The following is a 60,948-nucleotide window of genomic DNA, read 5'->3' as shown; positions in this document are numbered from 1 at the left end:
GATCGAGTCACAATGTTCAGGGTGCCTGGGTGGTTCAGTCAGTTGAGCGGCTTACTCTTGATTTCAGTTCAGGTTATAATCTCAGGGTCCTGGGATCAAGCCCCATGTTGGGCTCCATACTCAGCAGAGTCTGCTGGAGGATTATCTCCCCCCACTTTTCTCTTACTCTGCTCGCTCACTCTCTTAAATGAGTATTAAAAAAAAAAAAAAGTCATATACTCTACCAACTAAGCCAGCCAGGAGCCCCTGCTCTTTTTATTAAAGACACAAATTTCTTTTTTTATTTCTAGTTTTTTACTCAATTCATCAAATATTAATTTCCAATCTTTATTCTTCAAATTGGTTATGCAACAAAGTCTGAACCAGACTGATAAGCATCTTATTTATGAGTGTTTTAAGCCACCTAATTAAAAGCATTGTATAACTATTTGAAATTGAAACACTTATAAAAATTTGTTACAAAAATAGCTTCCTAAACTATGAGCAATCCTGTCCTCAATGATAAATCTGACAGTGAGAATTGAGAATAGAGCTATTTTAATCATGCAAATAGCAAGCTTGGTTATCATTTCAAATCCTTTATTATACATCATGGTTGCACAATTTGAGGCTGGTTAAACACAACTGGTTTCCAAAATTTCTTTGAACAGTTCCTAGATTTACTACATGCATGTGACCATGAAAATATTTGGCATTTTTAAATTTTGAAACTCTGAACAGGCACTTACATGAAGGAAAACATTACCATTCACAGATAGCCACATTTGAAATAGATGCTCCAGCACATGGAACCTTTTGCCGATAATGAAGTTGGTTACTGACCATTTTATCAAAGTGCCATAGTAGTAAACAGGTTTAAAGAAATGTAACTTGGGTTACTTAGCTTACTCATAAAGTAAGGTTAACGGACAAGACTTGCGCTGACGTGTATAAAAAAATATTGGTACAAAAACCAGTGAACCCTTAGTGAAAGTAGTTTCACACGGCAGGCTTCATTTTAGTTCCTACACCCCACATTTAGTGTATCTGAGATCAGACCCCATGCATACGAACAGATGACTGAAACCTTCTTTTGGAACTTCGAACAAATGACTTGAATTTAGTGTTAGCAAAATTTAAACAGAATGGGTGAAATTACATTTCAGTTTGAACTAGCCAAAGTTCCAAGTTAACAAACATGAAATTGTCCAGATCTAGATAACTACGTGCTTCACAGGGCCTCCTGAGTTCCCCATCCTCAAATTTTCTCCTGGAAAGGGAAGAGAATATTTGTGAAGGCAAGAAAATTATATTTGTATGTATGTGGTAAAAAGATGCCTTAAATTAAGAAAAAAATTTTAAGTAGTTAAAGAAAAATTATATAGTTTTAACTAAAACACCAACATAGAGTCAACTCTACATTGCAGAAAACATACAGTGTACCTGCTGGATAGTAGTAGCAAAATAGTTACTTAATATGGCAAAAAAGAAAGAGAGAAAGGAAAGAATGAATGAAAGAAAAAGAACAGAAGAGAAAAGAGGCAGGGAGGGAGGGAGGGAGGATCAGGCAAGCAAGCAGGCCACTGTGACATGCCACATAATCTCAGGGAAAAATTTTAACATTCACACCACAGAAGACTTCAAAGAAGATACAATTCAGGAAGCCACGGAATGGTAGAATCGAAAGCACCTACAGTGAAACACTCCCTATGTATTTCTCAAACACACATGTAGAAACATAAATGTATTTCTCAAAAATATTGAGATGCCATGTTTTAAACTTTGCCGGATGTAAGGCCCAGTCAATTTTTCTATTTCTATTTGAACACAAACTATTTAATTTTTTGCATGTAGAGAATAGAGGTAATTGTTAGCATGAAAAAGGAGAAAAGTATAATCAACATTACAAAGAAAAGCAAAATTACAAATACCAGCCTACTCACATGAAAATCTTTAATGTTTATGTTTATGCATATCTGGGTGCTTATCATCAGGTCAAAGTATGCAGTTAAAAAAAAAAAAGGAAAGAAAAAAATGGCAGCTTAAGAAAGTTCCAGTGTTTCAAAGAAAGCGCTTTTTTTTTAAATGTATATACATGAAGAACATTTAGTTGTATCATAAAATAAATGCAGCACTGTAAGATAAAGGAAGACTATTATAAATGGAGTTTTGGCCTTTCCCCCCCAACAAGCTGCTGCAGCCATCTTTAACAAGCTGAACTTCATCTCAATGGACATAGGAGTTTTTTGCTTTTCTTTTTTTCTCCTATTCAGTTCACATTTCGGGCTGTTCAGCAGATGCCTGTGACTCTGGTGATTCAAATCGCTGGTGAAAGTTTGTTCTCTGTTTCCTCAATTTTTCAGGAGCTTTTCTCCATAAAATGATCTCCTAGTAAAACATGCAAGACATCAACAAATTAATATTCTCATATCACGCCTTAAATCTTCACCATGGAAATAATGCCACTTCAATTTTAACTAAAACAAAATTAAACTCTTCCCAAAAAAAGCTGTTCTCTTTGCTGCGTGACTTACCTTCTTGCAATTCTCATCTCGGACCACCCCTTCTGCCAACCCTGCCGCTCCCCTCTCATCAGCAGCAATGCACACCACCACCACCACCAATCCAATCTGGCACAAAATTCTAGCTATTAAATGCTTTAAAGAATTCCTAAAATCTGCCCTTGGTTTGCTATTTTGCCCTTATCCAAGTTCAAACCTTTATCACTTCAACCTTAGACTCCAAAAGAGCTTCCTGGTAGATGCTTCTGCCTCCAGTGCCTGAGGCCCCTTTCTAACCCATCCTTCCAGTCACTACCAGCGTAGTCTAAAACACTGCTTGGATTGCACTTCAGTAGTTCTTGGCACCTCTAGGATAAATCTCAAGCCAGGCATTCAAGATCCTTCATAACCTTTATTCAAATTACCCACATCACTCTGTTCCCCCACCAGCCAAACAGTTAACACTCTTCTCCAATGCACTCCAAATAAACTTGCCCTGCAATTTTTCCTATATATTCTTCAAATACTTATTCCTCTGCCTATTCAAATCCCGCTCCAATCAATCCATCCTAAAATTTCTTTTAAATTCCTAAAATTAAAAAATCCCTAAATCTGCTTTATAAACTCATGACAGGCTGTTTATATCAGTCATCAAATGACACCCAAATGAATGCCTGTGGGAAGCAATGTATTTATTCAATAGGGCTACAATAGGTAACTGGTTTGGAAACTGTAAAGTTTACATAATCTATCTTTTTTTACGGGGTGGAGGGCCGAAGAAGAAGAAAGAGAAAATCCCAAGCAGGCTCTACACCAGAACAGAGCCCAATGAGGGACTCGATCTCATGACCCTAAGATCATGACCATCATAACCTGAGCTGAAATCAAGAGTCAGACACTTAACTGACTGAGGCATGCAGGCTCCCCTATTCTATCCTGAGTTACAATTACCTATGTTTAATTTTATAACATTATGGCAGTATCAGCATAAAAGATTTTCTCTCTTCTAAATTATTGTCAAACTGTAATTTTTCTGTTAATTAGCTTTTATAATTTTTCTCTTTCCATACGTATGCAATGTGAGGACCTTGAGCACAAAGTATGTTTATAAAAGGTAGTTTTTATATTCTTCACAATACTCAGTGCAAAGCAACTTCTCATTTAGTTTTGAGTACTCAACTGAAATTCAAATATTTATTAATCTGATTCATTAAAGAGCACTCCACTCACAATCTTCACTGAAAAAAAAGAGAGGTAGTTCTATGATAAATATTTCATATAAAAAATATTAGATTTGGTAAATCTCAGGTAAATTTACAACAGCATGGAAAGCCAGAATCCATAAGTTAATGAAATAATTTAAAGTGATAACTGAAATCTACAGATTTCAAGAAGCAAATTAAAAAACAACACACATATGATCTAAATATACACATTCAAGTTTGTATGGAAACTAATCACAATGGTGGTGGAATTTTTGTTGTCTTGTTCTTTACTGCCTCATTTTTTTAACAAACAGTAGGTATTGTTTTTATAAAAAAACAAAACTTTCAAAAGAAAAATAAAAGCTCTGCCAAATTACAGCCCATTCTGGAATCCTGTAGAATGACAGGAAGAGATCTATCACAACACTATTCCAGTCACACCTACTTCCTTATCACAGAACCTCCCACTTGCTCAGTACTGTAAAGCTGAGAAAGGTGAGAGCTTTCCAGGTGTTTTCAGAACTGCCACAGAACAAAACATCAGCCTACATGGCACCATACCTGCTGCTTGAAGTACCTTCTGTCTTCCTCATCAACAAGGACTAGATTCAAAAAGTACCTTACTGAAAATTTTTTGTTCACATCTCGCATTGTAGGGGTTGGATCATATCCTGCTAAAAATAGTCTTATTGGGATTGATTCACCTGAAAGAAAAGCAATTTGCATTTAATTTTAAAGATGATTAAATATGGTCACATAACACCTAAACTAAGCATTATAGAGAAGACACTAACACTTCATTTTTTTCATGAGATGGCAGCTTAACAAAAGCTTTTTTGTTTTTTTTTTTTAATTTTTTAAATGATTTTGTCAGAAAATTCGAGAGAGAGCACAAGCAAGGGGAACAGCAGACAGAGGCAGAAGTGGGTTCCTTGCTGAGCAGGGAGACCAACGTGGGGCTCAATCTTGGGACCCTGGGATCATGAGCTGAGATGAAGGCAGGCATTTAACCAAATGAGCTGCACAGGCATCTCAACGTTAACAAAATCTTTAGACCAGGGACTCGCAGCGGTGGCACTACTGCCATTTGGGGTCCAATAATTCTTCATTGTGGGTAACGTCCTATTAACTGCAGCTTCCTTGGCCTCTATTCACTAGATATCAGCAGCATTCCCCAAGTGCAGCAACCAAAAATAACTCCAGGCAACATCAAATGTTCAGGGGGCAGTAGGTGGAGCAAAACTGCCCCTAGATGAGAATCACTGCTCTAGAGTCAGAATGCCTGGATTCAGATGCCAACTCTATAACTTACTTGCTGTGTGACCCTGGCCAAGTCACTTAACCATTCTGTTTCAAGTTCTTTATCTATGAAATGGAGAAGAGCAGTAATATCCCTCTTGTAGAGCTCTGTAAAGACTGCATGAGTTAATATATGTAAAATGCTCAGAATAGTGCCAGCAGGTAAGTGCTGTTCTAGTAGTTTGGTTACTCTTCATGAAGTTCACCATAATTTCTAATCATGCGAGTAAGTTTTTCAATACTTAACTAATTCACCCAAAGCAACAAACATGTTCTAAATGAAGATTATTCCTTCGTTACAAAAAGACTATTCAGATTCTCGTGGCTTCTTTCCTAAGGGTAACTATTTGCATATTGTTTTGAATCTTTTATATATAATAATTTTATTGTGCACATCAATTTCCTGAAATATACATGACCCATTACCTCACATCAAACTGTGGTTTCTCTCTGCCTGCCTCTCTACCTACTTGTGATCTCTGTCAAATAAATAAATCTTAAAACAAAACAAAACAAAAAACTAAGTGGTTGCCAAAATTTTACAAAGTAATCTTGCTTAACAGGAGTATACATACACACACACACACACACACACACACACACACGCATGCACGCACGCAATGCGGGTCTTGAAGTTAGAAAGCCCTGGGCTCAAACACCAACTCTGCAATGATTAGCTATTAAAAGAAACCAGATTATGTCACCACAAAATCTGCCTCTTTGACATAAAAATTATTTTGAGCTGAAGGCAATTAAAAAGTAGCAAAGAGCAGAAAAGGCTCCCTATTTTCTGCCTAAAGGCAGGCTATAAATTCTTTTAACGAAGACATATTCTCATTAGCCCAGAGAAGGCTGATTAGGAATCAGCAAATAAACCTTACTCCACTTGTTTCCTCCCTCAGATTTATTTACCTTCGCACAGCTTGCCACACCCCTGGAAGCTTGCAACTACCTTCCCTTGTCCAGTTAGATCTCAAAATTTATTGTTCTTTTGAAGATGCTATGTATGCTGAAATTCTAAGCCACTGTTTTGGTTATTTTTTGTTGAGGTTTTTCGTGCATGATGTGCACTGCATGCATTGATAAACTTTTTTTCCTTTATTAATCTGTCCTTCTGAGAGTCCCAGCTGAAATACTAAGATGGGGAGAGGTAAAGGTCTGCCTCCCCTACACTTTAACAAGTTTTTTAACCTCTCTGTAACTCAGTTTAATCTGTAAAGTAAGAGATACCATCACCTAAGTTAAAGGAAATATCAGAGCACCTCAGAGTACAATGCCTTACCTACAGTTGACACTCAATAAATGATAGCTACTTTTTAAAAATTTTTTCATTTTTTAAAGATTTTATTTATTTATTTGACAGAGAGAAATCACAAGTAGGCAGAGAGGCAGGCGGAGTGAGAGGGGGGAAGCAGGCTCGCCACTGAGCAGAGAGCCTGATGTGGGGCTCGATCCCAGGACCCTGGGATCATGACCCGAACTGAAGGCAAAGGCTTTAACCCACTGAGCCACCCAGGCACCCCGATAGCTACTTTTTAAAAGAACTACTAATAGAGTGAGAAAAAGCCAAAGATACAAATGTAAAATGATAAATACTGGGGAACCTGCCTGGCTCAGTCAGTAGAGCATGTGACTTTATTTTTTTAAGATTTTATTCATTCATTCATTCATTCATTGGACAGAGAAAGAGAGCACAAGCAGTGAGAGCAACAGGCAGAGGAAGAGGGAGAAGCAGGCTCTCCACTGAGCAGAACCCTGGGATCATGACCAGAGCCTGAGGCAGATGCTTGACCCACTGAGGCACCCAGGCACCCTGAGCATGTGACTATTGATCTCATGGCTATAAATTCGAGCCCCATGTTGGGTATAGTGATTACTAAAAAAAAAATTAGAATCTTAAAAAAAGTAAAATTATAAATACTGGCTTTATTATCTTGGATACTAAAGATAATAATGGAAATGCTTGTTTTCTTGGGGGCTATAAGGACTATAGAACCCCATAGAAATGAATGCTCAGCTCTACAGCACCTTGTATGCAGCATTAATAAAAAAAGACTTACCAAGATAAACTACTGTAACAGAAGACAAAGTATTATAAATTCAGAACTAGAGAAAAGATAATATATAAATGTCTCTTCTAAATACTAAATTTACATTTTCTTTCTTTCTTTTTTTTTTTTTTAATAGGCTCCATGCCTGGTGTAGAGACCAGTGCCCAGCCTAGTGTCGGCCTTGAACTCACAACCCTGAGATCAAGACCTGAGCTGAGATCAAGAGAAAGAGGATCAACTAACTGAGCCACCAGGAGTCTCTAAATACTAAAATTTAAACTAAGTAAAAAAAATTAAACCTTATTTCAGACTTGAAAGTACTATTACAGTCTTTTAGTATATATACAAAGATGATTTTTAAAACATCATTATAAAAATCATTTAAGAATTCACAAATACTGGGACGCCTGGGTGGCTTAGTTGCTTAAGCAGCTGACTTCTCAGGTCATGATCCCAGCGTACTGGGATCGAGGTCCCACATCAGGTTCCTTTTTCGGCAGGCAGCCTGCTTCTCCCTCTGCCTCTGCCTGCCATTCTGTCTGCCTGTGCTCACTCTCTCTCTCTGACAAATAAATAAAATCTTAAAGAAAAAAAAAAAGAATTCACAAATATTTTTACACTGCATAAATACTTCCAAACGAAACTGCCATGAACACTGCTATGTGTATCACCTATCACACAAAAGAAGTAAATGGGAAGTCTGTTACCTTTTACTGGTGCACCATCCATTATTTCATATTTAGCAATTGTTTCTGTTTCTGTGGTGGTACTGGGTCCTAGCACAAAAATGTAAATGACATTAAAAAAAATAATGTAAGTGACATGAAGTTCAATATTTCCAGAATACAATTTCCAACCTTATATTTTCCAATTACTTATTTTAGTACTAATTTATCTTCCTATTTTGTGAAACTTATTCTTTTCTATTTCTTGATCTATACTTAACATACTTATCACTCGACTGAATGTTTCACTCTCTTCTTACCAAATATATATGGTTCAGAATCTTCTCCACAGAGTTTCTTCTATCAAAACTAGCAATATACATAAGAAATAACGATTGTCATGCTAGTTTTCTCTGCAATACCCAAACTGTCTTCTTTCAGTCAGTTAACTCTAACTTGGAGAAAACATCAAATTGAGAACCTGATTGACATAATTCTTTTAAATTTAGGTGTTCATCTCCTAAGAGATTATCTGACCCAGACATCTGTAAAAAGTCTGTAAAAATGAAAAAAGTATACTAAAACATACATTAATGATTCCAACGTTGTAAAATATATAATATGCAAAGACAATTAAACTGTTTTGAATGATGAGTACAGATTATTTTTTATTTAAACTTTCCTAGAATCAGCACAATTTTTAACCAGAAAAAGTATTTAACTAATTTATTTTTAAACAACAAAAAGAAACCTGACATTTGATTTTAGTATCTTTAACTCACCTCAACTTTTATTAGGTGAAAATAGAAATTAAGAAATCACAGATGTTTATAATTATGATTCCAATTGTAAATTCTTAAAAAGCGTGGCCTAAAATTATTTTCAGCAAAAATCCAACAAATGAGACAAATTCAACCTATACACTAATTAAAATTAAAAAGCAGTTACAAATAATTCTGGGGCAACTGGTTAGCCATCTGGAAAAAACCAAAGTTGAATCTATATCAAGACAAATTCCAAAGAAATTAAGAATTTAAACAAAATCCCCAAACTACATTATTTTAGGAGAATCAAAGCGCAGAAAATTACTTTTAGAACCTCTGTGTGAAAAAGGCACACGGAGGCATAAAACCTGTGGCATAAAACCTAGAGTCCATAGAAGTAAAAACTGGTAAATCTGACAACACAAACAAAAAGAACTTCTACATGGCAAAAACCATCTTAAGCAAGACAAACTGGGGAAATTTTTGCTGCATTTACTTAAGTTTATGTATTTATTTATAAAGATTTTTTTTATCTATTTGACAAAGAGAGTGAGTAAGAGAGCACAAGCTGGGAGAACAGCAGAGGAAGCGGGAGAAGCAGGCTCCCTGCTGAGCAGGGAGCCAGATGTAGGGCTCAATCCCAGGACCCTGGGATCATGACCCGAGCCGAAGGCAGATCCTTAATAAACGTCACCCAGATGCCTCTTTTGCTGCTTTAATACAAAAAAGGGAATTGATTTCCCTAATATATACAGAGTTTCTACATATCAGAAAAAAGGACTAATAATTAATAGAGATGGAACACAGGATATAGGCAATATATACAGAAAAGAAATAAAAATAGCTTTTATACACATGAAAAGATGCTTACCCTCATTCAGAAGGAGAAAACTAAATTAAAACTACAATGAGGAACTTTCCTCCCCTACCCATAAGATCAGCTAAAAATTTTCTAATATTGTATTGGTAAGAATAGGAGGAAAAGGGGCACCTGGGTGGCTCAGTCAGTTAAGCATCTGCCTGCAGCCCAGGTCATGCATGACCCCAGCCAGGGTCCTCGTCAGGCTCCCTGCTCAGTGGGGAATCTGCTTCTCTCTCTCCCTCTGCCCTTCCCCCTGCTCATGCTCTCTCTCTCTCTCAAATAAATAAAAGCATAGGAAAAAAAAAATAATAAAGGAAAAAGAGGCTTCTTCTACATTTCTTGCTGGTAATAATACAAATTGGTACAACCCCTAAAGAGGACAAACTGATATGTACCAAAACTACAAATGAATATACTCCTTGAAAGAACAATTCTACTTTTAAGATTTTTATCTCACACACACACCTGCACACATGCAAAATGACATTATTAAGTGAGGTGCTGTTTGGAGTAACAAGTGACTGGAAACAACCTGTAGCAGACTGGTTAAATTCTAGTATACCCATGGAAAGGAGTACTATAAAAATGATGAGGAAGTACTCCACACATTGATATGGAAAGATCTCTAAGATATAGTAAGCAAAAAAGCAAAATATGTATTGTACATAAACATTTAACTTAAAAGCAGGGGGAAGGGTATAATATAGGGATAGTTACTGTATAAGTATCAAGAAATATTTTAAAACTTATAAACATGACCTATGAATAGCTGGAGTACACAAATAGGATACTTTTTACTATATAATCTTTTAAACTTTTTGAACCATGTGAATTTATAACCTATTCAAAAATTAATTTTTAAAAAAGCATACATATTAAGTAATATTAAGTCTCAAAGTTAGTATCCAATATGTATATTTATTGTATATCTAAACAATATTTTAAGATTTAAAAAATTTTAAGACAGGAATTTTAATTCAAATACTCTTTTTGACTTACCAATTCCTGTGATCTCTTTTTTGATCAGTTGCAACTCCATATGTTGGATTTTTATTCTTACTAATAAAAAGTAAATTTTTCCAACAATCACATCCTTTAGATGATACCTTTGGGGAAAGAACATACCTCATTTACCAAATATCAGTTTAAAAAACAATCAAAAGGAGCGCCTGAGTGGTGTAGTCGGGTAAGCATCAGACTCTTGGTTTCGACTTACACTGCAATCTCAGGGTCGGGAGACTGAGCCCATGTCAAGCTCTAGGCTCAGTGTGGAGTCTGCTTTGTATTTTCTCTCCCTCTCCCTCTGTCCCTCCCACTCTATCTCTAAAATAAGTTAAAAAAAACCTTAAAAAAAAAAAAAAAGTAAAATATGTCCCAAAAGGCTTTAGTAGAATCTTTGTAACATGAACTATTTAAGAATACCATTCTGGGGTGGCTCAGGTGGTTTGGCATCTGCCTTCAGCCCAGGTTATGATCTCAGGGTCCTGGGATTGAGCTCTGCGTCCATTTCCCCATTCAGTGGGGAGTCTGCTTGTCCCTCTCCCTCTGTCCCCCCACACTCATGCTCTCTCTCTCAAATATATAAAGTCTTTTTTTTTTAAATACCATTTTGACTAACCATATCATTTAACTTTTTTTTTTCCAAAAAATATTCACCATTTTACTATAAAAACAGGAATCAAACTTTTACTTGCCCATCAACATACCTCAAAGAGAAGAATTTGCCTTGTTAACTACAAGTCCTTTACTTAGAGGTTAGTTTCCAAAGAACTTAAGCACAGAAAATTAAGATTGTTGTGCTTGCAATATTTATTTGGATTATAAAGATGTTTCTGAACATTAAAACTCTACACAAGAATTTAGTGACCTTCTTACTCTAAGTGCTAGAAGAGTGCAGCTAATAAAGCACTTGCCCATAGAGAGAGACACCACAGGCTGAGTCTGTTGCTATGACAGCTAGTCATCAAAGTCCTTTCCCATGTACTCTGAAATGACATGCTAATAAACCTGGAAATTGGGGCACCTGGGTGGCTCAGTGGGTTAAGCCTCTGCCTTCAGCTCAGGTCACGATCCCAGGGTCCTGGGATCAAGCCCCACATCTAGCTCTCTGCTCAGCGAGGAGCCTGCTTCCCCCCTCTCTCTGCTTGCCTCTCTGCCTACTTGTGATCTCTGTCAAATAAATAAATATTTTAAAAATAAATAAACCTGGAAATTACTACAATCCCCAGAGGGCTTTTTAACTTTCTCCCAGGTTTGAATCTCAAAATATCATCCCAGGAGTTGATCAGTGTAATTATGCTGGCTTGAAGGGAGGCCTCCAGTGACAAGTTTTAGGTCCTAAACAATTTGATAATTTTATTCACAATATAATTTAAGACTCTGAAGGCATGCTTATATCACATTTTTAGTGATATAAACTGGTGAGTGACAACTAAAAAAGTCATGTAACAGAAATGTACACAGGAAGGTGATGAAAGAATATACATCCATTTCTTCAACAAATAAACTTTAGTGGAAAAAAAAAATAGAAGGGGAACTTATAAATTAAATTGAAAGAAATTTAAGTGTCAAACAACCAAATGCCATGTGTCTGGATGCCCTGGATTTGAATAAATCTTGTCTGGATACTGATGTGAATAAAGCATGTGGGGGGGGGGAATGACATTTTATGAGACAATCAGTAAAACATGAACACTGACTAGATATATACAGATATTAAGAAATTATTAATATTTTTAGATATAACAATATTATGTTTAAAATGATATACAATTTTTATGGATGAAATTCTGTGTCTGGAGTTGGCTTCAATATAATCTATTGGGAGTGTGAGGCCTGGATCCAGATAAAACAGATCTGACAGTGTACTGAGTGGGAGCTGGGCACCTGGTACCTGAGGATTCACTGTACTGCTCATACTGGTCTATGCTTGAATTTTTCCATAATAAAGTTTTAAAAAGGCATTAAACAATAAACAAAACAGGAGCCCATTTCTGTAAAAACACAACACATATAAACATAATACATACCTTTCCCTCTCTATGAAAAGATATGCAAGAGATCTTAATTGTGATTAAGTGGTAAAATTTATAAAAATAATAAAGTTAAAAATGGGATCTTTCACAATGCCAAAACTTTTTTTCTTTCTTTTTAAAAGATTTCATTTTTTTTATTTCAGAGAGAGAGAGACAGAGATAGCGAGAGAGAACACAAGAAGAGAGGGAGAAGCAGGCTCCATCCCAGGATGCTGGGATCATGACCTGAGCCAGAAGTGGACACTTAACCCACTGAGTCACCCAGGTGCCACTACATTGCCCCCCTCCAAATTTTTTTTTTAAGATTTTATGTATTAATTTGACAGAGGAAGAGAGATCACAAGCAGGCAGAGAGGCAGGCAGAGAGAGGAGGGGAAGCAGGCTCCCCGATGAGCAGAGAGCCCGATGCGGGCCTTGATCCCAGGACCCTGAGTTCATGACCTGAGCCGAAGGCAGAGGCTTTAACCCACTGAGCCACCCAGGTGCCCCTTGCCAAAATTTTCAATAATGAAAAGGTACTACTTATGCAGGCAGAAAAAAGTATTTTGTTTAAAGAGATGACTAGGATAAAGTTATACCAACGCAGTAAGGAAAATTTTTACAGAGAGAAGGGATTAGTTCTGAGATAGTAAGATCCTCTACAAAAAATGACCAATCAGAGACTTATTAGGAATTGAATATGAAAGACACCTGCACGGAGTCAAGAAGATAGACTCTCCACTCCAAGATTTTTAGGCTGTTAACATCAAATTAATGTCAATTCTATCTTTACTTTGACCAATTTACAAAGCCCTGAAAAGCTTATTTCTTAAGTTTTCTGTTGTTAAAGATACTTACTTTGATTTATTATATTCAAATTCTATGTGTAGACAATCTTCAATGCCTACTTCCATCTTAATTGAGTTGTTAACATCAGGATATGTGGCAAGCTGGTGAACAATAAGATCATATTCTTTTATCAAGTCTGTCAGTCTTCTTACTATTGTCACTTTAAGAAAATACCTACAAAGTCAACCAAGAGGTAAGTTAAATCTCCTATGATAAATTTTAGTATTTTAAACAAACAGACATTAACTGCAACTCAGCTTTCTCCTTGCTGATCCTTTGGGATCAACTTACTTCACAAAAGAATTCTGATCTTTAAATGCTTCCACCCTCAAAAAAAAAAAAAAAAAAAAAAAAAAACAAAGTGCAATTTTAAGAAGAATGTATGTGCTTTTTAAGATGCATCTCAAGTGCTACGGTCATGCCTACCTGAGGAAATCTATTACTTCCTACCATATACCAAATGAGATCTGCTGGGAAACTAATAGATTTTGAGGTAATTCTGTTTACAAGACAAAGGAAGTACCTAGGGGAAGATTCATACAAAGGAAGTATATAATTAAAACTTCTCATGATGGCGGTGTTTAAATCTACGAGAGAAGGCTCTTATTACCTCAGGTGGGCATTAGGTAGACAAAATATGTGGCAGAATTCTTAAAAAATCTGAAGTCTATCAGTCCAGAATTATAATTAAAGTTCTAGTAAGACATTTGATAGTAGCCATTACTTTCTGGTTTTGACACCATCTACGGTTGTTAATATACATTCATACCTCAAGCGAACATTGGCACCGATGTAAGATTCATATGGCTTTTCAACTTGCATAAATTCAAAATCATAACTTCTGCTCTGAGTCAATTCTCCAGGCAAGGCTAGTTCTTTCACTAGGTTTACAAATTCATGAGTATTACTCTTGTCATTGAAAAGTTCTACAAAATTTTAAGCAAAAAAAAAAGACCAATTATACTTAGTATCTATTTCATTAAAACCCAAACTTCTACCTCCAAAGCAAGTAATTTTTACCAAAAGAATTAGTTGGACTTGTCCCTAATCTACTAGAGCTATAACATAAATTCCATCATCCTCATTATGGTCCACCTAGGCATAAAAAAATTCGAGCCACACAGCACAATGAAAATTTCTATTATAAAAGATGCATTCATTCCTTTAATGTAGTTAGGGCTTGCCCAAAATGAAGCTGCTTTAACAGACACATTTCCAGCAATTATTTGAACTTCCTCCGTTCAAGGCAAAAAGCATTCGTTGTTTTGCTTTAGTTAGGCAAATATATTATCTTGATACACTGTAATATACAAAAGACTTATCAACTATCAGTGAATTACTATAACTTGCCCCTCAAGTATAATCTGATCTGGAATAGATATATAAACATCCAATTATAATTTTGATACTTTAAAAATGTGTAGTACATCTTAGAAAGCTAGATTTAAAACTATGTATACTATATTAGAAAGACCCATTTTCTTTTCTCTTTCTCAACCTGCAGTACCAAAAGATTTATACAGTTTAACTTCTACTAAACCAAGAATGCCTCTGAAATACATATGTAGAAATCTACACAATGTGATCTAAGTCAAGAAAAATTATTATACCTTTCCTTTTCACATCCAATTTTCTCACAGGTGAGTCTGGCTACAGGCTCACATTAGGTTAGGAAGACAAATGGCATGAGTAATTAGAAAGTGAAGGATGAAGGTGACACTGGTAGTTGTAAAGCTGGTGAAAAATGTAGGCAGATGGAAATTTCAGTGAGTCAACTAATTTACTTGAATTATTTTTCAAGGCTGGTAACTTACATAACTCCTTTCATTTTTAGTAATTAAGTTTAATAACAAATAAAGGCACTATGAGTCAAATATTATTTAATACAATTCAAAGAAATATGATTTAATGTTTATAAAATAAATCCTCTTTTACTATCCAAAATCAATTCCTTCCTTCCATGAAACTAATCTCTAATTCAAAATTTAAGTGCTTAAATCCAACTCAAATCCAACTTCAAACTCAGTTATCATTAAAAAAAAAAAAGTAATACTATTTTAAAACTCACCAATTTGACCTACAAATTCAATTCTAATTCCTTGGTGCTCTAGCCTCTTTCCAGGTTGCTTAAAGGCTAGGTTTACCTGCCAAAACATGAAATTGTAAAAGATGTTAACAATCTTTTGAGTGGGCCTACTAACAGATTCCTTCCAGATGAATGCAATATATAAGTATTTCAGGGATTCATTTCTGAAGTTTGAGACACCACCACATACCAAGATCGTTATGACTTTACAGAACCAGAGAAGGTATAACTTACTCATATACAATCACTTAAACGTAGGCTTAAAAGCACCTGCTTTGTTAGGAAGGAATCCTTTATAAGTTGGAGAGCTATAAAGACTCAAATCAAAAAAAGGAAAAATCTGCAACCACTCAGATGTGTTTTCTGGTCAAATAGTTAAACAATTCTACACAATAACATTTTAATGTAAGGTAATCACTAATTTCAAGAATTTACCTAAAGATCACTTTCAGCTCTTTGTAACCAAAAATATATTATTATAATTCCTAACCTTAAAAGCAACACTTATTCCCTTGAATCTGCTACTCACTCTAAAAATAGAACGTCTAACGGTTGAAATTGTATGATTTATCTTACATATTTTTGAAGTGAAATATACAACTCTGAAATCCTAAATTCACATCTGCCAAATGGAAGCCTTAATTTTATAAACTTTTTAATTTGACAAAATATTTATAAAGTACATATGTATTTTTAAAATTTCCAAATGTTTAAAGATTAACTAACGTACAAAAAAGCACACTTCCAGATTTATTCTTTACTATAAAAAATATTGTTAACATGACTCTTAAAAGCTTTTTAAAATAATGCTTCTCAAAAGAAAACAGTAATCAAGGGCCAATAAAAACAGAAATCCAGTTACTTCTGTTTGTAAGTCTATTAAATAAAATACTCAATTTTCTAAATCTTCCAAATCTGTAACCAGAATGAGTTAGTTACTTGCCTTCCAAATTAATATCTCAGAGAAAGAAGTAAATAGTTAAATAAATTGTGGTACATCATATGATGGAAAATTATTGAAGTTTAAAAACAATAAGATCAAAGAATTTTTAATGATGTGGGAAAATGTGCATGATATGTTACATGAAGGAAGCATGGTCAAACTGTACACGAGAATAATGCCAATTATGTATTTTTTGATTACACAAAAGAAATACTATTAAAGCAGTTACTTCTGGGATATATGAGAAATTTTGTTTTCTTTGTAGTATCCAAGGTTTTTTGTTTTGTTTTTTTACACAGGCAACTAATACTTTCAAACTCAGAAAAATACTTATTTTAAAGAAGAAAGTATAGTTAGAGGCTTCACACACTAACAAGTTGAATTTTCGGTTTGAACCTCAAATAATACAAGCCTAACTCGCAACTATTTCACAAGCCAGGCAGTAATTAGAACTATTCCCTAATTTACACTAATAAAGCACATAAGTACATGATACTTTTATTAACTGTCTAGCTGGCAACAGATCTGGGGAATGCTTTCACTGAAACATGGCTGTGTCTGATATTTTTAAGTTTACAGTTCTTCAAAAAACACTCTGACACCATACTACTAAGGCAGAAATTAGAGTCATTCCATTTTTCTACTAAATTGCCTAAACTCTGAAATTGTCCTTAGTCTCCCACTGATGTCAAAACACAGTTGCTTTTAAGCCTAATGCAAGATATTATGGAATCCGAAAGATCCCAGAGTTGGTATGCATAATCAAGCATTTTTATTTAAAAGCTGTTCTGCAATGGAGCATAGAAATATAAATGAAACTAAGATTGTGAACTGAGTTAAAGAACATTAATACTAACTGTTACACTTCCATAACTTCTATTATAATTTCAAACATAAAACAGTGCCAAGAATAGTACAAGGAAATCCCACATAACCTGTACACAGATTTACCATGTTTGTATTTTGTCACATATGACAAAATATAATTTTATTATATTTATATATAATATATTACATATAAATTATATAAAATTTATAAATTATCATTCTCTCTATATATAAGATGTGCATGCATACATATACAACTTTTTTTTTAATCAGTTGAGAGTAATTTGAAGATACCATGCTCCTCTACCCATAAATACTTCATGTGTACCTAAGAAAATAATCTCTTAATCACGGTGCAATTTTCAAAATCAGGAAACTTGTAACTCCACAGTTTATATTCAATTTCCAACAATTGTCCCAATAATGTACTTTACTCCCTTTTTTCTCCTGCCCAGGCTCCAATCCAGAATCACATTACATATAGTTATGTCCCTTTAGTCTCCTTTAATCTCAAAACATTTCTCAGTCATTGACTTTTTCTTTTTTGAGAGTACGTGCACATGTAGGTGGGGAGGGGCAGAGGGAGAGAATCTTAAAGCAGGCTCTACACTAAGCACTGAGCCCAACACAGGACTGAATCCTGAATCTCAGGACCCACAGAGCATGACCTAGGCCACAATCAAGAATCAGATGTTTAACCAACTAAGCCACCCAGGCGCCCCAGTCATTGCCTTTCTTGACCTTGATGTTTTTTTTTAAGAATACAGGTCACTTATTTTGTAGAACAGCCCTCAATTTGGGTTTGAGGTTTTATCACAATCAGACTCAGCTTATGCATTTTTGGCAAGAATACCACAGAAAGGAAGTTGTGTCCTTCTCAGTGTATCTTATTAGGAAGTACACGATGCCAAATGGTTATTTTAACTTTGATCACTTAGTGAAGGTGATCTACCAATTTAAAGTTACTATTTTTTCCCTTTGCTATTAGTAATTTGAGAAAGGTAAGACAATGTATACCTCTTTAAAAAAGGCCATGAAAGCAAAACACAGGGAAACTACATAAAACATATTTACTGTTCTAACAAGCCAATCTCAAAGCTCATTCTTCATCATCTTTAGCAGCTAATATTCTGTAGATGTCTCCAATAATGCTGTCTTCAGGGGCTGTGTAAGGAGTAAAATTCATCTGCATTGTGTTTAAGACAAACACCTATCAATGTACTACACACCATTTATAGGATCATTTACAGTAAATTACTGAGATATCTGCACTTTACTGTAGCTGAATACTGTAGTTTTCCAAAATTCATTTCCCACTGCTGCCAGAAGAATGTGGTCCATATTCATGTTGATGAAAGATACTGAGATAATATTCTTTGTTTAAAGAATTAAACTATAAAGCCCTATAATCTCAGAATAAACATATGTCATTGTTCACTTTTGTAATAAGAAATACAGAGTTCATTATAGGTGACGTGGCACTGGCAACACCTCTTTAAGACAATTTACTTATCACTGTCCAATCTGAAAGAATATTAAGGAATTATAACTTATGAACCCACCAGAAATATACCCATATTACTACCAAATTTTTCACAATTATTGTGTCTCAACAGTTAATCAGGCAATCTAGTAAGACTCTCTCAAAATTATTCAGAAGGTAAAAAGTGATACAAGCTGTATTTCGAAAAGAGGATACCTAGCTCAAATATATTCTTAAAGCATAAAAAATTTAGGATACACTACAACTGTTCCAGCCTTAAGGAAGAACAGTCACTTGAACATGAACGAAGCAGTAAATATTCTACCTAAGGATTAAAAAAAAAAAAATCTGAGTAAGTACCTTTCAAGAATTTCTCTATTTATCTTGTAATAATATACATAGTCCCATTTGTCTTAAGAAATGCTTCAAAAACAGGCACCTGGGTGGGTCAGTTGGTTAAATGTCTGCCAGTGGCTCAGGTCAGGATCCTAGGGTCCTGAGATCGAGCCCTCCTTTGGGCTCCCTGCTCAGAGGGGAGTCTGCTTCTCTCTCTCCCTCTGCCCCTTCTCCTGCTCATGCTCACTCCCTCTCTCTCTCTCAAATGAATAAAATCTTTGGGGGAAAAAAAAATGCTTCAAAAAAATCTCCAAAAGACTTTTAACAGACAGCAATTAATTTTAGTTTTAAAAGTATATGCTACAAGAGTCCCCAAAGAGTCCCCAAACAATTCAGTAGGGAATGAATATTCTTTTTAACAATATTGCTGGAACTGAATATCAACGTACAAAAGAATGAAGTTGTATCTCTAACTCATGCCATAAATAAGTATTAACTTGAAATGGATCAAAAACCTATGTAAGACAATTACAAAACTCTCAGAAGAAAACAGAGTATAAATCTTCACTGCTTTGGAATGGACAATGGTTTCTCAAATAACACCAATGCATGAGCAACCAAACAAAAAAATAGATAAATTGGAACTTCATAAAAATTTAAAACTTTAGTGCTCCAAAGACAACATCAAGAAAGTGAAGACAAAAAAAAAAAAAGAAGAAGAAGAAGAAGAAGAAGAAGAAGAAGAAAGAAAGAAAGAAAGACAGACAGACAGACAGACAAGAAGGTGAAGACAATTCAGAAAACAGGAGAAAATATTTGTGAAATATAACTGATAAATGGACTTGTATCCAGCATATATAAAGAGTTCCTGCAACTCTTTATTTGCCTTTTTTAGGCAAATAAAAGGCAACCAAATAAAAAAGGTCAAAGGATATAAAAAGAGTTTTCTCCAAAGATTTCACCAGCAATAAGCATGTGAAAAGATGCTCAGTATTAGTTATTAGGGAAATGCAAACCAAAACCATAATGAGATACCACTTCATACCCACTAAAATGGCCATAAATAAAAAATGCAGACAATATTAAGTGCTGCCAAGAAACTAAAGAAACTGGAACCCATATACATCATTGGAAAGAATGTAAAATAATGCAGCTGCTTTGGAAAAGATTGCCAACTCCTCTAAAAGTTAAACACAAAGTTAACACATGACCCAGCAATTCCACTCCTACATATACATCCAAGAGAAATGAAAACATGTATTCACACAAAAACTTGTCCACAAATGTACAGCATTATTAGTAATAGTCAAAAGGTAGAAACCCAACTGTCTGCAACTGATGAGCTCATAAAGGAGATGTGGTATATTCATATTCCACATGGATATATATTGGAATACTAGTTAATCATTTAAAAAAGGGGTCTGATACATACTACATGAATGAAGCTTGAAAACATTATGCTAAAGGAAATAAGACGCAAAAGGATAAATCTTAAATGACCACTTTTTTTTTTTAAGAATTTTATTTATTTATTCGACAGAAAGAGATCACAAGTAGGCAGAAAGTCAGGCAGAGAGGGAGGGGGAAGTAGGCTCCCTGCGGTGCAGAGAGCCCAATACAAAGCTCAATCCCAGGACCCTGAGATCATGACTTGAGCTGAAGGCAGAGGCCCAACCCACCGAGCCACCCAAGCGCCCTTATATGACCACCTTTAAGAAATAACTAGAATAGTCAAATTTACAGAAAAACAAAGGGGACCAGAGGTACCCAGGGACTGGGAGAAAAAGGAAATGGGTAGTTGTTTAACAGGTACCAAGTTTCTATGTGGGGTGATAAACAAACTTTGGAAATAGTGGTGATGGTTGTACAACCTTGTCAATGTAATTAATGCCACTGAATTGTACACTTTAAAATGGTTAAAATGGCAAATTTTATAATATGTATATGTTTACCAATTTTTTTTAAATGAACCTTTAAAGCATCACACTAAGTGAAAGGAGTCAGACAGAAAAGGCTATATATCCTATGATTCCATTTACATAAAATGTCCAGAATAGACCAATCCATAGAGAAAGAAATCAGATTTGTAGATTAGTGGTTCCTAGGTGTCTCAGTTCATTCGGGTTGCTGTCACAAAATACTGTAGACAAGGGTGGCTTATAAACAACAGAAATTTACTGTTCACAGTTCAGGAGGCTGGGAAGTTGAAGATCAATGTGCTAGCAGATTTGGAGAGAGCTCTTTTTGTGGTTCAAGGATGACTGTCTTTTCACTGTGTTCTTACATGGCTGAAGGTATAAGGGATATAAGAGCACTAACCCCATTCATGAGGGCTCTGTCCTCATGAGAGATCATGTCCCAAGGTTTCAACACACAAATGAGGGCACAAATAGTCTATTCACTAAGGAAGTGAATGCTAATGATATGGTATTTCTTTTGGGGTGATGAAAATGTTATGGAATTAGTGGTGATGGCTGCACAATTCTGCAAATATAGTAAAAACGCTGACTTGTACATTCTAATAGGGTGAATTTCTTGGTATGTTATTATACTCAACAGGCTATTTTTTTTTAAAAGAAAAGAAAGTAAATGCTGCAAACAGACCAATGGCTGAAAAAGAATCACACAACCTCTGCTATGACAAAGGTGATACTGCAGTGCGGTGAAGGAAAGGATAAATGTTCTAGATTCATGAGATACCCATACAGGAGAGTAAAAAAAAAGGGGGGGGGGAACTAGCCTTAATTCCTAGGTTGCAAAGACAAAAGCAACTCCAAGCACTCTGAAGATCTAAATGTGAAGTGTAAAATTTAAAAAAAAAAAAAATTGTAGGAGAAAGATAACAGGAGAATATCTTCATGCCCATAAGGTAGGCAAAGATTTCTTAAATAGGATACAAAACACACCAACAAAAAGGAAACATAACATTTATCACCTGTTAAAGTTAAGAACTATTCATCAAAAGACACCAGTAAGATAATGAAAAGTCACACCAGAAACTGAGAGAAAATATTTACAACACATATACAAAAGACCCTACACTCAGAAGCATAAAGGCCTTGTACCAAGAACACACACACAAAAATATTACTCATCAATAAGAAAAAAAGTCAATTGAGTAGAAAATCAAGCTCTCCTCACCCCCTAAAAACTAGAATAGGCACTTCATGAAAGATAACAAATGGCCAGTAAGTCTATGAAAGGCTGGTCAACTTCAATGGATGTCAGGGAAATCAAAATTAATACCATGTAACAACCAAGAGAGTGAGAGACCATGAGAAGAAAAGCCATAGACTGAGAAAAAATATTTGCAGAAGACAGATCTCGGAAAGGACTGTTATCCAAAACATTCATAGAACTCTTAAAACAAGAAAACAAACAATCCAATTAAAAAGTAGGCAGATGATCTGAACAGGCACCTCACTAAAGAAGACAGACACTTGGCCAAGAGACATAGAAAAGATGTTCAACATCATATTACCAACTACACACCTATTAAAATGGGACCAAATCCAGAACACTGACAACACCAAATGCTGGCAGGGATGTGGAGCAACAGGAACTCTCATTCAAGGAATGAAAAATAGTAGCACTACACTGAAAGACAGTTTGGCAGTGTCTTATAGCACTAAAGATAAGCTTACCATACAATCCAGCAAGCACACTCCTGGGTATTCATCCAAAGGGGTTGAAAACTTATGCCTATACAAAAACCTGCATACAGATGTTTACATGAGCTTCATTCATAACTGCCAAAGCTTGGAAGCAAGCAAGATATCGTTTAGTAGGTGAATGGATGGGTAAAACTGTGGTACATCCTGATAATAGACTATTATTCAACACTAAAGATAAATGAGTTATAAAGCTGTGAAGACACAGAGGAACTTTAAACGTGTATTACTAAGTGAAAGAAGACAGTATGAAGAGGCTAGATACTGTATGATTCCAACTACATGACATGCTGCAAAAAACAAAACTACAGGAACAATATAAAGGCCAGTGGTTTGGCAGGCGAGACAGGAGAGATGAATAGGCAGAAAAAAGAGGACTTTTAGGGCAATGAATATATTCCATATGATATTATAATGATGGACATATGTCATTATACATTTGTCTAAACCCCCAGAATAACAACACCCAGAGTGAACCCTCAGGTAAACTATGGACTGGGTGATTATGATGTGTCAATGTAGGATCATCCTTGGTAAAAATTGTGCCATTCTGGCAAGTGACATCAATCATGGGAGATGCTATGCATGTGTAGGGGCAGTAGGCATACAGGAAATACCTGTACTTCCCTCTCAATTTTGTTATGAACCTAAAACTGCTCTAAAAAAATATTTCTTGAAAAAAAAAAAAAAAAAAAAAAGATCTGGGGAAAAAAGCGTGCAGAAATTCACATGTCAAGGATATCATAAAAGGATTTTATTCTTGCTTTGGTTGGGATGTCAGACTCTCAGAACTTCAAAATTACATCTAGGGTATGAGGAATTGTTATGCAGAGACACTACAATGCAAAACCAAGTTTAGAAACCAATTATTCAGTCCAACTTTCTTAATTTTATTGTGAGATCCAGAAAGTTAAATGACTGCCCAGAGTTACCTACCAAGACAGTGGTAAAGTCAAGATTAGAGCTTCCAACTCTAAGCCAATGATCTTTTTATTATACTCAGATATTTCAGAAAACGTAGACTTGTTCTTAGTGAACATGCTGGGTCACAGGTAACCAATGCTTGTTTTCTTCTCTTTCTTTAAAGTTTTCTTATCAGAGTACTCATAAGTCACCTATTTAATAACCTATTCTAAAGGTATGCCAGGAATCAATCAATATTAACAGCAGTTACAACACTTGTTAAAAAAAAAAAAGAGAGAGAGAGAGAGAAAACCAAACATCATGCACTCCCGATTTAAAAAAAAAAACAACACACCACCACATATACTCCTGCCAAAAGAACTAAACTTGACTCAGATCAAGCTTCTAGATCCAGCTACCAATTTACAGGCAACAACTGTATCATGAGTATGCAATCAAGAGAACTCTATAGTTAAGTGTCTCCGGTTCTTCAAAGTGTAAGAAAGGCATGAAGAGGGAATCTGAGATTAAAAGAGATTTTAAAAGCGTTATCAATCTTTTTAAGGATGCAAAACTAAACAATTAAGAAACACAAGGAACTATATTATAAAAACCAGCAGAGTGGTTTCTTTTGAGAGGAAGAGGCTATGTTTGGGTAGCTGGCAAAGTTCTCCTTCTGGACTCGAATGTTAATTACAAGAAAACATGCCTTATGATTATTTATTTGTTTTGTGGTTTTCAATATCTGTTTTATTTTACAATAAAAGGTTAAAAATGATAAACATCTCAGATCAGTAAATAATCAGACTCCAGATAAAGTATCTTCTGAGCAAGAGATTTTTTAAAATGCAATCTACAGTTATTGATTAGGACTACTACGTATGACATCTTGTAATTCCAAAAACTGTAACCTGAAGGCACACTACTTTCCATAAATCACAATGAAGAAGCTTTCATTCCCTTATTTTCCCATCTTCCTTTTTTTAGCCACGAACTCCTCTAACAAACCCAGATGACATAAGATCACTTTAAACCAGACAATGATTATTCCCTACTAGACTTAAAAACAAACAAAAAGGGGTGCCTGGATGGCTCAGTCAATAGAGCACATGACTTTTTTAAGTGGACTCTACACCTGGCCCAATGCTGGACTTGAACTCATCACCTCTAGCTCAAGACCTGAGCTGGGATCAAGAGTCAGACACCCAAACCACTGAGCCACCCAAGCACACTTAGAGCATTGGACTCTTAATCTCAGTTAGGGTCTGAGTTCAAGCCCTACATTTGGCTTGGAGCCTACTTAAAAAAATTATGATTAACGAGTATTAATCATATTCGCTAAGGCATAAGACTACTTTTATGCATCACTTGATAAGGAAAAGGGGGAAAATTGAAACCTTACAGAAGAGATCACAGATGCACCTGATCCTACACAGATACATTACAAATGTACATTAAGTCCTCTACGAAGATCAACAGACCCAACGGTGGCAGTGCAGAGAGATAAGCTGTAAAGAATGAGAAAGAAACATTTAAAGGTCTACTAAAGAGTTATCCCCAATCTCTGTAACTCAACTTATGTAAAAGGAGAAACAAACTTTGAGTGGATCACAGCCCCTTTGGAAAAGTGAAGCAAAACAGATGCATAGTCACAAACACAAAATTCTGCTTGCAATTTTATTTTATTTATTTTTTAAAGATTTTATTTATTTATTTGACAGACAGAGATCACAAGGAGGCAGAGAGACAGGCAGAGAGAGAGGAGGAAGCAGGCTCCCTGCTGAGCAGAGAGCCCGATGTGGGGCTTGATCCCAGGACCCTAAAATCATGACCTGAGCCGAAGGCAGAGGCTTTAACCCACTGAGCCACCCAGACACCCCTGCTTGCAATTTTAGACTCTGCTCCTGTAACCCCTCCACTTTAAGACTTTTTCCTGTAAATGCGCTAATGAATCAAGGATTTTAGCTGAACTTCTAAAAAAAACTTTCCACCTTGGGGCACCTGAGTGGCTCAGTGGGTTAAGCCTCTGCCTTCAGCTCACTCATGATCTCAGGGTCCTGGGATCAAGCCCCGTATTGAGCTCTTGCTCAGCGGGAAGCCTATTTTCCCTCTCACTCTCTGCCTGCCTCTCCACCTACTTGTGATCTCTGTCAATAAATAAATAAAATCTTAAAAAAAAAAAATTTCCACCTCTAACAAAATCACTCAAATTTAGAAACAGTACAGACAACTTTGGTGATTAATTCTAATACCTTACATCTAGGTACTTCTCACAAACAAAAGATTTACCTTTCCTGAAACGGATTCTCCGTCATAGAAAAGATAGTGTTTTTCTACTTTGCCATCTTCAGTTTTCATTTCGGCCATTTTCCTGGTCTCCCCATCATTAAGGACAACATCAATCTCACAAATGGGTCCAAAAAAGCCTCCAAGAAAACTCTGAAATAAAAAAGGAAAATAAAAGGAAATATAAAAGGAAAATGCTCATAATTATGTTTTGTCAGTCACTACATTTTATAATACAAATCTAAGTATCTCTTACCTACAGTTAAATAGAATGCGAATCTGTAAGTTCAACATGGAAGTAAGAACTTACATCAAATTCGACCTCAAAACTAAACAAATTTAGTATAACAATGTATATACAGCTAATATTGTACTGTACATTAAAATATGTTAAGAGAACAAATTCATATTGCATGTTTTTTGCCACGGTTTTTTAAAAGACAAAAAGAAAACTAAAATTTAAACATGCTATAGTTTCAATCATTTCCACAGGTAACCACTATAAATAATCAATTACTACTATACCAGAAATCTAAAAAATTAATTCTTAACATTTGGACTTGAAAAGCTATCTTTAGTTATACTTCTATGCTGTTATTTCATATGCAGCACTCATACAATCCAAATTATGCAGTACTCATACAAATCCAAATGCATTATTATAACGTACTATTTACTATAAAATGCACTGCTATATAGGTCTGACCAGGAAGTGTTACATTGTAAAAACTCTTGAAATAGAACTGGCTCTAATGGAGAAGACTAAATTTCTGTGAATTTTTCCAAATAAAATGTGTAAGCCTTGTTATGGAAATCCTGAATATGACAGAAATATAAAGGACAAAAATCAACCGCTTATGAATGCCAAAACACATTAGTTGATAATAATATGGACTCCATTAGTAATTCCAATATCAGATACAGTTGGAGATTATTTTTGTTACTAAAGAAAGCTGGTATTCTAGTCTTTTTATTTTTTAAGATTTATTTATTTATTTATTTGACAGACAGAGATCACAAGAAGGCAGGGGGTGGGGAGGAAGCAGGCTCCCTGCTGAGCAAAGCGCCCCATGCGGGGCTCAATCCTAGGACCCTAAGACCATGACCTGAGCAGAAGGCAGAGGCTTAACCCACTGAGCCATCCAGGTGCCCCTAGTCTTTTTTTTTTTTTTTTTTAATTTATACCAACCGTCCTCTATCCTGTCATCCTACATCCCTTCTTAGTCTGCCCTACACAACCACAATAATCTCTTAAAAACATAAATCTCATAATTTTCTGTTTAAAATCCTTCAGTGGGCTGGTAAGAGTATAAATTGGAACTACTTTAGAAAATAGTTGGTATTTGGGGCACCTGAGTGACTCAGTGGGGTAAAGCCTCTGCCTTCGGCTCAGGTCATGATCTCAGGGTCCTGGAATCAAGCCCCGCATCAGACTCTTTGCTCAGCAGGGAGCCTGCCTCCCCCTCTCTCTCTGCCTACTTGTGATCTCTGTCTGTTAAATAAATAAATAAAATCTTTAAAAAAAAAAAATTGTTGGTATTACCTGGTTAAGCTAAAGATATACATATCCCACGACCCAGAAAATACACCCTTAGATATATACCCTAAAGAGAAACTCTTACATACATGAACCAGGAAGCAAATATAAAAATGTTAATAATATCTTGGTTCATAAAGCCCCAAATAGGAAACAATCCAAATATCCATCAACAAGAGAATGGATACATAAATTTTATTCTATATTCATACAGTAGGCAAAGGGATGAGACACAACTATACACAATAATAACTTTCACACATACTATAGAATTACATTTATTAAAAAGTCAAAAACATGTAGCGCACACTATAGCATCAGAAGTCAGGAAGTGGTTAGAAGAGAGCATAGAGGGAGTTTCTGGGGTGCTAATTACGCTGTTTGCTTTTATCTGAGCACTTCACACACAGGTTTGATCACTTTGTGCACTTATTCTTCTGTACACTTATCTGTGCACTCTTGTGTACTTCAATGAAATGTTATTTTAAATATGTGCACACGTGAGTGCACAAGTGCACGTGCGCGCGCACCCACACACCCACACACACACACACCCACACTGTATTCCCTGACATGGTCTGCACATATCTGTTCTATCATCTCTCCAGTCACACAAGCCTCAAATTATTCAAGTTAATCAAATCTGCCAGGTTCCTTCTTGTCCTAGACCAAGTATCCTTAACCTAACTAACTCAGCCTCTGAATCTCAGTCTGACTCATTTCCATAAAGAGGCCTCCCATACGTTCCTAAATTGAAACTAGAGTCTCCAAATTTAGGCCTCACAACACCATGTAGTTTTATTACTTCATCATCTGTTATAGTGTGTGCTTATTCAATACCTGAATCCCTGACTGAACTCCAGGAGGACAGACACTTTATCCTTTGCTCACCAATGAAGACATAGTAGCTAGGAGTAGTGTGTGGCATTTAGTAGAAAGCATTCAAATACCTACTGAGTGTTAATTTTGAATAAAATAATACTCTCCTGATACTAAAAAATAAATGGATACACAAAAGAAATGAATTAAACCCAGAATATCTGGAAAGATGGGAGCTCCCCCAAAGGAAGTTAGCTTTGGTGCAGTAGCTACGTCTAGAGCAAGGAACTTTCCTCAAGCCTCAGTTCTGTCCTCAGGTGGCAGAGTAACAGCAAGCAAGCTAATGATCCTCTCAAAACTCTGCAGGTCACAGGGCGATACTATGATCAAAGGAGACAATGCTTTCCTAAATTCTGCTTGCATTTTTGTTATTATTAATCCTATATAAACAAAAAGATTATAATTTCAAGAAATCAACTCAAAGAATTGGCAGATTTATACTTCTGACATACTACAAAGACACAAACAGCATTTTTTCCTTTCAACGTTTTAATCCTTCCTGGCAACTTTACAAATAACTAAGTCAATTTTAACCAAAAAATTAATTTTAATCAGAAAAGTATTCTGAACTTAGAATGAAAAACATCAATGATAGGTCACATGCAATGCCCCTTTTCAGTTAGCTTTCATACTACAAGTTTTATACTCAAAACTTGCTTAAATGGTGTTATTTTTTCCTAAGGGCTACAGATAAGAGAATGTATAGCAGCTCAAAAGCAGGCTGCTGATATTTACTAACTCTCTAATATGTGAAAACTACAGAGCCAGCCAGGGTGGGGGGAAGCTATGGGAAGAGCAATTCTGAAAGGGTAGAACACAAGAGCCTCATTTAAGATATAAATCGCAGCAGAAAAATAAAATGTAATTTTCTCATTCCCCTTAATACATCCTAGAGCTGCTTCTGGGAAAAATGAGATGTGAAAACAATAAAAATTATTTTACGGATAAAAGAATTGTTATGGTAACTTTTTCCACATATGGATATTTAACACACAGAACTGAACTTGGGATTTGAAAGCTGTATTAAAAGATCAATTAATCAAAAATAATGAAATCAAAATTTCCACTAAATAAGGTGGTGTAAAAAAGACTGAAGTCTCATGAAACTTCACAATTAACCAATAACATAATTATAATTAAACAGTCTCATTTTGACACCAAAGATAAAAATGAAAAATTCCTAGGCATTAAAAATCTGAGAAAGCTATGTGGTATCTTCTATTACTTTCTGTATGCAGAAGAGTATTTTGTAACTAAAAATTTAAAAAGCAGACTTACTTTTCAACACAGTCAAAACACTAATATGGGGAGAGAGCAGAAGGTATTTTTAAAAGCCTAGTTACAGCACATGCATAATAGGCTGAGTAAAAAGCTATAGTACCTTAACAATGTTAACAGAAACTTTAGCACCAGGATAACATCCAGTTTTCCACACTAGGACACATCAAAAATGAAAGAGTCCTACTGAAAGCCCCAGAAAAGTGTCGATGTCTTACATTTAACAAGCAGGCAACAAAGAGAAAAAAAAACTGAGAAAAAAAGTTTGTATTTTCTGTTTTCCTTCTAAAAGAAGTTGAAAGAGAAATATTTTCTACCCAAAGTCTTGCTTTTAAAGTCTTTATTGCAAGATGTGCATCTTCTGTTTTTTCAAAGGAAAATTCATGAAATTAAAAGTTTTAAAACTCCTCACAAATTATGATAGTTCTCCTGATAGGTAAAGAGGAAACAAAATACATAATTGGCAGGATGGTGAAGACAGTGGAAAGGGAATGAAAACTGTAAAGAAGGTTAGAATACATTAACAGAGACTTTTGCTGCAATTACAGATGAGACATTTTAAAGCGAAAGACTACTCAGTTCTGGTGAAGATATCTTCAAGTGAGCATTCAGAATATGAGATTTTCAGGACAGTATTAGACAAGTATATATAAGTCAAAACTCAGGTAGCCTTTAAATAACTAGACTCCAATATATATGACTATTAAAAGATTATACCATTGTTTTTACAGTTTTCTACTTGTGGCCTAACCCTCCTATCACCTTTAGGTTAATTTAAGATTTTTCATATAATTCATAAACCCATACTGAGCATTACCATCCAGCAAAATTGCATGTGGATATGTTAAAAGCCAACAAACTTTTTAGCGCTCACTTTAGAAACTTCACTCCTTCCAAGGGATGTAAAGAAGTGCAACTCAAGGTGAGTGGAAAGGGAGACTCTCAAAATTTACACAAGCAATGAAACAGCAAATTTTCATGCACAGATTACATTTATGCCCAGTTAAGTGTTCTAAAGCTTTACAATTTAGTTTATGTTTGACCAGTAAGTTGAAAATAAATTGCTCTTACACTAATTCAAAAGCCTATTAAAAGTAATAATTTTTAAAATAAGCAAAAGACTTTTAAGTCTTCTTGGGCAAAGTATATTCAATGAATATTTCCTAACTCCCTGACTAGGCAAGGTCTTCAAATACTTCCTTGTTAAATTTATCACAACTGTTATTTCCACGTTAAACAAATAATTATACAAAGAGATGTTTACCTCCCTCTAGACTCTAAGCTACAAGAGAGAGCAAGGACTGTTTCACTTTTGCTAGTGGCCCTTGGGTACGCCTAAATAATTATCTGCTGCGTGAAAAAAAAAGGCCCCAAGTTTAAGAATAAATATGCCTGTCTTCACTCTTCTGATTTTAATCAAATCAACTTGAGTTTAAAATGTATTTATTCAATGGGGCACCTGGGTGGCTCAGTGGGTTAAGCCGCTGCCTTCGGCTCAGGTCATGATCTCAGGGTCCTGGGATCGAGTCCCGCATCGGGCTCTCTGCTCAGCAGGGAGCCTGCTTCTCTCTCTCTCTGCCTGCCTCTCTGCCTACTTGTGATCTCTGTCAAATAAATAAATAAAATTTTTTAAAAAATGTATTTATTCAAAACAACTTTTTTTTTTTTTTCTTTTTAAAAATACACCTAGCTTCGTCTTCAGCCAAAAGTCTCAAGCAGTTTCCTGAACCGGTGAGTTCTGGGAAAGCTGATAGTATCAGGCGAGCACACAGTAGGCGCTCAACATATGCTGGCTAAATGAAATGAACACCCGAAGTGAGCCAAATGAGACCCAATCTAGAGGAGATGGCCAACACACACACAGTTAAACGCATCGTGCCCACGCCTGAGCTTCCCACTAACTGGTGAAAGTATTCTTGACTTTCCTCCCTCCTCTGTTCCCTAGGCCATTTCAACATCCCAAAGCGTTAAGTTTCCAGAAAATGGCTTGGGGAAGGAAATGACCGCCAGACCTTAAACTAGCAGGCACAAAACCAGTCTTCTGGATTAAAAACGTCCCCACTTCAGTGTCCTTCTCCTTCTCTCTCCCATTCTACAAGTGTCAACATCAAGGCTGAACTGGGGTCAAGATATCGCCGAATGTCACCACATCGAGATAAAACCAAAACAAAACCCCGGAGTTTATCAATCTCGTGACCACTGGAAGAGTGACCCCAGTCCCTCCCCCTCACCCCAGCCCGGAACTGGGGGACTGCCGGGTCACTCCACCTGAAGGGAAGCGAGGCTGTCCGGAAGGAGCGGAGGGACTTGGCTACCTTGGAAGGGGAGGCGGCGCTGAGCCCCCGCACAGGCGGGGTCCGAGGACTCAGCCAGGGCCCCCACAGCCGGTCGAGGAAGGCGGGCAGAGCCTCCGACATGGCCAGGAGAGCGCGCCGCCGCCCGCAGGTGCTCGGGCCTCTGCGAGACCGGGAAGAGGCGGCGCCGCCGCCGGCCCTTCCCCGATCCCGCGGCGACCAGACAGGCCTAACCCGGCTCCCCGCCCTGCTCGCTGCCCGCCTCCTGCCGTTGCCCTCCGCCCCACCCGCGACACGGAGCCCGCCGTTGGCCGTCCCGCCGCGCGCTCTGAGGCCAGAGCCGGAGTAGAGCGCGCGGTCCGCCGCGCACTTACCATTGTCAGCGCCGCCGCCGCGTCCCCACCACTTCACTCCGCTTCCCTCAGAACTCCCAGTCCAGATTCCCTCCGCCCAAGCGCCCGTCACGTGACCTCGAGCCGCTGGCCGCACGTGACCCCTCCCTTCCTCTCCTCTCCTCCCTCTGCTCCAGTCCCCTCCCGGCCTCTTGCCCCGCCCCACTGGCCAGCCTGGCCCTCGAAGAGAGGCAGCTTGGAGGCGGGGCCTCGTGCTCCACCCCGGGGTTGGGGGGCGGGGCCACCGAGATGCCGTAAAGTGGGAGGGGCCTGAGTGGACGCAGGCTCCTCTGGGCGTCCGCGCCCTATCTTCGGTCACGTGGGGGGCGGTTCGCTGACGGGCTTCTTTGCCACGCCCAATTCCCCTTCCTTAGGAAGTTTGAGTAACTGAAAAGGGGGAAAGAAGGAGGGATTGTTCTGCCAGGCGCTCTAATCGGGTGGGTACGGGGCCGCCAAGGCAAAGGGGAGCTGTCACCCGAGGCGCTGCTTCCTTAGGCCTTGCAAGGTACAAATTCTCTTATCCACGGAAGAGGCATTCTTCTTGTATCTTTCTGGAACTCGACCCGGCTCCCTCTCCCACTGGGAGCGGCTGGGTTTTGAGAACTAGTTAGCTTTGTCGCATACCCTGAAGAGCCGGCCAGTGGGGAAAACTCGAGAGCGGTACATCTGTTGTTTTGTCAAGTACACGGATAGTTTGCGACCTAGCCACCTAAGCTGTGCTGTCCTGCCAGTACGTGAGGGGGTTGGGGGGCTTCGTAAAACAGGCGGTGCAGCTGGTTTGACCGCATCCAGACTCTGTGGTCTAAGCCTAGAGGCAGGCCCTCCGGATGAATGTGATGCTGTTTTAGTTTTTTAAAAGCAGGTTAAACTGCCGCAGTGTATACGTGACCAAAGCAGAAGAATGATCATCTGAACGCACCATCAGTGTCCCATCCCTAACAAAATAAAATCAAGTTTGTGAGGCAGGGCCATAAAGCAAGTATAAAATTGTAAAAGGCTTGTAATTAGAGCATGGTCTCTAACCACACTAAAATTCAACTAGAGATAACAAAAAGAGAAAATCCGCAAATATATGGTAACCAAGCAACATAATTCTAAACCTCTATGTCAAAGAAGGCAGTGGAAACTTAAAAATAGTTTGAACTAAAAGAAAATTATAATAGAATTTATGTGATACAGCTGAAGTATTTATAGGGGGAGCTGTGGCTTTAAATGCATGTATTTAAAAAGAGTTTTTAAATCAGCAGTGTAAGTTCACATCAGGAAATAAAATCATACTAGCATGTGGAGGGGAGCAGGGTGTATGTGGGAACTGTACTTCCCACTCAGCTTTGCTGTGAACTTAAAACTTCTCTAAAATAATTTTAAAAACAGTAAAAGCCCTCAAGTGGGTAGTTATATTATCTTCAACAAAGGTGTCATGACAAATCAATGGAGAAAGGACAGTTTAACAAATGATGTTGGGAAAACTAGATATCCACTCGCAAAAGAATGGAGTTGGAAGCTTATCTTACACTGTGTACAAAAATTCACCCAAAGTGGGCTTAAGACCTAAAGCTATAAAACTGGTGGGAGAAAACGTAGGGGAAAATCTTCTTTGGACTCGACCATAATTTCAACAAAAATGACAGGCATAGCACAGGCAACAAAAGCAAAGAAAGACAAATGGAGGGGCGCCTGGGTGGCTCAGTGGGTTAAGCCGCTGCCTTCGGCTCAGGTCATGATCTCAGAGTCCTGGGATCGAGTCCTGCATCGGGCTCTCTGCTCAGCAGGGAGCCTGCTTCCTTCTCTCTCTCTCTGCCTGCCTCTCAGTGTACTTGTAATTTCTCTCTGTCAAATAAATAAATAAAATCTTTAAAAAAAAAAAAAAGAAAGGCAAATGGTATTGAATCAAACTTAAAAACGTTAGTGCTTCAAAGGACACAACAGAGTGGAAGGGAAGCCTATGGAATAGGAGAAAATATTTGCAAATCCTATATCTGACAAGATATCCAGAATACATGTTACTCCTACAACTTAACATACATTCTTCACATCTAGAATAAATGAAGAATGACCACAACTCAATAACAAAAAACAAATAACCCAGTTAAACTGTGGGCAAAGACCTCAAACATTTCTCCAAAGATATTATACAAATATCCAATAAGCATATGAAAAGATACTCAACATTCAGATAAATGCAAATCAAAACCACAAGGCAGCACCTCACACCTACTAAGATGGTTACTATCAAAAGCAAAAATAAGTATGCATACTAACATGGGGAAATTGTAACCTTTGAGCACTGTTGGTGGGACTGTAAGATGGTGAGCCCCTTATGGAAAACAGTGTGGAGGTTCTTCAAAAAATTGAGAATAGAACTGTCATCACCCAAAAATCTCACTTCCGGCTCTATATCCCCAAAGAATTGAAAGTAGAGTCTCAGAAATACTTGCATATTCATGCTCATAGCACATATGAACACTCATATTCATTCATAATAGCCAAGAGGTAGACCGAACCCGAATGTCCATGGATAGATAAATGGAATATTATTAATCCATCTTCAAAAGGAAGGAAATCCTGTCACACACTACAACATAAATGAACCTAGAGGATGCTGTGCTAAGTGAAATAGGCCAGTCGCAAAAAGACAATGACCATATGATTCCACTTATATGAGGTATCTAAGTCCAATTCATAGACACATAATAAAATGATAGTTACCAGAACCTGGAGGAAGGGGGAAAGAAGAGTTATTATTTAATGAATATGGAGTTTCAGATTTGCCAGATGGAAATGTTCTGGAGATCTTTTTCACAGCAATATGAATATACTTAACCACTAACAAACTGTACACTTAAAAATGGTTAAGATGATAAATTTTATGTGTTCTTTACCAATGAAAAAAAATTAAACTCAGAGCAGAAAGAAGGAAGACAAAGAACAGAAGTCATTGGACTAGAAATAGGCAGGCAATAGAGAAGATCAGGGAATGCAATAGTTGGTTCTTTGAAAAGATTCATAATGTTGATAAGCCCCCTGGCAATACTAATCAAGAAAATATGACAAAATGTAAATTAACAGTATTAAGAATGGAAAAGAAGACATCACTTCAAATCCTACAGACATCAAAGGGATAATAGAGAAAAATACATGAACAACTTTTATGCCAATAAGTTTGGTAAGTTAGGGGAAATGGACATGTTCCATTAAAACAACTTTCTGAGGGGCGCCTGGGTGGGTCAGTTGGTTAAGTGTCTACCTTCAGCTCAGGTAGTGACCTCATGGGTTGTGAGATCGATCCCCACATAGGACCCCACACTCAGCAGGGAGTCTGCTTGAAGAGTTTCTCCTCTGCCCCTCCCCCACTTGAGTGCATTCTCTTTCTCTCAAATAAATGGATCTTTTTTTGTAATTTTTTTTTTAATTTGAAAGAGAGAGACAGAGAGAGCATGAGAGGCGAGAAGGTCAGAGGGAGAAGAAGACTCCCCATGGAGATGGGAGCCCCATGTGGGACTCGATTCTGGGACTCTGGGATCGTGACCTGAGCTGAAGGCAGTTGCTTAACCAACTGAGCCACCCAGGTGCCCTCAAATAAATGAATCCTTAAAAAAAAAATTCTGGATAAATCAATTTAAATTATTTTTTTTATTTTGATTTTATTTATTTATTTAACAGAGAGAGAGAGAGAGAGAGAGATCACAAGTAGACAGAGAAGCAGGCAGAGAGAGAGAGGGAAGCAGGCTCCCTACTGAGCAGAGAGCCCGATGCGGGGCTCGATCCCAGGACCGTGGAATCATGACCTGAGCCGAAGGCAGAGGCTTAACCCACTGAGCCACCCAGGCGCCCCAATTTAAATTAATTTAAATAAAAATAAATATTCTGAAATAAACAAAAGAGGATATACAAAATTTGAACAGTCTTCCATCAGTGAGATTAAAGAGAAAATTTTAAATCTTCCCACCCCAAAACTCTAGGCTACAGAATTCACTTGTGGGTTCTACCAAAATGTAGGAAGAAATAATATACCAAGCTATCTACACAAACTTTTTAAGAGAATATAGGAAGAGAGAACACTTGCCAACTCCTTTTCTGAGCCATCATGACCCTGCTACCAAAATCTGACAAGGACATTACAGGAAAGAAAACTGCATATCAATATCCTTCATTAAATACTTAGCTGCAAAAATCCTAAACCAAGTTCATAAAGCAGAAATTTCTGTAAATACCATGATCTGTGGGTTGGCCCCCACACTGGTTAAATGTGTTCCTTTGTGTACCTATAGAATTCCTAGTTAGTGGAACAGGACAACATCTTTATACATGTTTTAAAGTTCTTCTCAGGGGGCACCTGGGTGGCTCAGTTGGTTAAGTGTCTGCCTTCAGCTCAGGTAGTGATCCCAGGGTCCTGAGATTGAGCCCTATATTGGGCTCCCTGCTCAGCGGAGACCCTTCTCCCTCTCCCTTTCCCTCTCATTCTGCCACAATCCCTGATTGTGCTTTCTCTCTCTCTCTCTGTCAAATACATAAAATCTTAAAAAAAAAAAGTTCATTTCTGTTATTGTTGATGTTCAAATCAGCATTAAGATATAAAGTGAAATGAAACGAAAACAAATGAAACTTTTAGTCTACGGCTGCAAAGAAAGCAAGGATAAATCTAAGGAGAAGGAATGTGTTTTTATGTTTTCCCCTTCCAGGTGGTGTGTCTATATAGATATATAGAGAGATATATATTGGTCGATATCCAATAACTGAGAGTATTTCTTGGAGCTGATCTTTGGATTCTAGGATCCAAACAGGGATCCAAATATTTGTTCATTAAACATATACTTAATGAGTTCTCACTAAATGGCAAATGTTGTTTTAGGCTGTGGAGATAAAGTCAATTAGAAAAGAAGAAGAGGAAGAGGAGGAGGAAGAAGAGGAAGAGGAGGAAAAAGAGAGAGGAGGAGGAGGAAGTTGTTCTTATCCCCAAGGAGCTTATACTGTAGTGTAGGAAATGGTCAATAAGCAAGTAATTAAATATAATATTTTCAATTAGAAGACACCACTAAGAAGAAATAAACATGTTGACATGAGTAGAAAAGAGCTATTTTTAGATAGGGTGGTAGGAAAGTGACATTTAAACTGAAATCTGAAAGGAGTCACCTACTAGGAGAACGGAAGGAAGAGGTCCATCCCAGGCAGAACAGCGGATGCTAAGGTCCTGAGCTAGAAAAAAATCTTAGTTCTTTCCAGGAATGGCAAGACAGTGTAGCTGAAGCCTAGTAAATGAATGATAGGGACAATAATACAGGATGAAAAACAGTTAGAGAACAGTGCAGTATAGTAAGATCTATAGATTTTGCTCTCCTCTCCAGATCCAAGGAGGACTGTAGGGTCGGAATTTTAAAGCAGCATTTTGCGATTTAGCCTGTGTACCCTCACAGCTCCGGGGAGAACGGTCTCCTTCCATCTTCATTCCGCCAGAGGACTCTACTTACTCCCTTCGAATAGTCTCTCTTCCCTACCAGATTTAGGGAAGGAACCAATAGCTATGGATTCACCCCGTACCTCTGACCAACAGCAATATCTAAAATCCACTAAATCCGGGGCGCCTGGGTGGCTCAGTGGGTTAAGCCGCTGCCTTCGGCTCGGGTCATGATCTCAGGGTCCTGGGATCGAGTCCCGCATCGGGCTCTCTGCTCAGCAGGGAGCCTGCTTCCCTTCCTCTCTCCCTGCCTGCCTCTCTGCCTACTTGTAATCTCTCTCTGTCAAATAAATAAAATCTTAAAAAAAAAAATAATAAAATAAAATCCACTAAATCCACAATAAATATTTTGACTTAATGTTTTCAATTTTTTATTTTTTTTTATTTTTATTTTTTTTAAGATTTTATTTATTTATTTGACAGACAGAGATCACAAGGAGGCAGAGAGGCAGGCAGAGAGAGAGGAGGAAGCAGGCTCCCTGCTGAGCAGAGAGCCTGATGCGGGGCTCGATCCCAGGACCCTGGGATCATGACCCGAGCTGAAGGCAGAGGCTTTAACCCACTGAGCCACCCAGGCGCCTCTGTTTTCAATTTTTTAAAAAGATTTTATTTATTTTATTTGACAGAGAGCAGTAGACAGAGGGAGAAACAAGCTCTCTGCTGAGCTGGGAACCCAACACAGGACTCCATCCCAGGCCCTCTGGATCATAACCTGAGCTGAAGGCAAACACTTACCCGACTGAGCCACCCAGGCGCCCCTGACTTAATTTTTAATTAGAGCTGTACATCTACTTGGAGACTGACTAGTTCTCTCTCACTCCATTAGGATCAAAAGACTATACAACTGAGTAATGGAGAACACCTGATGTCTTGACTCCCACTCCAGTTCTTTTTAACTTCTAGACTCCCCACTTGATATTAGTAGATAACAGTATAGTCAAGTACATTTAATAAGTGAGATAGAAACTGGATGGGGTCCAGTGATTTCTAAATTTCTAAAAGCTATTTTAAAGCCGTATTAGATATTAATTAGTATGTTATTCATAACTGTACTGACACTGGTATTGTCATTTGAGCTGTGAGAAGAAAATCACTATAGCAATGCAAGTTTTCATGAAATAAGACATTATTCATGAAAGAGGAAGGGGTTCCTGGCTGGCTCAGTGGGTTAAGCCTCTGCCTTCAGCTCTGGTCATGATTTCCCTGGGATTGAGCTCCGCATCCGGCTCTTTGCTCAGTGAGAAGACTGCTTCCCTCCTCTCTCACTCCTGCCTCTCTGCCTACTTGTGATCCCCCTCTCTTTCTGTTAAATTAAAAAAAAAAAAATCTTTAATGAAAGAGGAAAATGACTTTTTTTTTTTAACTTAAATTCGCCAGTTATCTTGACTGCTATTCTGGTTCCTACCTACTTTTGTCTGGGAGCCTAAGTATCAACACATCAAAGAGAATAAATGAAAGAAAAGTAGCAGCAGCAAAAAAATACCGGTGAGGTCAAGTATAGATAAGAGCTGGCCAAAAAAAAAAAAAAAAAAAAAGCTGGCAAAGAAGGTCACAACAGCGGCCAGTTTATACTAATGACTTTTTCTACTCATCAAAACCCAGTAACTGTGCTATTGGAATTAATGCAAGGAGCAACAGAACTGTTGAGCATGTTTTTATTTATTCATCTAACTCCCTATTTGGTAAGCCAGGATGTTAAAGCTAGACAGTAAGAAGTGAAGTGTTTTGCTAGGCGAGGACTGCGACCTCACTAAATTTGTCCTTTGCAAAAAAAAAAAAAAAGTGGGGGGGAATGTAATTAACTTACAAGCATTGGCTTTCATAAACAAAAGTACCAGGTTTAGGTAAAAAAAAGTATTCAGTAAGAAGATAATTTGAGTTTTATATACCTACCAGGAACCACTTAGAAGAAAAATAGTACTTTATTGAAATTTATGAAGACTAAAAAGTCATGTTAATAACTGTGACAGTGTAAAGCAGCAACTATTTGCAGAGTTGACAGCCAAAACTAAGAGAATCAAGTATAAATACACCAAAATAATGAAAAAATTAAAATCTAATTTAAATTATGCTAAGTATAAAAAACACCTTTTTCTCAACTTAGAATATAGATATATATTCTATCCAGAATTCTATTCTAAACTCCATTTAGAATATACATGTAAATATATTTATAGGATCTATAGATAGTAGGAAATACATGTAAAATATATAGATATATTCTTAACTTCAGCCAGTACAGCTGTAATCATGCTAAATACTCTTTGTCCTTTTTTGAGTTGCCATTGTAAATGACAAGTGTTTCTCTCAAAATATATACTTCTTTTCTTTTTTTTTTTTTAATAAAGATTTTATTTATTTATTTGTCAGGGAGAGAGAGCGAGTGAGCACAGGCAGACAGAGAGACAGGCAGAGGCAGAGGGAGAAGCAGGCTCCCTGCCGAGCAAGGAGCCCGATATGGGACTCGATCCCAAGACGCTGGTATCACGACCTGAGCCGAAGGCAGCCGCTTAACCAACTGAGCCACCCAGGCGTCCCCATAGTTCTTTTCTTTATGTACTCATACTTAATGTTTTATCTCACTGTTCCCTTTTCTTTTTTATTGAGATATGATTTATATACAGTGAAATGTGCAAGTCTTAAGTATACAGTCTGATCGGTTTTGACAAATGCAAACATTTGTTTAACCTACACCTCTATCAAGGTATAGAATGCTGCCATCAAGCCCAGAAAACTTATATCCTCTCAGCCCATTGCATCTCCAAGAAGCAAACAGTATTTTGATTTTTTTCAATATTGGTTAACGTTGAGTGTTTTGTAATGTCACAGCAATGGAATCATGCAATAAGTACTCTTTAAAAAAATATTTTATTTATTTTGAGAGAGAGAGCGAGCATAGTTGGGGAGAGGGGCAGAAGCAGAGGAAGAGAGAAAATTTCAAGCAGACTCTATGCTGAGTGTGGAGCCTGATCTAGGACTTGATCTCACAACTCTGACATCATGACCTGGGCCAAAATCAAGAGTTGGTTGCTTAACTGACTAAGCCACCCAGGAACCCCTAATAAGTATTCCTTTGCAAGGTAGCTGGGTGGCTCAGTTGGTTAGTCTGCCTTCAGCTCAGGTCATGATCCTAGGGTCCTGGGATTGAGCCCCACATTGGGCTTCTTGCTCAGCAGGGAGCCTGCTTCTCCCTCTCTCACTCCTACTGCTTGTGTTCCCTGTCTTGTTGTGTTTCTCTCTGCCCAATAAATAAGTAAAATCTTTAAAAAAAAAAAAAAAAGAAAAGAAAGAGAGAAAGAAAAGAAAAGAAAAAATAAAGACTGGGGCACCTGGGTGGCTCAGTCAGTTAAGTGTCTGCCTTTGACTCAAGTCATGATCCCAGATTCATGGGATCAAGCCCTATGTGTGTGGGGGGGGTGTCCCTGCTCAGCGGGGAGTCTGCTTCTCCCTCTTCCACTCCTTCTGCATCCCTCCACCCTTCAGCTCCTGCTGTCTCATACTTTTTCTTTCCTATTTTCCACCTTTCTGGTTTTGTTGTTGTTGTTGTTCTCTTTTCTAGGGGATTTCTCCCAATTTCATGTTTCAACACTTAAAATTATTTTGCTTCTGTGTTAGGGTAGCGAACTTCCAAGATGGCCCTCAAAGTTCCTGACCTCTATGTAGTCCCTTCTCAAATTCTTCAAGGTAGTTCTGTATGCCCAACACAAACAAGGTGGAAGTAGTGTGTGACTTGCAGAGTTGCTCTGACTTGTTCTCTCTTGGATCATTCACTCTGAGAAAAGTCAGCAGCCATGTCATGTCATGTGGATTTCCAGTGGGAAAATCCACAGAGTGAGGGACTGTGGACTCCTGTGGACAGCTAGTACTACCTTTTCAGCCCTGTGAGTGAACTGTCTTGGAAAGCTGGTCCTCCACTCCAGCCAAGTCTTCAGAGGACTGTCACCCAAGCTAACATCCTAACTGCAATCTTATGAGAAGAATCCCACCTTGCGGTTTAGACCAGAATCACCTAGGTAATCCACTCCAAGATTTCTAATCCACAAAAACTATGAAATAATTGAAGTTTGTTGTTATTTTAAGCCAATATGGTTTTTGTTTAAGATCTTATTTATTTATTTGACAGAGTGAGAGACAGAGAAAGAGGGAACACAAGCAGGGAGAGTGGGAGAGGGAAAAGCAGGCTTCCTGCTGAGCAGGGAGCCCAATGTGGGGCTCGATCCCAGGGCCCTGGGATCACAACCTGAGCTAAAGGCAAATGCCTAACGACTGGGCCACCCAGGTACCCCTTAAACCAATAAGTTTTGAGGTAATTTATTAACAGCAATACATCATTAAAAGATACTATTTTATTTTTAATTCCCAAGAGCTCTTTCATATTCTCTGAACATGTCATTTTATTAGCATTTTGTTCTTGCAAAGATAAAGACATAAAACATCTAGAAATCAACATATAAACATTTAAAATGTAGATTTGTCCTTAAATCACTGAAATAATTTCCCCTGTAACAAATCACATATCAACTAGCAACATGATGGTGATAGATAAGTTCCAAGTTTCTATGGACCGATAATAAATGATAAATCTTACTATACCATTATAAGCTGGAAACATAACTGATAAGACTTAAGTCCAAAAATAATCACTGATTTAGTGCAGTGGATATCAAGAAGAGCGGGTATTTCTCCCTAATGGCATTTGCCAATATCTGGAGACATTTTTGATTGTCTGGTCTCTAGGAGAGCTATTGATATCAGAAATGCTGCTAAACCTCTTACAAGCACAGGGCAGCCCCCTACAACAAAGAAGCATCCTGTCCGATATGTCAATAATGCTGAAGCTGAAAAACCCTGGGTTAGTATAAACCCAAGAAGACAGAGTTCTGAAAGATCAATTGTATTAATATTTTAAGCAGTGACTCAAATGATGAAACAGACTACTTGCTGGGGGAATGGAGACAAAAGCTTTTGCAAAATCAATCATTCTCTTTGCTACTTTAGCTTTTTGTTTATAATTATTATAGACTTGAAAAAATATCTACAATGTAAAGTGAATTATAGCTATTTATGTGTTTCCCCATTTACATTGTGAGTACTCTTTTTTTAAAAAAGATTTTATTTATTTATTTGACAGGCAGAGATCACAAGTAGGCAAAGAGACAGGCAGAGAGAGAGGGAGGAAGCAGGCTCCCCTCTGAGCAGAAAGCCTGATGCAGGGCTTGATCCCAGGACCCCAGGATCATGACCCCAGCCAAAGGCAAAGGCTTAAACCCACTGAACCACCCAGATACCCCGTGAGTACTCTTTTTGATCAGATTTTATTTGTTTGTTTGTTTGTTTGTTTGTAGAATGGGGCAAGTTGGGGCAGAGAAGAAGAGAGAGAATTCAAGCAGACTCCACACTGAGCACAGAGCCCAACAAGGGGCCCAATCTCATGACCCTGAGATCACGACCTGAGCCGAAATCAAGAGTCAGATCCTTAAACAACTGAACCACCGAGGCTCCCATTTTGAGTACTCTTAACTACTCTTAACTCTTAACTCTGGGTATTCTTTTTTTTTTTTTTAAAGGTTTTATTTATTTACTTGACAGAGATCACAAGTAGGCAGAGAGGCAGGTACAGAGAGAGGAGGAAGCAGGCTTCCTGCTGAGCAGAGAGCCTGATGTGGGGCTCGATCCCAGGACCCTGAGATCATGACCTGAGCCGAAGGCAGAGGCCCACTGAGCCACCCTGCCACCCCAACTATGAGTATTCTTAACTGTTTAACTGGATCCTTTGTGGGTTCTTGTTGATCGTGTAATACTTGAGAAAAGGTGACCAGGAATTAATAACTCAAAAGTACTAATTAGAACTCTAAGGTCTCCCTTTCCAGAAAGCCCTGTAATTCTAGCAAATCATTGATAAACAGAACCCAAAAGGTAAAAGAGTGAGAATTAGGAGGGAAAAAAAACCTACAAGGGTCCCTTATGTGCCTGAGAATATTTCCTTCCACCTGTCTACCTTCCTTTGTGCCAGACAAGACTAACATATCCTTTCTCACTCAACCTCTGTGAGACTCTAAGCTCAAGGACAAAGGCTATCTTGTATGTCTTTGTTTCCCTTTGTGTCTCCAGCCCCAGCACCTTATCTGGCACATAGATGGAATTTTGAATCTTATGAAGCAGCTGTAACACACGTTTCCATGATTATAATTGTCTTAGGGGCTAACTATGTGCCAGGCGCTGAGCTAATCATATCTCATATCTTGCCTCATTTGATCTTTACCACAACCCTATGGGCAAATATTGTTAACCTATAGGATAGACAATGATAATAACCCATGTTTATTAATCACTTTCTCAATGACGCTTCACATACATTAATTTATTTAATCTTCTCAATAACACTGGAAGGTAGGCACTATCATTATCTTCATTCTAAAGAAGAAACTGAGGTACAGGGAGATTAAGTAATTCATCTAAGCTTGCCTGGCTGGTAAGTGACAGAGTTGTGAATCCAGGTAATCTGTCCTCAGAGGCCACACAGTTAACTCCTTCACTACAGTGAACTCCCTGGACAAGCTTAGCAGAAGGAACTTGTCTTGATTAAAAAGCTAATAAAGACTGGGGCGCCTGGGTGGCTCAGTGGGTTAAGCCTCTGCCTTTGGATCAGGTCATGGTCTTAGGGTCCTGGGATGGAGGCCCACACTGGGCTCTCTGCTCAGCGGGGAGCCTGCTTCCCCTCCGCCCCTGCCTGCCTACTTATGATCTTTCTCTCTCTCTCTGTGTCAAATAAATAAAAAAAAATTTTTTTTAAAAAGCTAATAAAGACTGAAATTAGTATTTAAGCCAAGACTTTGCAGTTCTAAAGCTCATACTTTTTCATGCAGTCTAATTACCTCTCTAAAGATAGAAATAATCTATATTTTCTTTGGGGCAAGTTGAAGATTTTTCTCAATAAAAGTGTCATTTTTTAAAATAAAAATCAACCTGGGGATGGGTTAAATGGGTGGTGGGTGTGAGGGAGGGCATGTGTTGTGATGAGCACGGGGTGTTGTATGGAAGTGATGAATCACTGAATTCTGTTCCTGAAACCAATATTACACTGTATGTTAAGTAACTGGAATTTATAACTTTTTTTAAGATTTCACTTATTTTATTTATCAGAGAGAGACTGAGAAAACAGAAGCAGGGGGAGTGGCAAGCAGAGGGAGAAGCAGGCTCCCCGCTGATCAAGGAGGCAAATGTAGGACTCCCTCCCAGGTCCCTGCAATCATGGCCTGAGCAAAAGTCAGACGCTTAACTGACTGAGCCACCCAGGCATGCCAAGTAGCTGGAATTTTTTTTAAAAACTTGAAACTACCAAAAACAAAAATAAAAACAACCAGCCTACACTATATTCTTTCTTCAGATGTGTAAAGCGTAACACTTAAATAGAAAACACAAAGCAGGGGCGCCTGCGTGGTTCAGTGGGTTAAAGCCTCTGCCTTCGGCTCGGGTCATGATCTCGGGGTCCTGGGATCGAGCCCCACATGGTGCTCTCTGCTCAGCAGGGAGCCTGCTTCCCTTCCTCTCTGCCTACTTGTGATCTCTCTCTCTCTCTCTCTCTGTCAAATAAATAAATAAAATCTTAAAAAAAAATAAAGAAAGAAAAAGAAAACACAAAGCAATATGTATATTTTCTAACACTTGCCTTTCCCCTTCTGCTAAACTAGTTATGGGAGCCACAAAATAGGTCTCATGACAGTAACACCCTACTGAGCAAAAAACCTCACAAATATCCTGTTAAATAATCACAGGTAGATTTAGTAATGGAAAGATCAAGGTATAACGTAACAACTGTCACCAAAAGTAAATTGCTATAAAGATAATTTCTGTGAGTTGGGTTCTATGAGAAGCAAAGTTGTAGAGCAAGCTTACCAACGGGTATTCTTAGGATCAACAACGGTGCAGAAGGTACCCGAATGTTGACAGCCGTAGCTTGAAGTTCAGTAGGATTCTTATTATGTCCCCTGGTGAACAAGTTTTCCCTAAGGAACTGTGACATCTAAATCTGCAGAACACAGAGTTACAGGGATAGGAAGCACAAATTCCCCACAGTGGGTCTGATGTTAACTACGTCCTATCCTACTTCGACTTCTTGGTTCCTGGAACCATGTATTCTACATAGTACGGACCCAGCACGATAGAAAGCTTATTGATTTAACATGTGTACTGCATCCTGGAAGTTGGCATCCCAGCCTCAGTGTATTATATCAACGCTGGTATCTTGGCTGTTACATTCAACAGCTATCATTCCATTGTGTGGGTGGCATCTGGGAGATGTGATGGAACCCGTGGATCTCATGGTCATATACCACTGCGGAAGTCTTTGCTGTGAAGTGGCTCCTTTGGTTGCATGCAATCATGTTTGTGGATCAGACATTCTAAGGATCAATAACCCTTAGATACTGGTGTTGTTGAAGGCCCTGTGGGTAAGAAAGGCAAATCCATACCTAGAGTACAGGTCTGTTCCTATTAGAACAAATCCCTGGCCCCTCCAGGATGGAAAGGGCCTGGCACAGTCAACTTGCCACAGAGGTCTCCTTGAAAAATGGCGCCGTACCAGTGGCTCAGCAATGAGCTCAGACATGTCGTTCTCACCAGCATATCTTTATTGCTTGGGCCTTCCTGCAGAACAAAGTCCTCTGGTGGGTTTTCAAGGCTTACGGTCTGTTCATTTAACATACTCACTTCCTTAAACCTTTTCACCCCTTCTTCCACTGCCCGCCATGGCGGCTGTAGCATTTCCAATCCACTTGAGAAGGGTGGTCACTTCCTTCAAGCTTCTGAGAGCCATTTTAGCGATGCATCAACACCTTCTCCTGGAGTTCTCGCCAGGGTGTTAAAACGTGTATCCCACAATAGTACTTCTAGGTTGGTAAACGCTACTTGATCCTACTCTACATTTTATTTTATTTTTTATTTTATTTTATTTTAAAGATTTTATTTATTCATTTGACAGAGAGAGATCACAGGTAGGTAGAGAGGCTGGCAGAGAGAGAGAGAGAGAGAAGCAGGCTCCCCGCTGAGCAGAGAGCCTGATGTGGGACTCGATCCCAGGACCCTGAGATCATGACCTGAGCCGAAGGCAGCAGCTTAACCCACTGAGCCACCCAGGCGCCCACTCTACATTTTATTTTTATCCCTTAATCTAGTGCTCTTAGAATTAAGTCCCACAGATACTCAGCTGCAGAGATACATGACAGCTGGGTCCTGCAGAATCTTGAGAGTATATTACCTTTCTTTCCTAGCAGGCCCAAGGTTTCCCTGTTCATTTTTATTGTAACTGTAGTCATTGACCTCAGGGCTAGGAAGGAAGATGGGGATAGGCCTTGAGGGAGTGTCCATGTGATGTCGAAGGGCACACGCCTCTTAATCATTTTCAAGTCAGAGGAAAGCATTAGTTCTTAAGGAAGGGGCCTCTTCTTAAGTTCAGAAGGCTTGAGGGAATCCGGGGCATCAAGATCTGAATGTATCAACCTAGATGTCCTCTCTCAGGAGACACTTTTTCCTAATCAGGGCCCTGACTTTACATAACAGACTTGACTAGGTTGACAAGTTAACATTGGAGAACTCTGTTAGTCTTCATATTACATCACGGGCCTGGTCCTCAGCTGCTTCTACCCTTCTACTATGGAAGAGAGCTTCTTAATACAAGCATAACCATCTGATGGTGCTTCACGTCCTTGTGATTCGCAGGTATTGTGTTTTTTAGAAATTGGTTTCTGGCATCCCTGCACTGAGCACATCTCTCAGCACCATTTTTTCACCAGCATTTGCTCACTTTCTGTGTCACATTGTGGTAATTCTCACAACATTTCTTAACTTTTTCATTATTATTGTATTTGTCAAGGTGATCTGTGATCAGTGATCTTCGATGTTACCATTGTCATTGTCTTGGTGTATCATAAATTGCACATATAAATGATGGCAAACTTAATCAATGAATGTTGTATGTGTTCTGACTGCTCCACCTATCAGGCAATTCCCCATGTGTGTCTCTCTCTCCTCCAGCCTCCCTATACCGAGACACAACAATATTGAAATTAGGCCAGTTAATAACACTACAATGGTCTCTTAGTGTTCAAGTGAAAGGAAGAGGTGCATGTCTCTCACTTTAGATCAAAAGCTAGAAATGACTAAGCTTAGTGAGGAAGGCAGGTTGAAAATCTGGATCGGCTGAAAGTGAGGCCTCTTGCACCCAACAGTTAGCCAAGTTGTGAATACAAGGGAAAAGTTCTTGATGGAAATGAAAAGTGGCACTCTATTGAACCCACGAATGATAAGAAAGCAAAATAGCCTTACGCTGATATGGAGAAAGTTTGAGTGGTTGGATAGATCAAACCAGCCACATCATTCCCCTAACCCAAAACCTAATGCAGAGCAAGGCCCTAACTCTCTTCAATTCTGTGAAGGCTGAGAGGGGGAGGAAGCTGCAAAAGAAAAGTCTGAAGCTAGCAGAGTGTGCTTCTTGAGGTTTAAGGAAAGAAGCTGTCTCCATAACATAGAAATGCAAAGGGAGGGGGCACCTGCATGGCTTGGTCAGTTAAGCGTCCCACTCTTGATTTCAACTCAGGTCATGATCGCGGGTCAGGAGATTGAGCCCTGCATGGGCTCACACACTGGGCATGGAGCCTGCTTAAGACTCTCTCTCTCTCAAAGGAAAAAAAAAAAATGTGTAAGGTAAGGTAGCAACTGCTGATGTTAAAGCTGCAGCAACTTATCCAGAAGATCAAGCGGAGATGGTTCACGAAAGCGCTGCACTCAATAAATAAAACCGGGGCATCTGGTGGCTCAGTGGGTTGAGCCTCTGCCTTCGGCTCAGGTCATGATCTCAGGGTCCTGGGATCGAGACCCACATTAGGCTCTCTGCTCAGCAGGGAGCCTGCTTCCCCTTCTCTCTCTGCCTGCCTCTCTGTCTACTTGTGATTTCTCTATCTGTCAAATAAATAAATAAAATCTTTTAAAAAAATAAACAAAACAGCCTTCTGCTGGCAGAAGATGCCTAGAACTTCCACAGCAAGATCAAAGTCAATGTTTGGCTTTAAAGCTGCACAGCACCGACTGATTCTCTTGCAAGGGGCTAATGCAGCTGGTGGCTTTAAGTTGAAGCCAGTGTTCATTTACCATTCCAAAAGTCCTGGGGCCCTTAAGAATTCTGTTAAACCTACTCTGCCTGTGATCTATAAATGGAGCAAAGCTTAGATGATAGCACATCTGTTTACAACATGGTTTACTACCTGCTTGCTTAGAAAAAAAGACTTCAAAATGTTACTGGTCATTGACAATGTCACCAAGTCACCCAAGAGCTCTGATGGAGATGTACAAAGAGGTTAATGTTATTGTCACGCATCACACAGCATCCATCCCGCAGACTGGATCAAGGAGACCTGGAACAAGACTTGAAAGTCTTATTATTTAAACAAATATATATATATATATATATATATTTTTTTTTTTTGGTCAGAGAGAGAGGGAGAGAGAGCGAGCACAGGCGGACAGAATGGCAGACAGAGGCAGAGGGAGAAGCAGGCTCCCTGCCAAGCAAGGAGCCCGATGTGGGACTCGATTCCAGGACGCTGGGATCATGACCTGAGCCGAAGGCAGCGGCCTAACCCACTGAGCCACCCAGGCGTCCCAAACAAATATATTTCTTAAGGCTATAGCTGCCATGGATAGTGATCCTCTGATGAGTCTGTACAAAGTAAATGGAAAACCTTCTGGAAAGGATTCGCCATTCTAGATACCATTAAGAACATTTGTGATTCGTGGGAAGTGGTCAAAATACAACATGAATAAGGGTGTGGAAGAGGTTAATTCTGACCTTCCTGGATGACTTTCAAGGGTTGGAGACTTCGATGGAGGTAGTAACTGCAGATGTGGTGGAAACAGCAAGAGAACTAGAACTAGAACTGGAACTGGAACTAGAACCAGAACTGGAACTAGAACTAGACCTAGACCTAGAACTGGAACTAGAACTAGAACCGGAACTAGAACTAGAACCAGAACCAGAACTGGAACTGGATATAGAACTAGAACCGGAACCAGAACTAGAACCAGAACCAAAACTGGAACTAGAACCGGAACTAGAACTGGAACTAGAAGGGGATCCTGGAGCTGGGGCTTCGTGGCTACAAACTCATGACCAAACCTGAACAGCTGGGGAGTTGTTTCCTCTGGATCAGCAGAGAAAGTTGTTTCTGGGGACAGGAACTAGTCCTGGTGAAGATGCCATGAAGGTGGCTGAAATGACAACTAAGGACTTAGAATATCACATCCACGGTTAGAGCAGAGGCAGGGCTTGAGAGGACAGACCCCAGTTTTGAAAGAAGTTCTACTATGGACAAAATGCTACCCAACAGCATCCCATGTGACAGAGACATCATCCATGAAGGGAGAGTCGATCAATGTGGCTAAAATTGTCTGATTTTAAGAAATTGCTGCAGGCATCCCAAACTTGAGCAACCGTCACCCTGATCAGCCAGCAGACATCAACATCAAGACAGGGGCGCCTGGGTGGCTCAGTGGTTTAAAGCCTCTGCCTTCAGCTCAGGTCATGATCTCAGGGTCATGGGATCGAGCCCCGCATTGGGCTCTCTGCTTAGCAGGGAGCTTGCTTCCTCCTCTCTCTCTGCCTACTTGTGATCTGCCTGTCAAATAAATAAATAAAATCTTAAAAAAAAAAAAGACAAGACACTTCACCAGCAAAAAGATTATGATTCACTGAAAGAGGATGGTTAACATTTTTTAGCCATAACTTATTTTTAAATTAAGGTACGTACATTGTTTTTGTAGACACAATGCTATAGCATCCTTAATAGACTATGGTATAGTGAAACATAGCTCTTACACGGAATGGGAGACTAAAATTCATTTGACTCACTTATTGCACTATTCACTCTATGGTGGTAGTCTGAAACCGAACCTGCAGGGTCTCTGAGGCCTGCCTGAAAACTTGCGGGGGGTGGGGGGGATCTCATTTGTTTTCACAGTTAGCCTTTAATTCATTATCCTTGATTTTTCATTGTCTCTTTTGAAACTCTTCATTGCTTCCAGCAATAGACATCCAATACTATTGTCTTTATAATTACTACTGTCTCCTGTTTCTCAATGCCTCGTACTCTACACCAGGGTGCCCTCCCTCACACTGGTGTGCCAACCCAGTCCATCATCTGAAAATGTTAACAACTGTAACCCTGTCTTGGGACTGTGCTGCATCTACGGCCAGGGATGGGGTCCTCATTGCCAGCCGGGCAGCAGGGGATCTAACTCCATATTTATGGGAGAGAGAAAGAGAGAGAGCACACACACGAGCTCATGGCTGGAGTGGTTGGGGGGAGGAATGCATGGCAGAGGGAGAGGGAAAAGCAGACTCCCCACTGAGCATGAAGCCCAATGCAGCGCTCGATCCCAGGACCCCAAGATCATGACCTACGCCAAGGGCAGATGCTTAACTGAGCCACCCAGGTGCCCCCCAAGTCCCATGATCGCATCTGCCTTCCTCCCCTCGGGCACCAACTATCACAGGTTCGATTTCCCATGGAGCCAGGCAGACAGTTTCTAAGGGAGCTCTCTCAGGATACCTGGAAGGAGACTGGAAGGAAGCAAGACTAAGCAAAGAAAGAAACTGCACTGCAAAGCCGGCCCAACAAAGTGTTGACAATCCTGTCAGGGAGCTCAAATCTGCAATTGCCCTTCTGAGTTACCCGAAGTTCAGGGGAAGCGCCTGGCATTTATATGTTCCTACCAACCAGTCATTAGATGCTGGCTGCCCTGGGAAAAGGTGGAGCCTTGGACAAGGTGGCTCTTTTCAGCAGAGACTGATTTGCGTTAAGTCCTCAGTGCTGACGAGGAGATCTGGACCGCGCAGAACAGGATTCATGAAAATGATGCTTACAAGCTTTTCAGAACTCAGGGGAACCAGGATGGGAAAAGCCTTCAAGAAGAGGAAGTGTTTGGACAAGAACAAGCTTCTTGTTCTCCCATAACTGTCTGCTTGATTTGCTAGTGAATAGGATTGGATTCTAGTTCCAAAATTTGCTCTGTAAAATAATCTCACAGATTACTTTGTTGATAAGACTTCTAGAAACATCTGAAAAAAATAATTATTTCCTGAGTTTAGAACAAGAGACCCCAGACAGCTTAACATGTTGATTATAGTTCTGCTTTAATAGGATAAGATTTGAAAATACATAGATATCCAGGGAGAAAAGTAAAGCAGTATGAATTATTGAGAACATACTGTGCTTTACTTTGGATGTTCCATTTCTAATTATAACAGCAATCCTACTTCTCAACGAACAATGTCCACCAGCTCTGCAAACACATCCAGTGGTAACATTAGAGTAATACACTTTACACTGGACTTGTCAAATGGCCGCTCTATAAATTCATCATGTGTTGCATCTGGGTTTCACATAAGAAAAGAGGCATATCTATAATTCACAACCAGAGTCAGGTTTCTGAAGACTTAGATATGAAATATTGCTTGTCAACTTGCTTCTCAAACTGAACTTTTAAAATAAGTATAATTTATTCTTTAAAGCAATTTTATAGACAAGAATGGTCCAGTTAATTTCATAATGACATTGGTTGAATATGATACAAAGGAAATACAGGTATTTTCCAGGACAATAGGATAAAGGAAGCTTTAAGAATTCACGAGAGAAAAAAGGTAATAAAACCTAAACTTCTTTTTCAGATGTTTTATAGTTTCCATAAGACCTTTTGTTGGAAAAGATTTAACTATGATACATAAAATATATTGAATGCACTGCCTGACATCAAGATGGAAACTCTTTTACACAATAAAATTCTCTTCTGGTCCATCTTGGACCAAGTCCTAGTTGTCTGATGGTGAATTTCTCTTCAGAGGCTGAACGTTGTAATAAAATGCATTGTCTTCATCTACTGATTAGTATTCTTCTTCAGTTTCAATTAAGCCACTTCCAGATCCTGATCCAGAGCCAGAGCCAGAGCCAGAGCCAAACATAAAATAGTCCTCAAAAAGAGGGATGACATAATTGGAGTTCTGGGGTCTTGTCATTCTGAAGTAAGAGAAAAATGAAAGGGAGAAAAAAAAAGTAAAGTTTGAGACTTAAGGAATATAATCATAATAAATTTTTTAAGATAGAAAATTAATGCAGCCAGCTGGTTGCTCAAATTAAGTTAAAAGTTTCCCAGTTATTCAACACTTTGAAACAAAAAACAAAGCAGACCTTTCCACATGTTTGCCTATACTTATACTTAACTCATTCTATTTATCAGTCAACATCTATGCATTGCAGACTCATAATAAACAATGCTACTTTTCTTACCACTAGCATAGTAATTCTGTACTTGGTAAATTTAAGGAGTCATTTATTTAAAAAAAAAAAAGAAGAAGAAGAAGAAGAAGAAGCCTTTCCCATTTTCTTCCATTAAAGAAAGGACAAACAAGTGTAAGTTAGCTTAGATAGATGACATTTTTTCTAACATAAAATTTCTACAAAACTAATAATTCACAAAATATCAACAAAACTCATTCTTAAGAAATTCTCTAACTAGGGGCGCCTGGGTGGCTCAGTGGGTTAAGCCGCTGCCTTCAGCTCGGGTCATGATCTCAGGGTCCTGGGATCGAGTCCCGCATCGGGCTCTCTGCTCAGCAGGGAGCCTGCTTCCCTCTCTCTCTCTCTGCCTGCCTCTCCGACTACTTGTGATTTCTCTCTGTCAAATAAATAAATAAAATCTTTAAAAAAAAAAAAGAAATTCTCTAACTAGTTAAACATTATGTTTACCACCAATTAATTAATTTCCTCTCAAAAAGTAAGTGTATTCATTCAGCTGGGCTCAGTTTGGTGGTTAGAAGTCCACTCGGCACCAAAGACCAGAGGAATGGTGTTACCCCTCAGTGGTAGAACAAGGCAACTAAGCATCTGAGACAAAAATTAATATTATAGTCTATGGGTCATGTTTTCCATGAAAATAACAATTCACAGGCCATATAACAGATTGGAGCTTCATTCATGCATGCATTCAGTAAATATTGAACATCCGATCCCTGTTTTAAGTGCCTAGTTAGGAATGGGGACTGACAGATGAGGTCCCTGCTCCAGAAATTTAGAACTTGTTGGGGAAGACAGACAATAAAAAATGAATAAATTAGGAAAACACGAGGCGGTGCTAAATGCCTTGCGGAGAAGTGAAATAGACTAATGTACTAGAGGGTGACCAGCAGGTTAGTTACACTGTGAGGTCAGGGAAAAGGGATCAGAGCTGGAAACACAGATCGGTAGCGCCATATGCACGCCTGCACATGCACACGCACAGTGGAAGCCACAGAAGAGGATGAGGTCACCTAAACAAAATTGCAGATCAAGAAAGGGCCTTGGACAGAGTCAGGGCCACACCAACAACTTATTAAATACTGCACAGAGGAGAAAGAACAATCAGGGAAGCAGAAGAAAACTCAAGATAAGGTGGGGCCATGGAAGCCCAGAGAAGAACGCATTTCAAAGGGAGGAAAGAAGGGTTGGGGTGGGGGCGGTCAACTGTTTTTGAAGGTAATTAAGAAGCTGAGTCAGGAGAGGAGTAGAGAGGAAACAGTGGGTAGGTTAAGCAGGAGTAACCTCGACCTTAGCAAGGACTCTGAGTGGAAGGTGGGAACAGAAGTTCAAACAGAAGGGGGAGAGGAGCGAGGAGATAGGAAGCATCCCTTTCGGTAAGTTTTTCTGTGCAGAGAAGCAGATGGCTGGAAGGGACGCAGAATCAAAGAACAGAGTTCACCGGACTGTACGAGATGCTAGAGAATGTCTGCACACCGACAGCAAGAAGATACTGGGCTCAGAGGAGTGACGGCAGAGCGGACGTCCTAGAGAAGTGAAGCCAGCTAGCGGATAGCGAGGAAACCCAGAGATGGGCGACAGTAAGGAAATACCTCGCTCTCTGGGCTAGAGGGGCAATGGAAGAAGGTGGTATTATCTGATCCCAGCATCTGGCAGGAGAGAAGCCATGGAGGAGGCAGCGGTAGGGCTTGAGAAGAAATATCCTGGTCTCCCCCTGCCTCCTATGCTCCCCCATCTCCCTCCTGTGCCTTCCATTGGCCAAACTCAGCCACAGACCTGGGAGCCTAAGAAAGGCAGACAGTGGGATGAGCCCTCACTCCCCACCCAGTACAGAGCAAGAAGGGAAATGGAATGGACAGGAGGGCAAATGGGCCCAGGACTGATACAAGAGCAGAGACGGTTCATTCGTAAGTGTCAGGAGTGTGAGAGTAAGAAGGAAGCTTTCCTGGCTGGGGAAAGGGGAAGACCTAAGAGATTTAAGAAGAGAAGAAATGGTGCAAAACAGTTGTTTTGGAGAACTTGGGTTATTCCTCTAACATTTTAGATTTAAATGAATTACTATGGAAACCCCTGAGTTAAAACCAAGGAGGATGTTATAAAATCAGTTTCAGGCTTAATGCTGTGGGCTAAAAGCGGCAGCACAGGAGCAGGATGGCAGACTGGCATTTTGAGGGTGGTGATGACGTCATCTCTCAGGCAGTGAATGCCAGTGATGGAGAGAGTCACCGGGACCCTTCACCGGGACCCTCAGACGGATGATGGTCTTACCTGGCGTGGACTTGATGATCTACCCAGCTTCAAGGAGACTGACTTTCAACGGTTAATCTTTTAAATCTAAGGAATAAGCCTTCTACAAGAATCCTTTTCATAGTACAGTTTTGCTGTGTGTTATATAACTTTGATATTCATTGAAATAATTGATGCAAAGACAATTCCATTTTGGTTACTTACAAATTCCTGTTGGATCTTTTTTGCAAGTTTAAAGCAGGTTTGAGTTGATCAAGAAGAGGTCTGGCTTGCTCTCGGACAAGTCATGGCCATTTATTCTTCCTTTCCCTAATTTCTTTTTCACTACTATCTAATCTCAGTACATTTTTATCGCCCCTCAAAGATCCCGCACGTGTACTCCCCTCTCTAGTCCTCTCTCTCCTCCAGCCCCCCAGGACCACTCATCTATCTCCCACCTTTATAGATTAGCCTATTCCAGACATGTCATGTTGATCGAATCATACAACATCTGCTTTCTTTCACGTTGCGTAATGTTTTCAGGACTCATTCATGTGATAGCATGTATCAGGAGTTTGTTCTCTCTTTGGGCCAAATAATAGTCCGCTTTATGGAAAAACTATGTTTTGTTTACCCATTCAGTTGACAGACTCCAACTGGGTTTCAATGGATACTGTGCTCCGCTTACATAAATAATGTTCACTCGTTTCCAGTACTTGCTGGTGAAAAGCACTCGATGTCTGTCTCTGCCCCCACAAAAAGACCTTACAAAAGTATAGATGAGGGGCGCCTGGGTGGCTCAGTGGGTTAAAGCTTCTGCCTTCAGCTCAGATCATGATCCCGGGGTCCTGGGATCAAGCCCCACATCGGGCTCACTGCTTGGCAGGGTACCTGCTTCCCCATCTCTCTCTCTGCCTGCTTCTCTGCCTACTTGTGATCTCTGTCTATCAAATAAATAAATAAAATCTTTTTTAAAAAGTATAGATGAATCGTGCATTCTTGCGCATCTCAAATGCCAGTAAACACAGTAATGTTTTATTACATACTGTGCAGCGAGAACCAAACCATCAAAGCAAGAGGCTGAAGGTCTTTACCTTCTGGACAACGCTCCCATCTCCAAGCCGAGATCTTAGCAGATATGGGTGAAAGGAAAATAAGGGAAAGTTCACTTACAAAGAAGGGTCGGTCCTCAGAGGAAGGATTCTCTCGGATTCCCCTGGAAGCAGGTTGAACGTGGGTCCCTTTTCTTCGATGCAGTTTGCAGAATTGCCATCAGGATTGCAGCGTACCCACTGGTACCTGGCTTTGCGCACAGGAAAACCTGCCCAAACAAGGAAGCTACATGGTTAATTCGTATCTCTTATACTGCTTCTAATCACCCTGTTCCTTTTTGATTCAGTTGATTCTAAATTTGGCAGAAGGTAAGGTGTGGGCCAGTTTTATGACCGTAAATATAACATGTGTACCTGCTGTGTGCCAGCCTTTTATACACATTGTCCTCACAACAACCCTGAAAAGTAGCCCAGAGTTTAAGGTTAGAATAGGGCTTTGGCAGGGGCACCTGGGTGGCTCAGTCAGTCAAGCATCTGGGATCAGGTCATGATCCCAGGATCCTGGGATCGAGCCTTGCATCGGGCTCACTGCTCAGCAGGGAGCCTGCTTTTCCCTCTCCCACCCCACCCCTCTGCTTGTGTGCCCTCTCTCGCTGTGTCTTTCTCTGTCAAATAAATAAATAAATAAAATCTTAAAAAAAAAAACAATAATAGGCTTTGGCAAACAGCTGCCTGGAGTAAAGTCCGAGTTCTGCTACTGGTGAACTGTACTTTTCTAAAAAAAATAAAATAAATAAAATAAGTAAATAACTCTTAAAAAGGGGCGGGGGCTGGGTGGCTCAGTGGATTAAGCCTCTGTCTTCGGCTCAGTCATGATCCCAGGGTCCTGGGATGGAGCTCCACATCTGGTTCTTTGCTCAGCAGGGAGCCTGCTCCCCCTCTGTCTGCCTGCCTCTCTGCCTCCTTGTGATCTCTCTCTCTATCCAATAAATAAATAAAATCTTAAAAAAAAAAAAAAAAGCAGCATCAGCTCTCTGGAGACTGATATCGATTCTCCAGGGTAGATTATTAAACTTTTTTAAAGCAAGGAACACTATGCATTGTGGTAACATGTGTGTGTGTGTGTTTAAGACTGTATTTACATACATGCTTATGTGCAAGTATCTTGAACCTCTGAACAAATACAGAACAAACAGCCTCCCTGAGGGAATTGGTAGGCAGAAGACAGTGGTACGTTACTGCATATCCTTTGAAGCTTTATTTATTTATTTTTGAGAGAGAGAGAAAGAGAAACTGGGGGAATGAGTGGGGGAGGGGCAGAGGGAGCCGCATACTCCCCGCTGGTCTGAAGGCCAGTCGTCCAAAATGGGTTAGTTCTGTCACTGCCTGGAGCCTGGAGGTAAGGTAGCAAGACAACATGCAATGTCTGCCCCTTACTGGCTGTGGATCCTTGACCAACTTACTTAACCTTCCTGTACCTCCGTAGATCGAATAATGAGATATAAACGCTAGGTTCTTAGAATAACACTTGGCACCAGGTTCGAGCTCTCGCCATGCTAGTTTCTCTGATGAGGAGGAAGACCACAGTGACCAATCTCTGCTAGTGGACAGCTTATAGGGATCAAGAATTTAAATACTCATTCTACCATTTAGTACCTGATTCTCAATTTCTCATCGTTTAAAGATGAATAACAGAGCCCCAAAGAGTTCCAGTCCAAACGAGATAACAGTATGTAAAACATCTAGCACAAATCTTTAGGTATGGTATTTACCATGTTTCGTTTTCTTTCTCCGTCTCTGATCCTTTCCCAAAACAGCCTAAGTCTGACATCTGGTCGCTACTTAGAAGCCCCGTTATTGTACATGGGGTAGAAACCCAACCTCTCCAGCAGAGGGCGCCAGCTTCACACTCTGTGCCGGCCAGACCACGGCTGTCCAACAGCATTAAGACCAACACACAGGTTATATTCAGTGTTCCAGCAGCCGTATTTTTAAAAGTAAAAAGGGGCAAGCGAAATTAATGTCAACACATTTTACTCATCCAATGTATTCAGATATTGCTACTTAATATAAATATATTAAGCAATATAAAAGTTATTAATGAATATTTTACAGCTTCCTTTTCATGTAAGTCTCCAAATCTGGTGTTTATTTTGTACTTAACAGCACATGTCAGTTTGGACTTTTGCCACATTTCAAGTGCTCGGGGGATATTGTTCTGGACAGGGTAGGTCTCGGCATTCTCCTTTTACATGCAACTGGTGTGCACGCAACTGAGGTAATGTTTGCAGAGATAGGAAGTTACACAGAAAAGCAAAACTAAAACTTTAGGAGGAAGCATCTATTTTTTCACCCACATAACAAATACAACTTTAGCCAATTAGTGAAAACAAATTCTAAAATACAAAATCCACCCTCCCACCCCAGAATTCAGAATCTCAGTTTTTTGAAATTTATAGAGGGATTTCTTGGGGAGCCTGGCTTGCTTAGTGGGGGAGCATAAGACTCTTGATCTTAGGGTTGTAAGTTCAAGCTCCACGTCGGGTGTAGAGATGACTTAAAAATAAAATCTATTTTTTTTTAAAAAGGGGCTTCTTTTGGGGGAGTGATGGGAGACTGTGGTGATAGTTGCATATATCTATCAATATACATTAAAAAAATTGAGCTACACACTTTTTATTTTTTTAAGAATGTATTTATTTATTTGAGAGAGAGAGAGGGTGAGTGAGCGAGAGAGAGAGAGAGAGAGAGAGCGAGCACAAGCCAGAGGAAGAGACAGGAGAGAAGCAGACTCCCACTGAGCAAGGAGCAAGGTGCAGGACTTGATCCCAGGACTCTGGGATCATGACCTGAGCTGAAGGCAGATGCTTAACCGACTGAGCCACCCAGGTGGCCCTGAACTATACAATTTAAATGGATGAACCGTATGGTTTGTGAAGGCTATTTCAATGAAGCTGTTTAAAAACTTGTAGAAGTCTCCCCCTCCCCCTCCAAAAAAAGTTTATCTAATCTGGGGCTGATCATTTTCAGTCAGCTCTAAAATAAAAAGCATGGTTACAGACACAAAGTTCCTGAGGTATCTACTGAAGAGTATTGGCAGGATGTGAATTCAACAGTGTCAGCCTCTGCTGTCATGGGACTACCTTGACTCTATCTTGCTTGGGAGCAATGTCTTATGATTACCGTAATTGAAAGAAAAAAAAAAAGAAAAGAAAAGGGAGAATGCTAGTGGACACAAAGGTTATCTTTCTCAAAAGCCCCACCTGCTGGATCTGCTGGTTAATTTTGTGGTGGATTCCAGGGAAAAGAGTGGTTTTATTTAGAATCCTTTCCCTCACCGTCCCCACCACGATACGCGTGTGCGCGCACGCACACGCACACAGGCACACACATACATAATGTCACTAGTCCTGCTTTACCAAAATCCTTTCTAAGAATGAACATTACTCCTGTCATCCCTCTGCATCTTTCTTAAAAATTATTTTTACTTTTTATTTTATTAAAGTAGTCTCCATGGCCAACACTGGGCTTGAACTCACAACCATGAGATCGTAAGTCATGTGCTCTATGAACTAAGCCAGTCAAGTGCTCCTCTCTGCATTTTTTTATACAATTATATCAAAATTTCCCTAACATCATCACAATTTACCAATTTCCTGTTCTTAATGGAGATTTGCTACAGGTGTGTTACAGCAACTTAAGCGGAAAATGTCATGGGCGGGTTAAAAAAAAAAGATCCTTTTTGGTCATTGTTTTGGTAACATTGAAACAGGCATCACATCACTAAGCTGGAGTTGCTTCCTATTGGACAATCAATTCCACAAGACACGTAAGGTTCCCCCAACCCTGCATGGTTTGATAAGCTATAAACATTCCAAGTTTACTTTCAATTTCTCTCTCTCTAACCCTCAATTCAATGGTAAACTTTATAGCAAGTCTACCATAGTCAAAGCAAGGGTTTTTGTTTTAAATAAAGAAAATCTCAAAGTCATAAATTCAAGTCTCATAAGGGGCCCCTGGGTGGCTTGGTCATTAAGTGTCTGCCTTCGGCTCAGGTCATGGTCCCAGGGTCCTGAGATGGTGTCCCACATGAGGCTCCCTTCCCCCTTCCCACTCCCCCTGCTTGTGGTCTCTCACTATCTCTCTGTCAAATAAATAAAATCTTTTAAAAAAAATGTTCGAGTCCCATGTTGGGTGTAACAATTACTTAAAAATAAAATCCTTAAAGGGGCGCCTGGGTGGCTCAGTGGGTGAAGTGTTGACTCTTGATTTCAGCTCAGGTCTTGATCTCAGGGTCATGAGTTCAAGCCCCTTGTTGGTCTCCACACTCAGCATGGAGCCTACTTAAGGAAAAAATATTTAAAGAGGGAGGGAGGGAGGAAGAAAGGAAGGAAGAAAGAAAATCTCTAATCTACCTAGAAGACGACCAAGCTGCAACAGAAAGTTAACTCTGACCCTGAAACCAGATGACCACTTCTAGCATTAACTAGTTGTAACCGGCCTAAAGCAAGTCTCAAATATTTCTCAAGAGATTGATCTAAAGAGCAAATGAGATGGTGAATGCAAGATCAATTGCATTCCAACACCAAGGGCACTTCTCCTTTGGAAATACCCTCGTTTTTCAGTTCATTCACTCTATCCTTTTTGGTTCCTTTTCCAACAAAGAGCTAAACCTACCAGGTAATGACATAAATGCTAGTACTTTATACGTTTTCATAAGTTTCTTCACTTTCTGATGAATACCTACTACGTAAGGAAAGTTTTTGCTG

The 60,948-nt window shown here is 39.1% G+C and overlaps 2 protein-coding genes across 6 annotated transcripts in view; both read right to left on the bottom strand.

Annotated features, from left to right (window-relative positions):
- Nucleotides 1-562: 562 nt before the first annotated feature.
- VPS26A (VPS26 retromer complex component A) lies at nucleotides 563-32,295 on the bottom strand. Of its 3 annotated transcripts, none has more exons than XM_082715172.1 (9): nucleotides 32,088-32,295; nucleotides 25,729-25,878; nucleotides 15,258-15,333; nucleotides 13,959-14,115; nucleotides 13,199-13,363; nucleotides 10,326-10,432; nucleotides 7,743-7,811; nucleotides 4,247-4,389; nucleotides 563-2,367 (listed from the first exon to the last, which is right to left on the bottom strand). In XM_082715172.1, the coding sequence occupies exons 1-9, from the start codon at nucleotides 32,088-32,090 to the stop codon at nucleotides 2,254-2,256; spliced, it is 984 nt and encodes a 327-aa protein (XP_082571298.1). In that variant the 5' UTR covers nucleotides 32,091-32,295; the 3' UTR covers nucleotides 563-2,253. The 3 variants fall into 3 exon arrangements, with proteins under 3 accessions (XP_082571298.1, XP_082571299.1, XP_082571300.1); XM_082715173.1 differs by having other exon boundaries at nucleotides 31,688-32,094; XM_082715174.1 differs by lacking the exon at nucleotides 32,088-32,295 and adding an exon at nucleotides 31,735-32,074.
- A 19,433-nt stretch (nucleotides 32,296-51,728) lies between these two features.
- SRGN (serglycin) overlaps nucleotides 51,729-60,948 on the bottom strand; it is a 12,208-nt gene continuing 2,988 nt past the window's right edge. For all 3 annotated transcript variants that reach the window (XM_082715114.1, XM_082715113.1, XM_082715115.1), the window contains exons 3-4: nucleotides 56,301-56,448; nucleotides 51,729-52,625 (exon numbers count right to left, since the gene is read on the bottom strand). In XM_082715114.1, the coding sequence (XP_082571240.1) occupies nucleotides 52,493-52,625; nucleotides 56,301-56,448 (281 nt within the window). In that variant the 3' untranslated portion in view covers nucleotides 51,729-52,492. The remainder of the gene's footprint in view (nucleotides 52,626-56,300; nucleotides 56,449-60,948) is intronic.

The sequence above is a fragment of the Mustela nivalis genome, assembly GCF_964662115.1.
Source record: "Mustela nivalis genome assembly, chromosome: 2".
In the NCBI taxonomy this organism is placed as follows: Eukaryota; Metazoa; Chordata; class Mammalia; order Carnivora; family Mustelidae; genus Mustela; species Mustela nivalis.
Note: the sequence above shows the minus strand (reverse complement) of the source record. Positions and strands in the feature narration are given on the sequence as shown.

What these genes read in the sequence shown, in the direction of transcription:
- VPS26A (XM_082715174.1), bottom strand. Translation starts at nt 31,836, where the DNA reads ATGTCGGAGGCTCTGCCCGCCTTCCTCGACCGGCTGTGGGGGCCCTGG. An exon ending in GCGCCGCCTCCCCTTCCAAG is followed by an intron (nt 25,879 to 31,734) that starts GTAGCCAAGTCC and finishes TTTTTATTTCAG; the next exon opens with AGTTTTCTTGGAGGCTTTTT. An exon ending in TGAATTTGTAGGTCAAATTG is followed by an intron (nt 14,116 to 15,257) that starts GTGAGTTTTAAA and finishes AAAATTTTGTAG; the next exon opens with AACTTTTCAATGACAAGAGT.